Here is a 69349-nt window from a genome sequence, read left to right as displayed (position 1 = left end):
CATATTACAGATTTCCCACAACAAACATGTACTATTTTAATCATGGGGGTTGGGGGGGCATTGTTAGTTTAAACAAAATAATGAAGGATGTGGGGAGGTGGGTGTCTGGAGGACGGGGTGCATTTCAGAGGGATTGATGACACGATTGGTGAGTAAGTCCTGTATGGGGGAGGGTGGGAGGCCCATCGGTGGGGCTGGAACAAAGCAGCAAGGATGACTCACAAAAGACACAGCTGAAGCCAATGCACCAGGGCCCGTGGAGGTCAGGCTGGGGAGTCGGAGGTGATATGGGGAGTCGGAGGTGATATGAGAAGTCGCAGGGAGATGCTGTCAGACCAACTAGGCAGGGCCAGCATACACCTGAGCAGAGGAGAGGACAAGGAACCAGAGAGAAAAAGCCCCCATCAGCAGTCCCTGTAGGGCTGGTACAGGACCTTGGGAACCTGGTAAGGGCAGAGTCCTCCATGTTATTTTCCAGACACGAAGGGGTTAGATTATCCCGTGCTTTCTGCCCCCACAGCGGAAGTGGAAGCTGTGGTTTCCAAAGGCCCTTCCTGATCTGCAATCTCTGAGAAATCAACTAAAGAGATAAAGTCAAAGGTTGGTTGGTGGTGTGCAGTGGGAGTGGGGGTGGATCGCAGGCAGGAGTTGGAAAATTGAGGCCTGATGCAACCTCTAAAGCTCTAAGATCCGCCCCCACCCACTCCTGATCATGAGTGATAAGCACCCCACCACCCACTCTGCCATTTGGCAGATTTGGCCAGGATTTCCCCGGAGCCTGTGAAGTGTTCCCAGGGCTGGGATGTGACTTGGGGAGGAGGTGGTAATTGGCTCCCTTCTCCCCTCTGAGCTGGGCCTACAGGAACTGCCTCCACCACTTCCCCCTTCCCCTCCAGGGTTGTTACTCAGCACGGTTTGACTGCTCCACCTGAACCCTCCTTAGAATCACCCACTCACCTCACACTCCTGACCCAGGTGCCGCCTGCTCATAGCCAGGGCAGAGAGATGAGGAGCAGCTTCATCCTAGTCTTCTACCCAGCCCCAAAGCTGAATTCCACATTAGGACCCTGGTCCTGACGCTGCTCCCGTGAAGAGATGCAAAATCACACTAAATCTTCATACTGAATCATCGTGTATATCAAATGCAAACCAGTCAGTAAGCAGCCAAGGGCACGCTGTCCACAGCCCTACAGCTAGGCCTGTGCTGCTATGAGGGTGCAGAGGCAGGGGTCCTGAAGAAACAGACCCAGCCCCTAGGAATGTTATTTGCTGTTGGAGACAACAAGTTCTTAATAAAAGCCACATCAACCCAGAAGACCTGAGTCATCTGAGAGAGACTGTTTGCACCTCTAAGCCTCAGTTTCTTCAATTGTGAAATGGTAATGACAGCTAATTTAGAATCAAATGATGCAGAGTATGTGAAAATAGATGAGAGACTTAGAAGGATCCCGTCCTTCCACAAATACTTATTCCTGGGCTTAGGGTATAAAGATAAAGTAAACAAACGTAACAGGCCTGATCCCTGCCCTCAGGAAGTTCCTCAAGTTGCTGTTATTGTTGACCCAATGACAGTTGAATAAATGAAGGCCACTCATAAAAAGCAAATGGAGGCTCCGATAGAGTGTGACCGTTGGTATTTTCCAAAGTTGGGTGCCCCTTTCCACTTGCTCTCCTTGTCCCGTGACTGACACTCCAGGTAGGGGCCATATTTCCTCTCTTTGAATCGGAGCGGGGCTGTGACTACTCTGACCAATAGGGTATGAGGGAAGTGATGCAGATCAAAAAATGATGAGCTTATAAAAAGAATGCAGCTGGGCACAGTGGTTCACACCTGAAATCCCAACACTTTAGGAGGCTGAGATGGACAGATTGTTTGAGCCCAGGAGTTGGAGACCAGCCTGGGCAACATAGTGAGACCCTGTCTCTACAAAATAATACTAATAATAACAAAATCAGTCAAGCATGTTGGCAGTAGTCCCAGCTACCAGGGAGACTGAGGCAGGAGGATCACTTAAGCCTGGGCAGTCAAGGCTGCAGTGAGCCATGATTGCACCACTGTACACCAGCACAGGCAACAGAGTGAAACCCTGTCTCAAAAAAAAAAAAAAAAGCCAGGCATAGTGGCTCACACCTGTAATCCCAGCACTTTGGGAGGCTGAGGAGGAGTTTGAGACCAGCCTGACCAACATGGAGAAACCCCGTCTCTACTAAAAATACAAAATTAGCCAGGTGTGGTGGCGTACACCTGTAATCCCAGCTACTCGGGAGGCTGAGGCAGGAGAATCACTTGAACCTGGGAGGCGGAGGTTGTGGTGAGCCAAGATCGTGCTGCTGCACTCCAGCCCAGGCAACAAGAGCAAAACTCCTTCTCAAAAAAAAAAAAAAAAGCCGATCATGCCTGGTTCCCTCACAGCAACCCAGCCACCAAGCAAGAGAAACTCTAACTAGACCACAGATAGAAAACCTGAGGTCCCTGAGCCAACCGCCAGCAGCCACTGCCAGATATGTGAGACATACAAAGTGTCTGCAGATGACTTCAGTCTCACAGCTTTCGAGTCTTCCAGCTGCAGCCCGAGATACCATGGAGCAGAGACAAGCCGTCCCCACAGCAGTGCATCCAAACTCCCGACCCACGGAATCCGTGAACATAACAAACGGTTGTGTCATGCCATAAAATTTTGAGGCAATTTGTTGGACAGCAAAAAATAACCAGAACACAGAGGACAAGCCAGAATAAGCAGCACATAAGTCGAAGCATAAGGTACCCTAGAGGTGTTAAGAGTTAGTCAGTACGGAGGACATTAATTGTGGAAAGCATTGCTAGACCTCACCTCACCATATGGTTTTACACTCTGTCCTGCTGTGAAAGTCTTCCTTCAAAGGCCACCAGCACCCCAGAGTGACAAATATACAAATTCCCTCTTGTTTAAACTATCATCTAGGCCTGTGCCATGGCTTACACCTGTAATTCCAAAACTGTGGGAGGCTGAGGCAGCAGGATTGTTTGAGCCCAGGAATTTGAGACCAGCCTGGGCAACATAGTGAGACACCCCATCTCTACAAAAATTGTTTTAAAAATTAGCTGGGAGTGGTGACATACACCTGTAGTATCAGCTGCTCAGGAAGCTGAGGTGAGAGGATCTCTTGAGCCTGGGAGGTCAAGGCTGCAGAGAGCTATGATCGTGCCACTACACTCCAGCTGGAGTTACAGAGCAAGACCCTCTCTCCAAACAAACAAACAAACAAAAAACCCTCACAAACAAACAAAAAACCCTATCACCTGTGCGCCAAAGTCCCCCATTCCAATAGCTACATACCTAGTCCTATCATTTCGCCTGAACTGCTGTCTTGTAGCTCTAATTTCCCGCAGTCACATGCAAGTTCCTTATTTCTTTGCCACCTCAAATCCAACACAACCAAAATGGATTCACTGTCATGGGTGCTGTTTGGGCTCAGGTCCTTTTCACCAGTGGGTCCACTCACCTTCCAGCTTTTGGGAATATCAGCTGATAACCACACACAATTGTCCCCTTTTCTGGAGAACTGCCGTGGGCCAAACAGGAGCCAAGCCCTCCCTTGCACACACTCTGGACAGACCTCCCAGTGGCTGCCTGACCTTGAAGCAGATGTACAAAACACCAGCCCCCATGCCTCCAAGTGCAATTGACTGGTGCAATTTGCTGCCCTGAGCTTCCCCATGAGCTCAGGTTGAAGCTCACATCCTTGCTTAGCCTCTTTCCCTTCCCTATCCTGTTTTCTTCCGTCTTTCTCCTGAGAGCCTCCCCCAATGCATCTCTTGAACAAAAGTCCCCACCCTAGGTTCTGCTTCAAGGTAGCCCAATCTACACCAGCTGCCAAGTACACTGGCTCACACCTGCAATCCCAGCACTTTGGGAGGCCAAGGTGGGCAGATTGCTTTGAGCTCATGAGTTCAAAACCAGCCTGGAGACAGGCTGGACACAGCAAAACCTTGCCTCTTCAAAAAATACAAAAAAAAAAAAAAAAAAATTAGCCTAGCTTGGTGACATGCGCCTGTAGTCCCAGCCACTTGGGAGGCTGAGATGGGAGGATCTATCGCTTGAGCCCAGGAGGCAGAGGTTATAGGAAGCCAAGACTGCACCACTGCACTTCAGCCTGAGTGACAGAGCAAGACCCTGTCTCAAAATAAAATAACAATAGGCCGGGCGCCGTGGCTCATGCCTGCAATCCCAGCACTTTGGGAGGCCAAGGCGGGTGGATCACTTGAGGTCAGGAGTTCGAGACCAGCCTGGCCAACATGGTGAAACCCTGTCTCTCTTAAAAATAAATAAATTAGCTGGCTGTCGTGGTGCACGCCTGTAATCCCAGCTACTCAGGAGGCTGAGGCAAGAGAATCACTTGAATCTGGGAGGCAGAGGTTGCAGTGAGCCGAGATCGCACCACTGCACTCCAGCCTGGGCAACAAGAGCGAAACTCCGTCTCAAAAAATAATAATAATAATAAATAAAACACCAACCAAGCCAAGTTTACTTTGTTTACCCTGTTGCTATGAGTCCTGTCTCTCATCACCCCAGCCCAAAATTCCCTTTCAGACCAGCCATCAGTTTGAATACATTTTCTAGCAAATGCCTCTCATTCTTCCTCTTCATTCCCATTGCCCCCATGTAATCACCTCACACCTGGCTTATGAAATCAGTCTCCTTTCCAACCTCCCTGCTGCTTCCTGTTTTTCCTCCTGCCTCCAATATGTCTAGCCCTTAAGTGTGAGATTAAAATTTCTGAAATGCCTCTGATCATGTAGCTCCCCTACTGGAAAGTTCAGTGCCTCCGGTGTCTAGTGGCAGGAGATAAAGATTCTTTTGTCTGCTTTCCTGGTCCCTCACTGAGCTCTGGCTTCTACCTTGTTTATTTAACCTCATTTGTCAGTATTTTTAATTTTCTATTCCAGTCAGCTCCTACAGAGTTCCACAAACTGTGCTCATTCCCATCACACCAACACCAGTTCTTCCTCTCCTCTACATGTTCTCGAATCCCACCCAGCTTCTCAGCTGTGCCCCAACCCCTGCCCTCCCCTTCTCAGCCCCCAGCAGGGCACATGGCTGCCTGCAGGAAGTTACAGGGCTCTAAGCCTCTCCTGCAGTCAGATGTGACAGAGAAACTTCCTTCCAACCTATTTGAAATGAGCAGAAATATTACAGGTTACTTCTGTCTGTGGACTTACTAGGATGGGGTGTGTATTTCTTTGTCCTTCTCTTTCCCCTTGGCCTGAACATGGAGCCTGAGCAATCATCCTAAATCACGAAGAGCCATGCATCAAAGACAGTGAGGCAACGAGGCAGAACTGTCCCAGCCCCGAGCTGCCTGCCTGGCTCTGGACTTTGTTTCTGTCAGAGAGAAATGGACTTCCATCTAGGAAGTCATTGTTCTATTTGGTTTTGTCACTCACAGGTCAACCTAATCCTAACTTGGTTCTCCTCACATCTTGTGAAGGAAAGAAAGGAGCAGATGCGGCAGTGGCCTGTAAATGTTTAACTCTCGGAGGCCAGCACAACAGTGGGTGAATGGGAAGGGGTGAAATAGGACTGACATTTAATGAACCTTGCTACATGCCAGGTAAGGTAATAGGCGTTTTGCATATATTTTCTTTAATCCTTATATTTAACACTGAGGGGTAAGTAGGGCCAAACTTTCCCAACCATTAATCCTTTCTGGGAAAAATTCCAGTACAGGTAGATTTATTTTTCTATATCTTTTTCACAACCTTGGAAGATACGTTAGTCACCCCTGTTGTGGATAATCAGAAAAAGTAGAAAATGGAGGTAAGAGAAAATGCGAATGTGGTGGATATTTTCTGAGGTTTGACCATCCTGCGTACATTCTCTTCTCCTCTGAGAACAGTCATTGGATTCCTTGGAGAATTCCCTGTGTACATTCCTAATGAGCTATGGTTAAGGTGTGCTTTTTCCCCTAGCCCTCACCTAGACTAGGCTGATCAGATTCTCTCTGCTAGGGCTTTGAATGATGAACAAAAATGGAAAGGATGGAAAAAACGCTTTGTCACTTATTCATTTCAGCAGGTAGCCAGGACAACACCGTCAATTCCTACTACCTCATCTGCTGGAGCTACCCTGGTTCTGTTTCCCGAGTCTGGTTCTCTGGCCTTCCTTTGATTTTGTGAGCTATTTAATATCCTCCCAAGACTCAACTATTCTGTTCGAGTTAAGGACAATCAATTTTGTGGCTTGAAGCCAAAGAAATGCAAATGCCAAGGAAGAAAAGTAGAAGCTCTTTAGAAAAGTTAAAGGAAGCCGGCCAGGCGCAGTGGCTCACGGCTATAATCCCAGCACTTCGGGAGGCCAAGGCGAGCAGATCACCTGAGGCCAGGAGTTCGAGACCAGCCTAATCAACATGGAGAAACCCCGTCTCTAATAAAAATACAAAATTAGCTGGGCATGGTAGCACTGAGGTCGGGAGTTCGAGACCAGCCTAATCAACATGGAGAAATCCCGTCTCTAATAAAAAATACAAAATTAGCCAGGCATGGTGGCACACGCTGTAATCCCAGCTACTTGGGAGGCTGAGGCAGGAGAATCTCTTGAACCTGGGAGGCGGAGGTTGTGGTGAGCCGAAATTGAGCCATTGCACTCCAGCAGGGGCAACAAGAGCGAAACTCCCTCTCAAAAAAAAAAAAAGAAAAGAAAAGAAAAGTTAAAGGAAGCCAAGGCAAAGTGCACAGGGCTTTAGAAGAACATTTTAAAATTGCTCCTGGCAGGGAAGTGGTTATGATCATGTAAGGACAACCTAGGCAAGACTGGTCAGACTGCAGGGTTGGATTTTTATGTGTTCTACATGGCAGGAATTTGGGGCAGAGCTGATGTTATATAAGCCTGAGTTGTAAGTTATGTGATGTATGTCATTGTATGCTCATCACAGGATTATTAAATAAAGGTAACTCAAACCATTTTGTATTTAGAGTATCCAAATTATTCTATATTTCTAGATTCACTATAAAATATGTGGGAGTTTGTTTTTTTAAAATGTGTTGATTATTTTGGTGGAGGACTGGAGAGAAAACATAGATCACTAAGAACTCTTCATCAACATTTTATCTTTTAGAAAGTAAAATGAATTTACAATTACCCAATTAAAAAAACTACAAGCAGTAGGTCCAGCACAGTGGCTCCCGCCTGTAATCCCAGCACTTCGGGAGGCCGAGGAGGATTACTTGAGCCTAGAAGTTTGAGATCGGCCTGAACAACATAGTGAGGCCCTGTGTCTATAAATAGTCAAAAAATTAGCCGGACATGACGGCACGCACCCATGGTCCCAACGAATCAGGAGGCTGAAGAGGGAGAACTGCTTGACCCCTGGCAGTTGAGGCTGCACTGAGCCATGATTGCACCACTACACTGAGCCATGATCACACCACTGCACTGAACCATGATTGTACCACTGCACTGAGCCACGATCACACCGCTGCACTGCACTCCAGCCTGGGCCACAGAGTGAGACCACATCTTTAAAAAAAAAAAAAAAAAAAAGCAAACAAAAACTACAAGAAATGGAGAGCCTGGGAAGTGTCTAGTAGGGAAACTAGGAGTTGTATCCATGTTTGTGTGACTACCCCACATTCCTGCTGGTTCTGCCTCAACAAAAGCTTTCCCCCATCACTCCATCCTACAGTGATCTCACCCCGCTGCGAATGCCTAGAATGCTTGCTCTCTGCACCAACATTCCATTTGTTTGACATTCATCATGGGGATCTGCTGAGTCTTCATATGAGGAAAAGTACTTGTTAAGCTCTAACATATCAAATAAATGTTAATTAATTATGTTATTAGATAAGTAGGTAGATGGATAATAAATAGATGCACACACATATATAGCTACAGATACAGTTACAGTTTTATATACTTATATTTATGTGCTGATCTCTTAATTTCCCTTAACTTGGTTATAAACTTCTTAAGGCCCATATTTTATACATCTTTCTGCCTTCCACTGCTCTTAGTTGGAACACATCTGACAATTTACTGATGTTTTGAGTGTAGGAATTAGCCTTCGCCAGTTGAAAAATCTGTGAACTATGGCCACTTATTTTCACCACTCTCCTGTGCCCTGGGAGGACTAGATGAGCTCATGGGTACAAAGCGCCATGGATCAGTTAGTTTCCTGTGGCCGAAGACAGAATAACTCAGCAGTCTTAGTTCCCCCTTCAACTTCATGCCTTCCTTTCTGAAGAAGTATGGGTCATGTAAGTGATCAGAAATGGGCTTTCATTTCTCAATACAAGATTTCTGAAGAAGTGGTTTCTGGACCTCTGATTGGGCAGTGTGCGATACAATCTAATGAGAGACAACTGATCTTGACTCTTTTAAAAGTGTCAAAAGCAGATTAAAGCCATCAGCCTATACCAAGCGTTTTCCCAATGTCGCATTTTCTCTTCCCCCACCCTATCTGTCATCTAGCCTAGTGCTGTCCAACAGATCTTTCTGTAATGATGGCAATGTTCCAATATGGTAATCACTGACCATATGGGATTATTGTGCTCTTGAAATGTGGCTAATGAAACTGAGAAACTGAATTTTAAATTTTGACTAATTAGAATTTACATTCAAATAGCCACATGCAGCCGGGCGCAGTGGCTCACGCCTGTAATCCTAGCACTTTGGGAGGCCAAGATGGGCAGATGACCTGATGTCGGGAGTTCGAGACCAGCCCAGCCAACATGGTGAAACCCCATCTCTATTAAAAATACAAAAATTAGCCGAGCGTAGTGACACGAGCCTGTAATCCCAGCAACCTGGGAGGCTGAGGCAGGAGAACCGCTTGAGCCCAAGAGGCAGAGGTTGCAGTGAAATGAGATCGTGCCACTGCATTCCAGCCTGGGCGACAGAGTGAGACTCCATCTCAAATAAAATAAAATAAAATAAAATAAGTAGCCACATGCTACTGTATTAGACAGCACAGACCTAAATTAAGAGAATCTGGGTTTCTTTATTCATTCATTTATTTATTCATCATTCAACCAAAACCCTTGAGTATCTAGTATATATCAATCAGGCACACTGCTGAATACTGACAGTGGGGTCAGTGATTAGTCTCTCACTTGAAAAAGCCCAAAATCTGTTTGAGGAAACAAATGATCTTTGGGGATGGCCTCAAGACCTTAAAGTGCATTCTGGTTACACCACCTCCTCTTAAGAAAAGTAGCTGGGAGCAAGTCCTTGGGCATGGGTCACCCTGGAGATAATCTTCCGGCCCTGACCTCGTCTGCTAAATTAGGATCCTTGCTTGAGCTAGGGGCAGTTCTCAAGGGCTGGCAAGAGGCCAGTGATACAGCCAGAGGTGAGAATACCCAAAAAGGTTACTGTATCCTGGGGAGTGTGTACACAACCCATTCAGAGTCTCAATGTAAGACATAAGCAAGGACATGAACGTCAGAGCAGTGTAAAACCCCAAAGACAAAAAGAACTAGGTCAGTGGGTTGAATAATAACATTAATAATGAGGATTGTTGAGAGGCAGGAAAATGTGGAGGTCAATAGCTTTGTCTCTGGAGACAAACTTCCTGGATGCCAAACCCAACTCTGTCATTCCCCTGCTTCACAGAGTTCTGTGCTGTCACTGCACCTATATAATGGGTGTTGCCATGCCCTTCTCTCAGAGGTGTACCATGAAAATTAAGTGAATCAAAACATACAGTTATCCGGGCATGATGTTTCACACCTGTAATCCCACCATTTTGGGAGCCTGAGGCAGGAAGATCATTTGAAGCCAAGAGTTTGAGACCAGCCTGGGCAACAAAGTGAGACCCTATCTCTACAAAAAAAAAAAAAAAAAAAAAAAAAAAAAAATTTAATTAGCTGGGCATAGTGGCACATACCTGTAGTCCTAGAAACCCAGGAGGCTGAAGTGGCAGGCTTGCTTGAGCCCAGGAATTTGGGGCTATAGTGAGCTATAATGGCACTCCAGCCTGGGCGACAGTGGGAGATCTTGACTCTAAAAACAAACGAACAAGCCAGGCATGGTGGCTCATGCCTGTAATCCCAGCACTTTGGGAGGCCCAGGCAGGCAGATCACAAGGTCAGGAGTTAAAGACCAACCTGGCCAACATAGTGAAACCCCATCTCTACTAAAAATACAAAAATTAGCCAGGTATGGTGGCACATGCCTGTAATCCCAGCTAATTGGGAGGCTGAGGCAGGAGAATTGTTTGAACCTGGGAGGCAGAGGTTGCAGTGAGCCAAGAGCATGCCATTGCACTCCAGCCTGGGCAACACAGTGAGACTCCATCTCAAAAACAAAAACAAGAAACAAACAAACAAACATGGAGTTGAACCCAGGTAGACGGGCTCTAGCATATATGCTCTGACAAATAGGTATGCCGCTGGGCTTTGGAATGAGATAGACCTGGGTTCACATCTAACTCCCATTACTTCTTGGTTACACAATCTTAAGAAAGTGAATTGCTTCATTGAACCTCATTTTTCTCATCTGTAAAATGGGTGTATAGATAAAATAACAGTTGGGGTTATGAAGGCTTAATGAATTGATTTGAGTATAGCTCTTAACACAGTGCCTATGCCAGGCACAGTGGCTCACGCCTGTAATCCCAGCACTTTGGGAGGCCAAGGCAGGTGGATCATGAGGTCAGGAGATCGAGACCATCCTGGCTAACAAGGTAAAACCCTGTCTCTACTAAAAATACAAAAAAATTAGCCAGGTGTGGTGGTGGGTACCCGTAGTCCCAGCTACCCAGCTACTCAGGAGGCTGAGGTAGGAGAATGGCGTGAACCTGGGAGGCGGAGCTTGCAGTGAGCCCAGATCGTGCCACTGCACTCCAGCCTGGCTGACAGAGTGAGACTCCATTTCAAAAAAAAAAAAAACAGTGCCTATGAGGCATCATACATGCTCAGGTGTGTGGGCTAGTGTCACTTCACCTACACCACAAGACCTGGGCAGAGCCAGTCACTACAGACAGAGATGCTGAGCCACAAGGGGTCTGGGCTACCACTGGGCACTGGAAGCCACTGTGGCTTCCAGAAGACCTGCTGGTTCTTCAGGGGGCAGGTTACTGGCCACTGAGATGGCTGCATTCCAACTCATCTCTGTCCCTTGAGGTAATCTGAGTGAACCTGTTCTCTAACGAACATAACACTTAGTTTTGGCATATTTGAAGCAAGAAGTTACAAAACGAACATTTTGATGCAGCTTCCTTAAAACAGTTCTGTCAGTATGAAATGGTAAACCACTTTGGAAAAACAGCATAGCAACTTCTTTTCTTTTCTTTGTTTTTTTTTTTTTTTTTTTTTTTTTTTTTTTTTTGAGACAGAGTCTTGCTAAGCTGTAGTGCAGTGGTGCAATCTCGGCTCACTGTGCAACCTCCAACTCCCTGGTTCAAGCAATTCTCCTGCCTCAGCCTCCTGAGTAGCTGGGATTACAGGCACGCACCACCACGCTCAGCTAATTTTTGTATTTTTAGTAGAAACGGGGTTTTACCATGTTAGCCAGGCTGGTCTCCATCTTATGACCTCATGATCTGCCCACCTCGGCCTCCCAAAGTGCTGGGATTACAGGCATGAGCCACCGAGCCCAGTCCTTAATTTTTCTTTTTTTTAGAATGGGGTCTCGCTCTGTCTCCCAGGCTGGAGTGCAGTGGTGTGAACGTGACTCACCACAGCCTCGACCCCTGGGTTCAAGTGATCCTTCCACCTGAGCCTCCCAGAGTAGCTGGGACCACAGGCGCGCTCCACCATGCCTGGCTAATTTTTTAATTTTGTAGAGACCAGGTTTCTCCATTCTCGGGAGAACCTGCTCCTGATGTTTAACATGGGTTCTTTTCTATTTCCCAAGTGTCTCAGCTGGGTTGAGAAATAAAGGGAAAGAGTACAAGAAAGAGAAATTTAAAGCTGGGTGTCCGGGGGAGACATCACATGTCGGCAGGATCCATGATGTTCCCTGAGCTGTAAAACCAGCAAGTTTTTATTAGCGATTTTCAAAAGGGGCGGGAGTGCACGAATAGGTTGTGGGTCACAGAGATCGCATACTTCACAAGGTAATAAAATATCACAAAGCAAATGGAGGCAGGACGAGATCACAGGACTACCAGGTGAGAAATTAAAATTGCTAATAAAGTTTCGGGGCACGCATTGTCATTCATAACATCTTATCAGGAAACAGGGTTTGAGAGCAGGTAACCTGCCTGACCACAATTTATTAGGTGGGAATTTTCCCATCCTAATAAGCCTGGGAGAACTATAAGAGACCGGGGCTTATTTCATCCCTTCGGCTTCGACCGTAAAAGACGGGACACCTTAAAAACAGGCCGTCTATAGACCTACCTTCAGGGCGCATTCTCTTTCTCAGGGATGCTCCTTGCTGAGAAAAAGAATTCAGCGATATTTCTCCCATTTGCTTATGAAAGAGGAGAAATATAGCTCTGTTCCCTCCGGCTCACCGGAGGCCAGTTCGAAGTTACCTCTCTTGTTCCCTGAACATCTCTGTTATCCTGTTCTTTTTTAAAAATGCCCAGATTTCATATTCAAACACACATGCTCTACAAACAATTTGTGCAGTTGACACAATCACAGGGTCCTGAGGTGACATTCATCCTCCTCAGTTTACAAAGAAGATGACGGGATTAAGAGATTAAAGTAAAATCAGGCATAGGAAATCACAAGGATATTCATTGGGGAAGTGATAAGTGTCCCTGAAATATTCACAATTTATGTTCAGAGATTACAGTAAAGACAGGTGTAAGAAGTTATAAAAACATTAATTTGGGGAACTAATAAATGTCCATGAAATCTTCACAATTTATGTTCTTCTGTCACGGCTTCAGCCGGTCCCTGAATTCGGGGTCCCTGACTTCCCGCAACACTGCATGCTGCCCAGGCTGATCTCAAACTCCCAGACTCAAGAAATCCTTCTGCCTTTAGGCTGGGCATGGTGGCACACGCCTGTAATCCCAGCACTTTAGGAGACCAAGGCAGGCTGATCACTTGAGGTCAGAAGTTCCAGACCAGCCTGATCAACATGGTGAAACCCGTCTCTACTAAAAACACAAAATTAGCTGGGCGTGGTGGTACATGCCTGTAATCCTAGCTACTAGGGAGGCTGAGACAGGAGAATCGCTGGAACTCAGGAAGTGCCACTGCACTCCAGCCTGGGTGACAGAGGGAGACTCCATCTCCCCCTCCCCCCCCACACACAAAATCCTCCCGCCTTTCCCTCCCAAAGTGCTGGGATCACAGGTGTGAGCCACTGGGCCCAGCAGCGATTTCTTACTAAGCTAAATATGCACCTAGTTATACTACTCCTAGATACATGTCTTCAAAAAGAGTTGTCTATGAATGTTCATAGTAGCTTTATTCATCATTTCCAAAAATAAGAAAAAACCACAATGTCCATCAATGGTGAATTAATAAGCCAACTGTCATATATTTATACAATGGAATGCTATCCAGAAGTCAAAAGGAAAGAACTACTGAATCATGCCATGACATGGATGAATCACAAAAATGTTACACTGAGCAAAAGAATCTGGACACAAAAGAGTGTCTACTGTAGTTACTTACTTTCTTTCTTTCTTTCTTTCTTTCTTTCTTTCTTTCTTTCTTTCTTTCTTTCCTTTCTTTCTTTTTTTTCTGAGACAGAGTTTTGCTCTTGTTGCCCAGGCTTAAGTGCAATGGCGTGATCTCAGCTCACTGCAACCTCTGCCTCCTGGAGTCAAGTGATTTTCCTGCCTCAGCCTCCCAAGTAGCTGGGATACAGGCACCTGCCACCACACCTCGCTAATTTTTAGTAGAGATGGGGTTTCACCATGTTGGTCAGGCTGGTCTTGAACCCCCAGACTCAGATGATCCTCCCGCCTTGGCCTCCCAAAGTGCTGGGATTACAGGCATGAGCCACCGTGCCCTGCCTGTAGTTTCATCTGTATGACATTCTAGAACAGGCAAAACTGTAAGCTTAGGAGTCTGATCAGTGGTTGCTATAGGGGATAGGGACAGAACTGACTACAAAGGGATGTGGGGAACTTTTGGGGTGATGGAAAACAATATCATGATGGTAGAGGCCTTTACACAAACTATATGCATTTATCAAAACTCATCAAAAACTACTCCTAAGAAGGATGAATTTTACTGTATTTAAATTATACTTCAATCTACCTGACTTTTTAAAACAAAATGCAGTATCACCAAATACTACCAAACTTTATGTGAAAGGCTCAGGGTCAGAGACAGGATGAGTTCAACCCACAGGGATAAGTTGAGAATATCTGGTTTATACATTTCTTACTGATTTTTTTTTTGAGAAGTCTTGTCTTCTCCCCCAGGCTGGAGTGCGATGGCGCGATCTCGGCTCACTGCAACCTCAACCTCCCACATTCAAGCGATTCTCCTGCCTTAGCCTCCCAAGTAGCCGGGATTACAGGTGCCTACCACCACACCCGGCTAATTTTTGTATTTTGAGTAGAGATGGGGTTTCACCATGTTGGCCAGGCTGGTCTCAAACTCCTGACCTCAGGTGATTTGCCTGCCTCGGCCTCCCAAAGTGCTGGGATTACAGGAATGAGACACCATGCCTGGCCACTGATTTTTTTTAATGATGACAATTTGATAATAATTTTAGGCCTTGTCGAGAGGTTACCAGTGTTAAGATGACTGCATCTCAATGGCACATGCCTCTCCTGGCAATCAGAAAGATAAATAGACAAATGACTATAATATCGTGTGCGTGATGCTTTGAGAGATTTGTATACAATGTAGATAAACTAATTCTGGATGGCAGAGTCGGGGCGGTTTTTTCCCAGGAGAATAGGGAGGAAAAAGGAAAAGAAATAGAATGGTTATAGGGTCCAACGGGTAAGAGTTTGGCATGTGTGAGAAAAAGGACAAAATTAGAGACGCGCAACATCAAGAAGCAATGGGGGTGTTGAAAGAGAAAGCCTGCAAGGTGCTTGGATTTGGGTTGGGAGCTCAGAGAGTTTGGAGCCACTGAAGTTACTAAAGCAGGCATGGACATGGTCAAGGCTGTCTTTGAACGAGAAAGCCCTAGGGGGTATAGAAGGTGAACTGGAGGCACAATAGTTAGGAAGGTACTTTGTGGCCCATGATTGTCCCATTTTCACTAAAACAAAATGTGCCTTTTTGGTAGTGAACTGTTCTGAATGCCAAAAGTACCAGGTCAGTTGGTTCCAACTGGAATATTGCAGCCCTGAGGGTGGCTCGGCTGCCCAGTCATTTGGTGCCCCCTTTTTCTTTCCTGAACCAGGGAATCTCAGCTCTCAAGAAATCTATTAATTCAGGCTTCCAGGGCCAGCAACACTTGGTCTGTGTCAGAGACACAGCAGTCACACGCGCAAACCCACACGGTCATGGCTGACCGTGGAGGCCTCAGCAGGGCAGAGGAACACAGCGCCATTTGCAACCTCCCCTTGTGTGCAATTCCCCTACTGTGGTGGGTGGGATTCCCAACCTGGGGAAAGAAATGACCAAGTGTCTGGGAAGGGAAAGTGTCATAAAAGAGCCAGGGCCCTGGGAGCTAGGATGACGGTGGCCTGAGGCCCAGACACTCTAGGGAATCCATGAGGCATGGAGAGAAAACAGAGAGAAAGCAGAGCTACTGTCTGCCCGGCCCAGCTTCCTCTTTTATGAGCTCATGGTCAAAGCCAGACCAGGCAGAGGGTGCTGGCGATTGAGTGAGCTTGTTTTTTCCCTAACTTGGTTCTGAGTCACACATGGCATCTATCCTTCCCAGAAAACCGCCTCAGGGCTCACCCCTTGGCAGCCCACCAAGCCCCAGTACTGACACGCGATCCCCACTGGGTAGGGCCAGGGAGCTGCAGACGGGCCAGCCCCAGCACCTGCCTCCGCCCCTGGAGAGGCCTCTTGGGGAATGAACTGTCCCTCCCAACCTTGGAAGAAAAGAGCCTATGGCAGCTGCTTTGGAGGGTAGGCCGGAGGCACGTCCAACTTCTGAGCACACATGGGAGACGCTGCTGAATCATGGGGTTTCAGAGGAGGAAAAACATTAGAGAGCCTTTAATTTATGCCTTTCACTTTGTAGATCGACTCATCCAGTAAATACAGGGTGTCTGAAAAGGCCGGACAAAAGGGGAAATACTTTATTTGTTGTGCAGTTTTCCCCTATGATTATGTTTTGACTTAAATCTCAAATTCGCCAATGGCTGACATTGGAGCTGTCTACAGAGAGATGCAGGCTGCTTCCCACGAGAACAACACCGTAACAGTAATAACATCAACGATCCTGTATTTCTAGCCTTTTCAGCAGCCTGTATTGATTGACAGGCACAGTTCTGGGCACTGAAAATCGAGCAGTACACAAGATAGATAAAGTTCTACTCTGATGGAGTTATAATCTGGTGGGAAAGAAACCAAGACCAAAGGAGGAGCCACAACACTGGGGTCCTAGGAAGCCAGCTTTGGCAGGAGGACAGGAATACTGGGCCCTTTTCCAGCTCCCGGCTCAGCTCGTAGCAGCCTCCGGGGTAGCTGGGTTGAGTTGGGCTGGGTCAGGCTGAGCTGCATCCCAGGGTAGGGTCACTGTGCCACTTTTGTGACCTTGCCTTGGTGCTCCCGGAACTCTTGCCATGGTTTTGCGTCAGGGGAACTGCCAGGGCCTGATGTGGGGCCTCCTAGAGCTTAGATGAACATCTTTAGGGGTCATTTATTAACTTGCTGCCTAGAACTCACCACCCCACTCTACACCCATGCCTCTAAAGAATTGTTCCAGCTAAAATGTAGGTGGGAGGGGGTGTTTAAAATCACCCGTTCCTTGTCAGTATAGTGGTGAGTAAAAACAAAGTTTTTTTTTGGCTGGGTGTGGTGGCTCACGCCCGTAATCCCAGAACTTTGGGAGGCCGAGGGGGGTGGATCACCTGAGGTCAGGAGTTTTCAAGACCAGCCTGGCCAACATGGTGAAACCCCATCTCTACCAAAAATACAAAAATTAGCCAGGCGTGGTGGTGTGCACCTGTAATCCCAGCTACTCGGGAGGCTGAAGCAGGAGAATTGCCTGAATCAGCGCGTAGTTTACGTGCCCAGCTAAACTACATTTTTTAAATAAAGAAAGGCCAGACTCTGTGGCTCATGCCTGTAATCCCATCACTTTGGGAGGTTGAGGTGGGAGGATCACTCGAGCCCAGGATTTTGAGACCTGCCTGGGCAACATGGCAAGTCCCTGTCTCTACCAAAATAAATAAAAATTAGCTGGGCATAGTGGCACGTGCCTGGAGTCCCAGCTACTCAAGAGGCTGAGGTGGGAGGATCACTTGAGCCCAGGAGGTTGAGGTTGCAGTGAGCCATGTTCATGCCACTGCACTCCAGCCTGGGTAAGAGAGTGAGACCTTGTCTCAAAAATTAAATAAAGACATACATAAAAAATAAAATCACTCGCATTAGTTGAACAGGAACTAGAAATGCAGAAGTCTTTGCTTCTCTGGGGAAAATAAAGAGCCACAAAATCTGCCTGATATGGAGAGGGAGGGAGGGCGGAATAAAAAGAGAAAGAGAACTTGTGTCTCCTGGTGATGTTAGCAGCTGGAGGTTATTTTCTCATTCCAGTCCCCTACTCCTGGGTTGGCTCACTGCTGGCCATCCCTGTTCCAAAGCAGTCCCTCTTCTCATAATTATAATAATGCCCCTGCTCCATGCAAGAAGCACCTACTATGTGCCCAGAAGGAGTACGTTTATATTCTTAATCTTTGCAGTTACCTAGAGGTCAATTTGCCCATTTATCAATTGAGGAAACAGATTTTCAGCAACATTAAGTAACTAGCCCAATATTGCCTAGTTAATAAGTAGCAGAGCTGGCACTTAAACCCAATTTCCTCTAACACCACTAGGTTACAATATGTTCTTTCTGCTATTCCATGTTTTCTTTCTATCTCAAACCCATCTCAAGACAACAAGTAGTTATTGAGGATCTACTGAATACCAGGTGCAGCTAAAAGCTTTCACTTGTCATTCCCTGACCCCAGGACCCTGGCACAGTCCCTTCACCCTGCTTTCCTTTCTCAGATGCTCCCATTTCCAAATCTCTGCCTCCCTTTCCCCTGCCCATTCTGCCTCCGCCAGTGCCCATTCCTGCCGTCCCCCATTCTGGGCCTGTGGTCAGCAGTGCAGCAGTACCCAGGTGGGGCAGCAGGCCTGACTCACTCCTGTGTCAGGGACTGTAAAGGGCGCGGGCCAAGGCTTTGCTGTCGCTGTCGTCACTGCACGATTGTTCCTGATTCAGCGGCAGATCACCTGAGCCACACCTGAGTACCACCAACCTCCTCTTTGAAGAGCAAACATGGGGGCCTCTAAAGGAACATGGCTAGATAAACAGACCTCTCTGGAGATGAGGTTTAGCTCCTCAGAGGAGATAGATTTAAGAATATTTATTAAGCTCCTACTAGGTGACAGCCAAGTACTGGAGACACTACAGAGATCTAATGAGAAAAAGGTCAGATGTGGCACTGTACACTCGTGGAGATTATATTCCAGTAGGTGGGACAAACGACAGCAAAAAGTAAATACATAAAATGATTCCCCAACGTGATATGTGTCACGAAGAAAAACAAGGGGCTGAGAAGGAGGTTAGCAGTGGTGATGGATCAAGGTAAAGGTCAAACGAGGGAAATGAAGGAACATGGTGATCTAGGGGAAGATGGGAAGGAAATGAGGAGGAGAGCTGGAAATGGAAGAGGCTAAGGGCCTGCTTCTCCAGGATCAGGGCAGTGGGAGCCAGTTCAGTTTGCTCGTCTCAGCCCCCGGCACTTTCTGTCCTTAACTCATTCCCCAGCCTGCACTCCCCCACCCCCTTATTGGCTTAATGATTCACCCCCAACCTTTCCCTAGCTTCCTGTGTGGCAGGAAGGGGCAGGAGCAGAGCCCTGGGGCTCTGAGGGTAGCAGGAATGGGAATGGGATTGGTTGGGAATGGTGAGCAGTCCGAGTTCTCAGGTCTTCTCTTTGTCCCGTTCTGGTGTTGCCGCAAAGAAAGGTCTCTCTGTGCCAGGAGGACAGTGAGGATAACTAGACCAACTGCAGGCCCAGATTCCAGATGTGGGAGGTAGTGGCAAAACAAGATCCTGGCATCCCCTTCATTTCCCCTCCTCTGCCTAATGCCCTAGAGAAATTTTCCATCATAAACAAGTAATGCATTCGTAAACTTTGGTGCTGTGTTCTCTCTCCCACCCACTCGTTTTCTTCCATCATCACTAGCTCTCCCTACTCCCAATTTATGTCTGCGTGAGTGTGAGGGTCTGTACACATGTGTAAGTAGTCATGGGTTTATGTTGGTCATTGTGTAGCGTGCGAGTTCCGAGTTGCCTTGGAATAAGGATGTTGGGGGTGGGGGTGGGCTCCCTGTGCTTGGGTGTAAATGTAAGAATGATGGCAGGTGTGAAGGCAGGCATGGGAAAGCAATGCGCCTTTGTTTACAGAGGAGGTGTGTTTTATGCAGGCCAGGAAGAAGTGTGTAATGTGGAAGGGATCTTGTGTATTTAGATAAGAGTAGCGAGTATAAAATAAAGTGACTTGTAGGCCCAGGAATTGTACACACAGCAGTAGTGTATCTATTTCTAGCCGGTTGTGGCCTGTCCTCTTATTTGTGTTCCTACATGTTCTTGATTGAAAAATCCGTGTAAGTGTTTCCTAAATGGGAAAAGTGTTTGCTGTTTGGTGTCTGTGTAAGAATTGTCCCAGCTTTTCTAAAGACGTTGTACATTTGTATGAGTGGTTTGGAGGAGTGTAACCACATCTCAGAAGCTTGGTGTGACCCAGCCAAGGTGGGGATACTATATGCACACCTACAGTTGTACATTTCACCTGGTGTTTAACAAGATTATTGAGCAACTGCTGCCTACAAGATACCATGCTGGGTTCTCTGGAGGACACAAAGACGTGTATGACACAGCCTCCAATGGAAGACATCATATGTGTATTCACTTTGTGCACCAGGCTTAAAATGATGGTGGAAAGATCTGAGCCAGATGTATTTCAAATCTCTGGAGTAATCTCAGATCTTTTCATCCTCTTGCTGTCGGCAACCCTCCCTCCCCCATGCTCCCTTCCCCTAATGATATCCACCTCATTGCCCAATTCTGATTATCTTATGCTAGGAACGTCTCTTAGAGCCACCTTCTCAGGCTCTTGTTACCATCTACCTGAGCCCCTCCAATAGCCTCCTGTCTCCTGCCTTAGTCTCTCCCCATCCAGAGCATCACTCCTCATCCCAATCAGTTACCTGCTTGAATTTTCTTCCCTTTATCTCATCCAGCAACCCACAAGCTCTACAGTCTAGAGTGAAACCCAGGCTCCAGACCTAGCAGCTCTGCTCTCCCCACTCTGCCCAATTCCACTCCTTTCCAGCCATTATTACATCCCACTACTCCCTTACAGGAAACTTACTCTGAGATTGTTTTTCTTGTGATTCCCCAAACACATCCTGTACTTTTCCAGCTCAAAGTCTTTGCTAATTCCATTCTTACAGTCATCCTCCACATCTGAATTTGTCATATCTCACCCACTGTTCAAGATCACCACCAGTGCCACTCTTCCATGAAGCCTTCCCTGATTGATTGGACAGATGTGAACACTAGCTCTTTTGGGTCCCCCTTAACACTTAGTCTTCAGTTTTCTTAGTTTTTGTTTGTTTGTTTGTTTGTTGTTTTTTGAGACAGGGTCTCACCCTGTCATCCAGGCTGGAGTGCAGTGGCACGATCTCAGCTCACTGCATCCTCTGCCTCCTGAGTTCAAGCGATTCTCCTGCCTCAGCCTCCGAGTAGCTGGGATTACATACATGCGCCACCACCATGCTTGGCTAATTTTTGTATTCTTAGTAGAGACAGGGTTTCACTATGTTGACCGGGCTGGTCTCGAACTCCTGACTTCAAATGATCCACTCGCCTTGGCCTCCCAAAGTGTTGGGATTACAGGTGTGAGCCACCACGCCCGGCCTTTCTTAGGATCTTCAAAAAAGCTTGCCTTTCCTTCAGGCAGAAACTCAATGTAACAAAAAAAAAAGAGAGAGAGAGAGAGACCAACAGAGAGACAGAGAGATAGAGAGCTCTCCTGGCCATGTTTCCCTCTTCATGCTGGAGGGTAAGGCCCTCACAGCTGGAGTATCAGTTTTATCTGGCTTTCCTCGGGGAGCTGCATGACACAGCACTTATACTGAAACTAGCCTCAGGATTCTCAACAGCAGTACCCTCAACAGAGGGCACCTGAAATAGGTGAATGCTCAAAAGATGTTAAATTCTGCGCGGTGGCTCCCAGCACTTTGGGAGGCCGAGGCAGGCAGATTGGTTGAGCTCAGGAGTTCAAGACCAGCCTGGGCAACATGGCAAAACCCTGGCTCTACAAAAAATTATATATATATATAATCAGGAGGCTGAGGTAGGAGGATAGCTTGAGCCCGAGAGGCAGAGGTTTCAGTCAGCCGAGATCATGCCACTGCACTCTAACCTGGGCAACAAAGCCAAACCCTATCTCAAAAATAAATAAATAAATAAAAAGTTAAATTCTGTGTCCATGAGCAGCTGTCTGTAAGGAAGTTATGGAAATGTGAATCTACTTTAAGTTGAGTAATTACCATTACTGTAACATTTGTATGTCTCACGATTTAGAATGTTCTTCCCATAAATTTGGTTGTTTGACTCACAGCAAGGGGCAAATCTAGATGGCTACTAACCTATTGCCTTTGTATTTGTGGCCCTCTGCACTAGCCTTTATTTGAATATTTCTGCACACTCCTAAGAGAGTAGTTTTGCTAAACTGCCCCTATACAGTCTTTGCACCTTTGCTGTGTACGTGTGTTGGTATGTGCATGTGGTATGTGTTTTCCTTTTTTCCAGGATTTCATTCTTTTTTATGGCTGAATAATATTTAATTGTGTGTTGTTATTATTTTATAGTGACAAGGTCTCACTATGTTGCCGAGGCTCCTGAGCTCAAGTGATCCTCCCACCTCAGCCTCCCCAAATGCTAGGATTACAGGCGAGAGCCACCATGCCCCACCATTGTATATTACTTTTTTAATCTTTCTGTCCTTTTTTCTCCCCCAACTTTTATTTGAGATTTTGGGGTATATGTGCAGGTTTGTTACCTAAGTATACTGCATGATGCTGAGGTTTGGGGTACTGAGCATAGTACCCAATAATTTTTCAACTTTTGCCTTGCTCCCTCCGTCCTTCTTCTAGTAGTCTCAAGTTGCTATTGTTGCCATCTTTATGTCCATGAGTTCTCAATGTTTCCCACTTAAAGTGAGAATGTGTGGTATTTGATTTTCTGTTCCTGAGTTAATCCGCTTAGGATAATGGCCTCCAGCTGCATCCATGTTGCTGCAAAGCACATAATTTCATTCTTTTTTATGGGTATGCGGTGTGTGTCTTCATATGTGCTCAGGCAGGCAGGTTTGTGTCTGTGTGTGCTACTGTGTTCATTTCTCTCTTAATCTTGACTATTTCTGTAACGATTTCCTTCTTGGGGAGTGTATTTTCTAAGGATACCTACAAGTACATGAATGTGCACATGTAACTGGGTCAGTGTTGTAGCAGGACGGCCTGATCTCCAATAAAAAGCCCTATTGGCAGGGCGCGGCGGCTCACGACTGTAATCCCAGCACTTTGGGAGGCCAAGGCGGGCAAACCAAATACCACACATCCTCACTTATAAGTGGGAACCAAACATTGGGAACTCATGGACATAAAGATGGCAACAATAGCAACTTGAGACTACTAGAAGAAGGACGGAGGGAGCGAGGCAGATTACGAGGTCAGGAGATCCAGACCATCCGGGCCAACATGGTGAAACCCCGTCTCCACTAAAAATACAAAAATTAGCTGGGCATGGTGGTGCATGCCTGTATTCCCAGCTACTGGGGAGGCTGAGGCAGGAAAATCGCTTGAACCAGGGAGTCAGAGATTGCAGTGAGCCGAGATCGCGCCTCTGCATTCCAGCCTGGCGACAGAACGCGACCCCGTCTCCAAAAAAAAAAAAAAAAAAAAAAGCCCTCTTGGGTCCCTAGTGCTGGGGCCTGTGAGGGATCCTGTGGCTAAACCATCTCCTAGGCTGTCGCGAACCCCTCTCCAGATGCCACATGCCCCGACATGTGCCTACAGCCCGGGATCTCACCCACCCCCACTCGCGACTCACACACTCAACGTACAGTTGGGCGCCTAGGATTGCGCACGCCAAGTCTCCACCCACTCCCTTTGTTTAATCGTTGGAATTTCCAGACCGCTGCTGCCAACCGCTCCCCAGCTGCGGGAGGAGGAGTTAGAAGGACCCGCCCAATTTCCAGGAGCCCATAAATTAACTCTGCCTGCAGCCGGCCTGCACTTGGCCTTACACTCCGCTCAGGGCACCATGTGTCACTCTCGCAGCTGCCACCCGACCATGACCATCCTGCAGGCCCCGACCCCGGCCCCCTCCACCAACCCGGGACCCCGGCGGGGCTCCGGTCCTGAGATCTTCACCTTCGACCCTCTCCCGGAGCCCGCAGCGGTCCCCGCCGGGCGCCCCAGCACCTCTCGCGGGCACCGAAAGCGCAGCCGCAGGGTTCTCTACCCTCGAGTGGTGAGTATCGCCGAAGTGGGCATTCGCGGGGTGTGCTGCCCTGGAGTCACTGGGGAATGACTCGACTCCAGAGGCCTCGACATGACCTGTCTCCTTTTTTGTCACCCCTTAGGTCCGGCGCCAGCTGCCAGTCGAGGAACCGAACCCAGCCAAAAGGCTTCTCTTTCTGCTGCTCACCATCGTCTTCTGCCAGATCCTGATAGCTGAAGAGGGTGTGCCAGCGCCCCTGCCTCCGGAGGACGCCCCCAGCACCGCATCCCAGGCGCCCACCCCTGTGCCCCCGGTCCTCGAGCCCTTTAATCTGACTTCGGAGCCCTCGGACTACGCTTTGGACCTCAGCACTTTCCTCCAGCAACACCCAGCCGCCTTCTGACTTTGACTCCCCGCACTCCCCAAAAAGAATCCGAAAAACCACAAAGAAACACCAGGCGTACCTGGTGCGCGAGAGCGTATCCCAAACTGGGACTTCCGAGGCAACTTGAACTCAGAACACTACAGCGGAGACGACACCCAGTGCTTGAGGCGGGACTGAGGCGCACATAGACCGAGGCACAGCCAAGCTGGGGCTAAGCCCGGTGGGAATTAGAGCGTCGTTAATTTATTTCTTATTGCTCCTAATTAATATTTATATGTATTTATGTACGTCCTCCTAGGTGATGAAGGGGTGTACGTAATATTTATTTTAACTTATGCAAGGGTGTGAGATGTTCCCCCTGCTGTAAATGCAGGTCTCTTGGTATTTATTGAGCTTTGTGGGACTGGTGGAGGCAGGACACCTGGAACTGCGGCAGAGTAGGAGAAGAAGTGGGGAGGACTCGGGTGGGGGAGGACGTTCCGGCTGGGATGAAGCCTGGTGGTGGGTCGTAAGTTTAGGAGGTGACACTGCATCCTCCAGCATCTCAGCTCCGTCTGTCTACTGTGTGAGACTTCGGCGGACCATTGGGAATGAGATCCGTGAGATCCTTTGATCTTCTTGAAGTCGCCTTTAGGGAGAGGCTGCGGGGTAGAGGGTTGGGGGTTGGTGGGCTGTCACGGGGCGACTGTCGAGATTGCCCAGTATGTTCTGTGAACACAAATAAACTTGATTTACTGTCTGCAGTCTTGAGTGTATCTTTGCAAGCGCCGACTCCCCACTCCTCCCCGCCTTCAGATGGCAAGGAACGGCGGGAGGCGCCGTGGCCCAGTCCCCAGCCCGCGCACTTCCCTGGGCCCGGGAGCTCCTTTTCCTGAAGTCAACAGAACCCAGCATCCGGTTGCCCGATGCAGTCTTTCATTGCCCAGTCTGCGGTTTTCCCAGGTAGTTGCCCCGCGGCGAATCCGAGATGTGGCAATCACCCTTACGCCAGGGTGCCGGGCCGCGGAGGTCAAGTCCCGCGCCCGGGGGCGGAGCGTGGAGCTGTGTCGCCCGGCTCAAGAAGGGCGGTGATTGGGGCGGCAGGGATGTGGCCGCCCCTGGGCTAACCAGGCAGCCCGGCTGGGCCCGGGAGCCAACGGGTGGGCGGGCTGCGGACTCGAGCGGGGCCTGCCGGGAAAGGGGCGGGCCAAGCTCACAGGGCCGAGGCGGGGCGAGGTGGGGGTGCTTAGTTTGCTGCGGGGGGCGGGGTCGCGGCTGCAGCAGCAACAGGGTGCGGCCGGGTGGGTAACGCGGGAGCGGACCCAGGAAGGCTGGTCCGCTACCGGCCCCTGCTCGGCTTGCAGGTCCCTGCGCGCCCCCGCCCTTCCCTAGACCCCAGCCGGGCCGCCGCCGGTGTCCAGGAAGGTGAGTGGGGGAGGGGAGATGGAGCCTGGGGCTGCCGAGAAGCAGGGAGGGAGGGGAAAGATCTTCAGGCCTCTGGGCGCAGGGGACCTTTATCAAAGGGAGCGGCGAGGGGAAGGGAGGGACCGTACGCAGGCGGGGAAGAGGTCGCTGGGGATCTTCAGGATTTTGCAGGGAAAAGCTTTAGCGGACCCATGGGTGCGGAAGGGACAGGCTGTGGCGGATGCAGACTGAGAGGGCCTGACGGGAAAGGGAAAGGATGGGCCCCTGTGGACGCCACAGCGCCCCTTCCCCATCCGCAATGGCTTTCCCTCCCTCTCCTCCAGCTCCAGCCTGAACCATGTTTTTCACCTGTGGCCCAAATGAGGCCATGGTGGTCTCCGGTAAGTACTGTTGTACCCTTCCCAGCCAGTGACCCCAGAACCCCTGTGAGTCTGGCCTCTGCCCCTTCTCCCTCTCCCTACCAGCTTCCCAGCCGCAGACTTCTGCCCCTTGATGACCACGAACTGCCCAGTTTGATTCCCACCATTCCAAGGCCCAGATTGCTTCCCCTCCAGCTCCCAGATTCTCTCCTGTGGGTTGCTGTCCCCTAGCCCCCGCCAGTTCCTCAGTCTTCCACATTCAAGCTCTGCCACAGTTCCTCACTGCTCCTCACTTTGCAGGGTTCTGCCGAAGCCCCCCAGTCATGGTGGCTGGAGGACGAGTCTTTGTCCTGCCCTGCATCCAGCAGATCCAGAGGTAGGCAAGAAGGGAACCAGGGAAGGGGAACCTCCCATTTTCTCTTTTTCCTCCTTTTCTTACTGTCTGTCCCTTCTTTTTCCCCTAGGATCTCTCTCAACACACTGACCCTCAATGTCAAGAGTGAAAAGGTTTACACTCGCCATGGGGTCCCCATCTCAGTCACTGGCATTGCCCAGGTGAGGCTTTCAGAGCCTTTTCCCCAAAGTCTACTTCCCCATCACCCTCTCACCCGGACATTAAGACATCTTCTGGCCACAGCCTTCTCGATCCTTGCCTGCAGAGAAGTTCCTCTGCTAGTCTCATCTTTTCCAGGCACCCTCAAGGCACTTGCCGCCTCCTCCTTTCTTTCCCTGAAATGGAAGAAGCATTTCTTTGAGGGCTCTCCCTTCTCTCTGCTTCTTCTCTGACTTCATGAGGCCCCCACCACACCTTTCCTACCCCTACTCTGGCTACAGGTAAAAATCCAGGGGCAGAACAAGGAGATGCTGGCGGCCGCCTGTCAGATGTTCCTGGGGAAGACGGAGGCTGAGATTGCCCACATTGCCCTGGAGACGTTAGAGGGCCACCAGAGGGCCATAATGGCCCACATGACTGTGGAGGTTGGCCTGGGGGCAGGGAACCATCTGGAATGATGCCAAAATGAGGGGGACCCAAGGACCACACTAGTCTGTGAGAGACAGTGGATCTAAGAGCTTACATCCCGGCCGGGCAGGGTGCTTCATGCCTGTAATCCCAGCACTTTGGGACACCAAGGCGGGTGGATCACTTGAGGTCAGGAGTTCAAGACCAGCCTAGCCAACCTGGTGAAACCCCATCTCTACTAAAAATACAAAAATTAGCTGGGCATGGTGGTGGGTGCCTGTAATCCCAGCTACTTGGGAGGCTGAGGCAGGAGAATCGCTTGAACCCAGGAGGTAGAGGTTGCAGTGAGCCAAAAAAAAAAGAAATCTTACATCACGCGATGGAGGTTATAGAGGTTCGAGTATTATTATAGACGAACCGAGTATCCCCTCTCTCCCCACCATCCTGTTATCACAGGAGATCTATAAGGACAGGCAGAAATTCTCAGAGCAGGTTTTCAAAGTGGCCTCCTCAGACCTGGTCAACATGGGCATCAGTGTGGTTAGCTACACTCTGAAGGACATTCACGATGACCAGGTAAAACTGGGCAATTGATCCTTCCCCACTTCCTTGCTCCCATCTCTTAAGCCGTCCAAGGGACTAATTTCTACATCTCTCCCACAGGACTATTTGCACTCTTTGGGAAAGGCTCGAACAGCTCAAGTCCAAAAAGATGCACGGATTGGAGAAGCAGAGGCCAAGAGAGATGCTGGGATCCGGGTGAGAGAGATGGGGGTTGCTTAGTGGGAAAGGGGATAGAAGTGGCACAACTGAGAAGAAGCAGGGGTGCTGGGTTAGCAGGGAAAATACTTGAGGCAGACAGAGAACCTTGGTGGGAAGCAGGCTCTCACTGTGGCCTTTCTCCCACTGCCCTGACATTTCCTACCTGATCTCTGCTTGGACAGGAAGCCAAAGCCAAGCAGGAAAAGGTGTCCGCTCAGTACCTGAGTGAGATCGAGATGGCCAAGGCACAGAGAGATTACGAGCTGAAGAAGGCCGCCTATGACATCGAGGTCAACACCCGCCGAGCACAGGCTGACCTGGCCTATCAGCTTCAGGTCAGAGCCACTGCACTGGGCAGATGGCCAGGCTGCTCTCTGCCCCTTCCCCATTCCTCTCAGGCTGTCCGTCTCAGGAACCACCACTTCTCATATTCTAACTCTGATCTTATTCTGGCTCTCCATCAGTGGACCAGCTCCCCTATATGAGGAGAGATTTAAAAGACTCAGATGTTACAGCTGAAAAGCTTTAAAGAAAAGGCCAGCTGGGTGTGGTGACTCGTGCCTGTAATCCCAGCACTTTGGGAGGCCAAGGCAGGCTGATTGCTTGACCTCAGGAGTTCAAGGCCAGCCTAGGCAACATGGTGAAACCCTGTCTCTACAAAAAATACAAACATCAGTCAGGCATGGCGGCTCGGGCCTGTAGTCACAGCTACTTGGGGGATGAGGCAGGAGGATTGCTTGAGGCAGGAGGATCGCTTGAGCCAGGATGTGCAGGTTGCAGTGAGTCGAGATCACACCACTGCACTCCAGCCTGGGTGACAGCGAGATCCTGTCTCAAAAAAAAAAAAAAAAAAAAAAAAAGAGAGAAAAGAAAAAAAAGACCAGGAGCGGTGGCTCATGCCTGTAATCCCAGCACTTTGGGAGGCCAAGGAAGGTGGATCACAAGGTCAAGAGTTCGACACCAACCTGGCCAACATAGTGAAACCCCGTTTCTACTAAAAATACAAAAATTAGCCAGGTGTGGTGGCACGTACCTGTAGTCCCAGCTGCTTGGGAGGCTGAGGCCGGAGAATTGCTTGAACCCAGGAGACGGAGGTTGCAGTGAGCTAAGACCATGCCATTGCACTCCAGCCTGGTGACAGAGTGAGACTCCATCTCAAAAAAAAAAAAAAAAAAAAATTCAAGAAGGGATATGATCAATAAAGCTGGTCATATGTTTGGAGCAGACTGTGTCTGTGCAAGGGTATCTGACTGAGAAAATGGATCCGAGCTCAGATCCGGCCCATGCCCCTCTAATCAAGCAGTGCTGACATGGGTCTGCATCTACACAGAGGAATTTCTAATTTGCACAGAGGCATGCTGTGGGCTAACAGCAGCCCTGGTTAATCAAAAAAGGGTATGAAGAAGGAAAACATGGACTTGGACATTGAATCCTGCAAAGTGAGATATGGGCAGCCCTTGATATTGCCAGGAGATATAGTTGATCTTCATTCTTCATTATTTGTATCTGAGAATTTGCCTATTCACTAAAATGTGTTGGTAACCTCAAAAGGTTACCAGTAAAGTCGCTGCACTTTCAGAATCATTTGCAGACACGCACAGAGTGGTGAGATAGCTGAGCCACCTGATGTGCAGTGCCCAGGTGAGGTTCAGCAAGGAGATGCTCTGCCGCCTTGTTTCAGCTCTCATATCATAAGCCATGTTATTTTCGCAGTATATTTACTGCCATGTTTTTTGCGTTTTTGTGCTTTTTCTTGGTGATTTCGCTCTTTAAAATGGCCCCCAAGCATCAGTACTGGAGTGCTGTCTGGTGTCCTTTAGTGCAAGCAGGCTATGATGTGCCTTATGGAAGAAATACATGTGTTAGGTAAGCTTCGTTCATGCAGGAGTTGTAGTGCTGTTAGCTGTGAGTTCAGTGTTAATGAATCAATAATATAGTTTACATAAGGTGTCTTTAAACAGAAACACATATAAAGCAAGGCTTTATATTGATCAGTTGATGAAAATGTTGTGACCAGAGGCTCACAGAAACCTAGCCCTGTATTTCTTCTAGGAACAAATTAGGTACTAACTAATTCAGCATTCATGACTACTTCATAGAACAGAACTACCAAGAATAATGAAAGTCAACTGTACTTTGAGACCTTTACCCAAAGGATAGCAATGTTATGCATTTTGTTTTTGCCAAGAGTTGGTACAGGCTGAAAGCATTATGAAGGTACAAAACATCTTTTGTTATTATGTTAAATTCCTGGGTGACTTGACAGGTTGAGCATGACATAGAGCTTGGCAACTCAAACTGTGTTCTACCTAGCAGCAGCTACAGCATCATTGCGAAGCTTGTTAGAAATACAAAATTGCAGGCCCTGGCCCTCATCAACTGAATCAGAACCTGCATTTTAACAAAATCTTGAGGGGAATTCCTAGGTGATTTGTATGCACATTGGAGTTTGAGTTTGAAAAGGATTACCATAATGGAAACTGCTAGCTTGCAGTAAAGCTATGGATAAGGTTCTTAACCTTCTAAACATGACCTTACTTGTCTGCAGATTAAGGGATTGGGCTGGTTGGGCTCTTTTCAACTTTTATCAGTTTCTTCTTATGCACCAGGCACTGTGCTAGGTGTTCAGGAAAGGATTTATTCAACAAATATCTGTTAAGTGCCTCCTGTGTGCCAGACATCATTTTGGAGGTGAGGCTGTAAATATGAATGAGACAGAAAAGATTCCTGCCCTTATGCAGCTTACATTATGACACAGGAAACAGCTAGTAAGCAAGTAAATGACCTTCCCAGGCTATAATTCTTGTTTACGTGCTGTGAAGGAAATAAACAGGGTGATGTGAAAAACTGTGGGAGGGGAGTTATTAGGTTAGCGGGTGGTCAGAGAAAGTTTCTAAAGGCCAGGCGCGGTGGCTCAAGCCTGTAATCCCGGCACTTTGGGAGGCCGAGACGGGCGGATCACGAGGTCAGGAGATCAAGACCATCCTGGCTAACACGGTGAAACCCCGTCTCTACTAAAAAATACAAAAAAACTAGCCAGGCAAGATGGCGGGCGCCTATAGTCCCAGCTACTCGGGAGGCTGAGGCAGGAGAATGCCGTAAACCCGGGAGGCGGAGCTTGCAGTGAGCTGAGATCCGACCACTGCACTCCAGCCTGGGCTACAGAGCGAGACTCCGTCTCAAAAAAAAAAAGAAAAAAAAAGAAAGTTTCTATGAGGAAGTGGTGTTTGAGATCAGACCTGTAGATAAGAAGGAACAGAGTTCTGGGCCAAGAACATTCTAGCCTGTACTTTTTAAGTAGTCATATGTGGCTGGGCGCGGTGGTTCATGCCTGTAATCCCAATACTTGGAGAGGCCGACACAGGAAGATCACTTGAGGCCAGGAGTTTGAGACCAGCCTGGCCAACATGGTAAAACCCTATCTCTACCAAAAATACAAAAAATAGTAGCCGGGTGTGGTGGTGTGAGCTTGTAATTCCAGACACTCGGGAGGCTGAGGCATGAGAATCACTTGAACCCAGAAGGTGGGAGTGAGATCGCGCCACTGCACTCCAGCCTGGGTGACAAGCGAGACTCCTTCTAAGATAGATAGATAAATCGATCGAGACTCTGTCTAAGGTAGATAGATAGATAGGGCTAGTGGCTAGGCAGGAGGACCAGTAAGTGCAAAGGCCATGAGGTGGAGACAGAAAGGAGGTTTCTGATCTGAGGAGGCTGGTGTGCTGTGAATGAGGAGGAAAGGCTGACGGCCAGATCACAAAGGGTTTGTGTGGTCATGATGGAGACATAGAAGAGAATTGAAAGCACAGTGGAAAGCTATTGGAGAACCTCAATCAGAAAGGTGCCATGGTCTTATTTATATTTGTATAGGGATCAGTCTGGTTGCCTTGTGGAGAATGGACTGTATGAAGAGAGGAAGCAAGGCCAGGCGCGATGGCTCACGCCTGTAATCCCAACACTTTGGGAGGCCGAGGCGGGCAGATCACGAGGTCAGGAGATCGAGACCATCCTGGCTAACACGGTGAAACCCCATCTCTACTAAAAATACAAAAAATTAGCCAGGTGTGGTGGCGGGCGCCTGTAGTCCCAGCTACTCGGGAGGCTGAGGCAAGAGAATGGCATAAATCCGGGAGACGGAGCTTGCAGTGAGCCGAGATAACACCACTGCACTCCAGCCTGGGTGACAGAGCAAGACTCTGTCTCAAAAAAAAAAAAAAAAAAAGGAAGTAAGAGATGAGTTGGGCTCTTTTTCAGAGATGATGGATTAAACGAATGTAGCTAATTTTACTCTCTCCTAAAACCTCACTAAAGCCAAAATGATTTTTTTTAAGATAAAGACAGAGGCTGGTCCAAAGGTAGTGAGTTATCTCAATTGATTGTTCAGTCAGTTACAGATTGAACTCCTTGTTCTGCTCTTTACCTACTTCTCACTACTGCACTTGACTAGTCTTTCTTCCTCTCTTTCCTTCTCTTCTCTCTTCTCTCCTCTCCTCCTCTTTGAGACTGAGTCTTACTCTGTCCACCAGGCTAGATAGAGCGCAGCGGTACAATCTCAGCTCACTATAGCTTCAACTACGAGGCTCAAGCGATACTCCCACCTCAGCTTCCCGAGTAGCTGGGTCTACAAGCATATGCCACCACACCTGGCTAATTTTTGTATGTTTTGTAGAGATGGAATTTCACCATGTTGCCTAGGCTGTTCTCAAATTCCTGGGCTCAAAGGATCCTTCCCACCTCAGCCTCCCAAAATCCCAGCATTTTGAGAAACTGAGGTGGATGGATCACTTGAGATCAGGAGTTCAAGATCAGCCTAGCCAACATGGTGAAACCCTGCCTCTACTAAAAAAAAATACAAAAATTAGCCAGACGTGGTAGCATATGCCTGTAGTCCCAGCTGCTTGGGAGGCTGAGGCAAAAGAATAGCTTGAACCTGGGAGGTGGAGGTTGCACTGAGCCAAGATCACGCCGCTGCACTCCAGCCTGGGCAATAGAGCGAAACTCTACCTAAAAGAAAAAAAAAAAAGAAAAGAAATAAATCTGCTTAAATAAGAGGAATTCTATGAATACACACATTCTTGTAGATGTTCAGAGTATCCCTGGAAGGATACACAAGAAGCTGGTCTGGGTGGCTACTTCTGGGAAAGGGACCCACGTGGTTTGGAGAATGTAGGAAGAAGCTTTCTCGTGGTTTACTTTTTTTTTCTGTTAAATCTGCACCATATGCAAAAGACAAAAAAGATCACGTGTCCCCACCCCCACAAAAAATAAGTCAGCTATTGCAGTAGCCTAGGCTAGCACTAAGGTTATTCTAGCAACAGTGGGGGGATTTGAGCAAGACTGGAGATAACAGAAGGCCACCATGTGCTCAGTGCCCTCCAGGTATTTATACTCTAGAAGGGGGCACAGGTGGGAAAAATAGATTAAACAGGAGCTCATCAGAGGAACACTGGACTCCACTGGGCTGGCCAAGCAGGAGGGGACCCACCTTCATGTACCTGCTCCTATTTTTTTTTTTTTTTGGGAGATGGAGTCTTTTTTTATTTATTTATTTATTTTGAGTCTAGTTCTGCCGCCCAGGCTGGAGTGCAGTGGCGCGATCTCGGCTCACTGCAAGCTCCACCTCCCGAGTTCACGCCATTCTCCTGGCTCAGCCTCCCGAGTAGCTGGGACTACAGGCGCCCACCACCGCGCCCGGCTATTTTTTGTATTTTTAGTAGAGACGGGGTTTCACTGTGATCTCGATCTCCTGACCTCGTGATCTGCCCGCCTCGGCCTCCCAAAGTGCTGGGATTACAGGCGTGAGCCACCGCGCCGGGCTGGAGATGGAGTCTTACTCTGTTGCCCGGGGTGAAGTGCAGTGGCGTAATCCCGGCTCACTGCAACCTTCACCTCCTAGGTTCAAGCAACTCTCCTGCCTCAGCCTCCCAGGTAGCTGGGACTACAGGTGTGTGCCACCACACCTGGCTAATTTTTTGTATTTTAGTAGAGACAGGGTTTCACCATGTTGACCAGGCTGGTCTTGAGCTCCTGAACTCAGGCAATCCACCCTCCTTGGCCTCCCAAAGTGTTAGGATTACAGGCGTGAGCCACCGCGCCCGGCCACCAGCTCCTATTTTTATATCCCACTCTGGAGCTCTGGTTCCGGGGCACTTCCTCTTCACTTCTGACTCAGAGCGCCCCTCCTACCCAGGTGGCCAAGACTAAGCAGCAGATTGAGGAGCAGCGGGTGCAGGTGCAGGTGGTGGAGCGGGCCCAGCAGGTGGCAGTGCAGGAGCAGGAGATCGCCCGGCGGGAGAAAGAGCTGGAGGCCCGTGTGCGGAAGCCAGCAGAAGCTGAGCGCTACAAGCTGGAGCGCCTAGCCGAGGCAGAGAAGTAAATGTCCCCTTCCTGACCCTTCCTAGCCCACTTGCCACCTAGGCACCCCAAGATGGAGGGCTGAAGCCTTCACCACCTGGACTGCTATGGATTTTAGGTTTCAGGAACCTCTGCCTTTGCAACACTGAGTCCCTGGGCTGCACCCTCCACTTTCCTTCTGTCCACAGGTCCCAACTAATTATGCAGGCGGAGGCAGAAGCTGAGTCGGTGCGGGTGAGTTAAGATGCAGCTCCTGCTGGCTTGTGGAGAGGGTGGGGGTTGCTGCTTGAGCTGGGATTTCTTGTTCTTAATGATTTCCGTCAATCTCACAAGCATCCTTAACCCTCAGATGCGTGGGGAAGCTGAGGCCTTTGCCATAGGGGCCCGAGCCAGAGCCGAGGCTGAGCAGATGGCCAAGAAGGCAGAAGCCTTCCAGCTGTACCAAGAGGCTGCTCAGCTGGACATGCTGCTAGAGAAGCTGCCCCAGGTCTGGAGGTTGTGTGGGCACCAAGAAAAGAGGAAATAGAACCAGGGACTAAGGGGTGGGGTGAAATGAGGGGCTTAGGGAGAACCAGGCTAGGGGGACCCTAAATTAGGGGTGGGAATTATTAGTGGCCAAAGTAAGGAAGGATGACCAATGGAACGAGGACCTTAAAACCCAGGGTAAGTTGTTTTATGAGGAGTGTGGTCAGATCATGGGCACTGAGTGGGCATCTCTCTCCTGCCAGGTGGCAGAGGAGATCAGTGGTCCCTTGACTTCGGCCAATAAGATCACACTGGTGTCCAGCGGCAGTGGGACCATGGGGGCAGCCAAAGTGACTGGGGAAGTACTGGACATTCTAACCCGCCTGCCAGAGAGTGTGGAAAGACTCACAGGCGTCAGCATCTCCCAGGTGAGGTCTCAGGTTGGAGCTGAGGAGCAGAATTGCTAGGTTCCTGTGTTGTATAACGCAGCAGGCGTAGCATTTCGCCAGCATCCAGGCCTGGGAGTCACTGATGTTTATTAATCACTTTCTGTGTGCCAGACACGGTGCTAAGCTTCTACATAAATGAGTTGTTTTATATACCCTTAGGGTATATAGGGTTTTACAAAGTCAAGAAACTGAACTTCCAGCATGTTCCTACTCATTCTGCTGGTGCAGCTGGAGTGAAATCTAGGTCAACTGTCTCTGCAACCTGTGCTTGTGGTCACCCCACTAGTATAGGGAACTAGTTGCAGCCTATTGACAGTTAATTAATTCCAGGGCATATCACTGCTTTTCTTGGTTCCCCAGTTAATTCACCTGTAGATCATGGTCGAGGTCAGCAAACAGGCTCTGGAACCACTGTTTTGTTAATCCTAGCTACAATGCCTGCTAGCTGTGATCTTGGACAAGTAATCAACCTCTCTATACCTGTTTCCTCACCTTAAAATTGGGTTAATAATTAGAAACTACCCTGTTGAATTGTTGAGGGGCTCGAGCAAATATTTGCAGTGTTTAGAATAGTGCCTGGTGTATAGTAAGCATTATGTGTATGGTAAAGAAATGGTGCCGGGTGCAGTGGCTCATGCCTGTAATCCCAGCACTTTGGGAGGCCGAGGTAGGCAGATCACCTGAGGTCAGGAGTTCGAGACCAGCCTGGCCAACATGGCGAATGAAACCCCATCTTTACGAAAAATGCAAAAAAAAAAATTTGCCAGGCTTGGTGGTGTCTGCCTGTAATCCCAGCTACTCGGGAGGCTGAGGCAGGAGAATTGCTGGAACCCAGGAGGCGGAGGTTGCAGTGAGCTGAGATTGCACCACTGAACTCCAGCCTGGGTGACAGAGCAAGACTCTATCTCAAAAAAGAAAAAAAGAAGCCAGGCACGGTGGCTCACGCCTGTAATCCCAGCACTTTGGGAGGCTGAGGCAGGCGGATCATGAGGTCAGGAGATGGAGACCATCCTGGCTAACATGGTGAAACCCTGTCTGTACTAAAAATACAAAACAGCCAGGCATGGCGTTGTGCGCCTATAGTCCCAGCCGCTGGGGAGGCTGAGGCAGGAGAATGGTGAGAACCTGGGAGGCAGAGCTTGCAGTGAGCCAAGATTGCGCCACTGCACTCCAGCCTGGGTGACAGAGCGAGACTCCATCTCAAAAAAAAAAAGAGAGAGAGAAAGAAATGCATATTTGGACTGGGCGCTGTGGCTCATGCTTATAATCCCATAACCTTGGGAGGCCAAGGTGGATGGATCAGCTGAGGTCAGAAGTTTGAGATCAGCCTGGCCAACATGGTGAAACCCCATCTCTATCAAAAATACAAAAATTAGCCGGGTATGGTGGCGCATACCTGTAATCCCAGCTACTCGGGAGGCTGAGGAAAGAGAATCACTTGAACTCAGGAGGCGGAGGTTGCAGTAAGCCAAGATTGCACCACTGCACTCCAGCCTGGGTAACAGACTGAGATTCCATCTCAAAAAAAAAAAAAAAAAAAAAAAAAAAAAAAAAGCATATGTAAATAAAAGCCCTGGATCATACCGATGACCTTCAAACTGGGTTCCTTGGAGCCTCCTGGAGGCCTGCAGTGGAATATTCATAGCTAAGGAGAGTGCAAACAAGGCTCTGCCCCTTCTCTTCTCTTGAGTGATTTATTGTATGTGGATCCTGATGTCTTTGTTTAGGGAAACAGGATGAGGTAAGGCACCAGAAAGAAGACTCCTGGCCGTGTGTGTTCTCCCTATAGCCCATTCATCTAAATGGGGGCCCAGGAGAGCAGGGGCCTCAACCTCCCAAATGTTCCCAAGTGTCACCTGCTGTTGTCTTTTTGCCAGGTGAATCACAAGCCTTTGCGAACAGCTTGAGCCTTCAGCCCTCACAGATGCCCAGCCTCATAGCTGAAGTTGCCTGAATGATCCTCCTGTTGCATGTAATCCACTGGCCTCCCTGAGCATGTCCATTGACAGTGAGGTCCCACCCCTCATCTCTCCTTGCCAAATAGTTTGTGCCTTGTCTTGAAGGGGGTTGCTCCCCTTGCCAACCTCACACTGCTATGATTGCCAACTCCAGTGGTCCCATGTCAGCCTTCTGATGATCCCACTCCACCCCATCTCAACTTATTTAATTCCTAATTAAATCAGACTGTTGGAGCCTGTTGTCTAGAATACTTTCCTGACCAAGACTGAAGGATGTGCTGGAGGTTTTCAACTTTGCTACCCAAATAAATTGCTATAAGTAAGTACTGATACTTATCAACAATTAATAAAACAGAAGCAACTGGAAATGAATGCTTGGCCCGGCATGGTGGCTCACATCTGTAATCCCAGGACTTTGGGAGCCCAAGGCAGACAGATCATCTGAGGTCAGGAGTTTGAGACCAGCCTGGCCAACATGGCGAAACCTTGTCTCTACCAAAAATACAAAAATTAGCCAGGTAGGGTGGCACGTGCCTGTAGTCCCAGCTACTTGGGAGACTGAGACAGGAGAACCACTTGAACCTGGGAAGTGGAGGTTGCAGTGAACCAAGATCACACCACTGCACTCTAACCTAAGCAACAGAGTGAGACTGTTTGAAAAAAAAAAAAATGAATGCTAGAGTCAGGTGTGGTGACTCTTGCCTGTAGTCCTAGCTACTTGGGAGGCTGAGGTGGGAGGATCACTTGAGCTCAGGAGTCTGAGGCTGTAGTGAGCCGTGATCGTACCACTGCACTCCAGCCTGGGTGACAAAGCAAGATCCTGGCTCTATTAGAAAGAAAATGAACGCTAGAATGTAGCTTCCTCCTTTGCATAAAATAGGCTTTCTAGAATGGGAGAAAAGCAAGTTACTTATATACTGTCAAGAGTTTTAGAGTTAATTTTTCCCAACAGTGTATTATAGTCAGAAAAGCATGCTAAAATAGAAGGACTGTTGAGAATAGTATTAGTTCCCAGAATTCCTGAAAATATGGCAAAAGGAATTATTGTTTTCAGGGTAGCTTTGAGACTTGCATTGAGAACTTAAAAGTATGAGGTATGAGGTAGCAGATGGTACAGATTGTTTTAGAATGGGACTGTAAGGTAGCATTCCCGACTGTCTTTTTTTTTTTAAACACAGGTCTTGGGCCGGGCGTGGTGGCTCATGCTTGTAATCCGAGCACTTTGGGCCTGGCACAGTGGCTCATGCTTGTAATCCCAGCACTTTAGGAGGCTGAGACGGGTGGATCACTTGAAGTCAGGAGTTTGACCAGCCCTGGCCAACGTGGTGAAACCCCATCTCTACTAAAAATACAAAAATTAGCCTGGCGTGATGGCGGGCGCCTGTAATCCCAGCTACTTGGGAAGCTGAGGCAGGAGAATTCCTGGAACCCCGGAGGCAGAAGTTTAGTGAGCCAAGATCGCGCCAATGCGCTCCCCCCGGGCAACAAGGCAAGACTCCATCTCAAAAAAAAAAAAGACAAGGTCTTGCTGTCACCCAGGCTGGGGTGCAGGGGTACGGTCAGGGCTCATTGCAGCCTCGCCCTCCCACCCAACCCCCACCCTGGCCAACAACCACCACCCCCTACCCCGGTAGCTGGGACTACACGCATGCGCCACCATGCCCAGCTTTTTTTTTTTTTTTTTTTTTTTTTTTGGTTAGATGGTTCACTGTTGCCCAGGCTGGTGCGGAACTCCTGGGCTCAAGCCATTCTCCTGCCTCGGCCCCCCAGTGCTGGGATTACAGGTGGGAGCCACCATACCAGGGCTTCACTAGTTATCTTGGTGTCACAGGTTGACTAAGCCTATAGGATCACAAGAAACGGCCGTGGGTACACATAACCCAAAGGAATCCTGGGCTGAGTGGCCAAGGCCAGTTCAACCATTTCTGGTTCAGTACATCTGGGTGGGACAAAAAACTTCCATTTATTTCTGCAAGTTTCCAGAGGATGTGGATGCTGGTCTGGAAACCAGTTATGCATGACTTGTCATTCTTCTCAGCTTCCATTTTCCAGCCCTGGATCCTGTATCTAAGCCTATGCCTTCCCCAGTTAAGACTCATTGGTGGACGTGGTGCATTGGCTCACCTGGCTCATACCTACAGTCCCGCTGCTTGGGAGAATGAGGATTGCCCGAGCCCAGGACATCAAGGCTGCAGTGAGCTGTCAGACTCCATTAAAAAGACTGACTGGTGCTGAGAACAGTTTGGGTACCAGAGATAATGATGTGAGGGTCTATTCAGTAGTGTCCTTACCAGTACCTCCCTGAAATATCAAATCGGCAGACGCCCAAGTCCCTCATATAAAATGTAGTATTTGCATATAACCTGTGTACTTTAAATCATCTCTACATTACTTGTAATACCTAATCTAATGCAAATATTATGTAAATAGTTTACACTATTATTGTTTAGGGAATAATGAGAAGTCTATATATGTCCAGTACAACTATTTTCCCAATATCCAGTTGGTTGAATCCATGGATGCAGAACCCATAGATGGGACAGGAACTTAATATTGTGAAGTGTCAATTTAAGGAGAGCAGTGCACCTGAACTCAGGCCCCAGGCCTCCATCAGCAGTGTTTCCCTAAATAAGCACACATCTCGTAGCTTTTTTCAATTCCCATTTATTTTTGGCTCTTGGGGCGATGTCATCTTTTCAATATGAAAAAAAGCAGCAAGTTCAACACAAAATAGAAATCTCAAATGTAGGAAAGAACAAAACTAAGTGTGTGTGGGGGGAAGCAACAGCAAAATGAAGAAATGAGATGTTGCAAAAAAAGATGGAGGGTTCCCCTCTCCTCTGGGGATTGACTCAAACACTGATGTGGCAGTATACACCATTCCAGTCAGGGATGCTTGTTCTTTTTGGGGGATAAGAAAAGATGGGGATTCAGAGGACGTTTCTGGAGGCTTAGGGACCAAGGCTGGTCTCTTTCCCCCCGGCCCTGCCCCCGCCCCCGCCCCCTTGATGCCTTTCTCTGATCAGGGGAAAGGAGTTCGAATGAGGGAGGTAGAGTTGGAAAGGGAAGGATTCCACTTGACAGAGTGGGTCAGACCCCTCCAAAGAGTAGAGCTTGGAGGGAGATTGAAAGTGGAGATAATACTGCTGACACCTCCCTTGAAGCTGAGATGGTAAATGGACATACTTGGAAATTAGTGACTTTAATAGCCTGGATTTCCCTCTCCAAAACTTAGAATGGAAAATCCCATCCCCTCCCTTATATAGTGACTTCTACCCACTACCTTCTACCACTTTCTACTTTGGGCTTAGGATGGTGGCCATTATCTACATGGGTTTTCAGCACCTGGTTGGTTCTAAATGGGATCTGGATGAGACCCAGCGTCTTGGAGATTTTTAAGAGGGAAATATTAACTGGACAGATGGAAGGAATGGGCACCAGAAGGAAATACAGGGTCACCAGAATGGCAGAAACCTAGGTTTCCCAGAGTGGAAAGAGAGAGGAGACATTCAACAAACAAGTATTTATTGAGTGCCTACTATGTGCTAGGCACTGTTCTAGACCCCCCCCCAGAAGAAAAAACAAAAAACAAGATAGAGGCAGCAAACACAAATTCTGAGGGAGAGGAAAGGGGCAGTTGAGTAAGACGGCTAAGGGAACTGAGAAGCCTGAGGTGATGGGGGCTCTGCCTTAGGCCTCCTCTTCGGCCTCCTCACCGAAATCCTCCTCCTCTTCTGCGGTGGCATCCTGGTACTGCTGATACTCAGAGACGAGGTCGTTCATGTTGCTCTCAGCCTCAGTGAACTCCATCTCGTCCATGCCCTCGCCTGTGTACCAGTGGAGGAAGGCCTTCCGGCGGAACATGGCAGTGAACTGCTCCGAGATGCGCTTGAAGAGCTCCTGGATGGCCGTGCTGTTGCCGATGAAGGTGACTGCCATCTTGAGGCCACGAGGTGGGATGTCACAGACAGCTGTCTTGACGTTGTTGGGGATCCATTCCACAAAGTAGCTGCTGTTTTTGTTCTGCACGTTAAGCATCTGCTCATCGACCTCCTTCATGGACATCCGACCACGGAAGACAGCAGCCACGGTGAGGTATCGGCCGTGGCGGGGGTCACAGGCAGCCATCATGTTCTTGGCATCGAAGACCTGCTGGGTGAGTTCTGGCACTGTAAGAGCTCGATATTGCTGGCTTCCACGGCTGGTGAGAGGGGCAAAGCCAGGCATAAAGAAATGGAGGCGTGGGAAGGGGACCATGTTGACTGCCAATTTGCGGAGGTCAGCATTGAGCTGGCCAGGGAAGCGGAGGCAGGTGGTGACACCGCTCATGGTGGCTGAGACGAGGTGGTTCAGATCCCCGTAGGTTGGTGTGGTCAGCTTCAGAGTACGGAAGCAGATATCATAGAGGGCCTCGTTGTCAATGCAATAGGTCTCATCAGTGTTCTCTACCAACTGATGGACGGAGAGGGTGGCATTGTAGGGCTCGACCACGGTGTCAGATACTTTGGGTGAAGGAACCACACTGAAGGTGTTCATGATGCGATCAGGGTACTCTTCTCGGATCTTGCTGATAAGGAGAGTGCCCATTCCAGAGCCTGTGCCTCCACCCAGTGAGTGGGTCAGCTGGAAGCCCTGCAGGCAGTCACAGCTCTCTGCCTCCTTCCGTACCACATCCAGGACAGAATCAACCAGCTCGGCCCCCTCTGTGTAGTGGCCTTTGGCCCAGTTGTTACCTGCCCCAGACTGACCTGGAATGCAGTCAGGAGAAAAGCTCAATTAACAGGGTATGGAAGATACATGATGTTTCCATCTTTCAACTTTAGAAATAATTCCCTTGGATGTATCTTCTTTCTCCTTCACTGTGATGTATTCTCCCCCCACTGCCCCATAATGTACCAGCAACAGCAGGCACTACCTCTACCCTACCTCTACCCTCCATTAGATTTCAGAATACAGTTCTTAGCACTCCAGTACAACAATCATCTCCTAACTTTTGCTGTGTCCTTGCACCCAAATAAGTTGAACACGATAGTATATCATCTGCTAATATCATCTGTATAACTTACCAAATACAAAGTTGTCTGGTCTAAAGATCTGGCCAAAAGGACCTGAGCGAACAGAGTCCATGGTCCCAGGTTCTAGATCCACCAGGATGGCACGAGGAACATATTTGCCACCTACAAAGAATAAAGTTAAGAGCTGTGAGATCTGGCAGAGGGAAAGGTTTATAGATACACTGGGAATGGAAGACAGCAGGGACCCAAGACTTGTTCCAGGTCCTGCCACCAGGTGGCAGCAGACGTCTTTGGCCCCGACGGTGGTTCACAAAAGGGAGAAAATGATAGATTCACCGAAAGGGGATAAGGCGTGCCAGGAATGGAAAGAGACCCCAGAGAAGTGGGAGACAGGGAAGGGGAACCTGAGCTGCCCGGGCTCTTGCCCTTACCTGTGGCTTCATTGTAGTACACGGAGATGCGGTCCAGCTGCAGGTCGCTGTCCCCGTGGTAGGTGCCGGTGGGGTCGATGCCATGTTCATCACTGATCACCTCCCAGAACTGCCGGGCAGGAGCAACGAGACCACAAGTCAAGTCCCAGTCAACTACGTCCCCAACTACCATTTTATTTCATCTTTTTCTTAACTTTTTTCTTTTTTTTTTTTGAGACGGAGTCTCGCTCTGTCGCCAGGCTGGAGTGCAATGGCGCTATCTCGGCTCACTGCAACCTCTGCTTCCCGGGTTCAAGCGATTCTCCTGCCTCAGCCTCCGGAGTAGCTGGGACTACAGGCGCGCGCCACCACGCCCAGCTAATTTTTTGTATTTTTAGTAGAGACGGGTTTCACCATGTTGACCAGGATGGTCTAGATCTCTTGATCCGCCCACCTCGGCCTCCTAAAGTGCTGGGATTACAGGCGTGAGCCACCGCGCCCAGCTTCTTTTAATTTTTAAGACAGGGTCTTCCTCTGTTGCCCAGCCTGCAGTGCAGTGGTGCAATCACGGATCACTACAGCCTGAAACTCCCAGGCTCAACCGATCCTCCCATCTCAGCCTCTCGAATAGCTGGGACCACAGACGCGCGCCACCACACCCAGTTAATTTTTTTTTTTTTTTTTTTGAAGAGATGTGGCCGGGGGGAGGGGTCTCGCTTTGTTGCCCAGGATGGTCTCAAACCCCTGAGCGGGAGCGATCCCAATTAGCCCGCCTCAGCCCCACATCTCCCATTTTAATCCCACACGCGCTCAGGCCGTTGTTCTAGGGCCTGGCATCCCGTGTGCCTGCCACACCCTTCCCCTAGACACTCGCTCCCCCGGGAAAGCCACAGCTTTCCCGGCTCGGGATTATGTGCAGCGGGTCCCAAGTGCTCGGTGGGCGGATGGAGGTCGACCATACTTGGATAAGCGCCGCTGTTCTTCCCCCGAGCTGGGCACCGCCCCACCGCGCGGCGCACAAAAGGCTCGGGGCACTAGAAGAGCTGCTGCCGCAGTCGACCACCCCCCACCCTCCACGTGACTGCGGCGCACGCGCAGGTCGAGCCGCCGACAAAAGACTTCGCACGTGGGCGGGGCCAGGGGCAAGAATTCCGCGCGAGGGGCGGGGCCCAGGGTAGCGCGCCCCTCCCGGCGGGCAACGCCGCATTGTCCCCGCGCGCCAGCGGCGCCCTGGCCCCGCCCCGCAGGGCCCCGCCCTTCTGCTACAACGTAGCACCCGCACTTCCTCCCGCCCCTCCCCCGCTACACTGTAACCGCGCGCAAAAAAAAAAAAAAAAAAACCCTTGGCCTCGGAATTTTATTCCTTTGCTAGATTTCTCCCCCTTGATTTAAAGCATTCTTTCTCTCCCATTAAGTCCTGAAGGACTCGTTAAAGAAAACCACACACCCCCATTTTCTCGACATATCAGTTCACGCCCTAAAGAGGTCTCGCTTAGGTGCCATGAAAGCAAGAAAAATTAATCCCGTTCTTATTCTCCTTCCACCCCGGAACAACTACAGGACCGGCCCTCCGGGGTCGCGGGCGCGCTGGGGTCCCTGATCTTTTGTGAATGGTAGCGCCCAGCGCAGCCCACCCTGGCGCATCGCCCCCCGACCTTTGCACTGGAGCTCTCTGCAGCCGCCCGACAGCCTCACCCCTTCCCGCTCCCGTTTGGCCCTAAGAACCCCGCAGGGGGGGCTGGGCGGGATGCACATGGGCAAAACCTCGCCCCGCTTTGTCTCCGACTGTTTCCGCATCTCTCTCCCTGCCCGGTTCTTGGACCGTTAGAAGCCCTTTTAAGTAACATATGTCCTTGGTCTTCCCGCCCCCGAAACCCGAAGAGCCCTTTTACTAGTTTCTCCAAAATGTGCCTGCCAAGAAAAATGATTCCCAGTTTTCCAAAAGCAAATGCTAGTTATTATATATATAAATGTAACAAACTTGGGAGGGGCAAAGCTTGATTAAGAATGGAGAGTGCAAATGCCCCACAACCATTTTTTCATAACTTACCTGGATTTTTCCTTCTAAAAAGAAATAAAAGAGGTGTAAAATTCTTACCTTGGCACCGATCTGGTTGCCACACTGACCGGCCTGGATGTGCACGATTTCCCTCATGGTTAAAATTAATTTTTTTTGCTCGCCTCAAGGTATGTATGGGGCAAGAAAATAAGTAATTTTTTTTCTCTGCAGGTCGCAGGCTGGAAGGTTGGAACGCGCCCCAGACGCTGGAGCAGCGAGGTGCGAACGCGGCGGCAGGAAGGTTCTGAGAGGGAGAAAGGAGAGGGGAGGGCGCGGAGGGAAGGCAGGCTGGGCGGGGCGCGCGTGCGCCGGGGCTGGGAGGCGGGAGAATCGGCCCCGCGCGCGGTCGGGAGACAAAGCCTCATCGAGCCTGGCCCTGATTAGTCGATGCCGGTCATGTACCAGGCGTCCATTGGCCTCTGAGCCAGTGGACGAGCGCAGTCCTCTTTGGGAGTTGTAGTCCCCTATTGTTGTTCACGGTGCAAAATGAAGTGACGAATGGGTGGGTACCGGTTTGGTTTTTGTTGGGTTTTTGTTTTGTAAATGAAAAACGACCTTGCGCAAGATTCCTTTCCTCTGTGCCTGAGGTTTTTGTACAAAAAGTGAGCAGTTCTCGGGGATGCAGGGATTGAGAAGTCTGGGGTTCCAGAAGTTGGGTGGTGAGGTACGCCCTAAAAGCTCCCAGCTGCAGTACCTCTAGGGAAGACAGAATTGCTTAGCTCAGCGAAAAATGGGGAGGAGTGTGGCACCGTGCTCTGCTACCTCTGGCCTTTGGTGACCCAAGTCATGAACTTAAGTAAGCTTCTGCTCTCTCAAATACTTCAAGAAGGGAATCGCCCTCTTGCTATTTCCTTGGAAATTTTCGAGTCATTGTTTTGAAAGAGAAACAAAATTGCAGCAAGGGCTTTTCAGGATAGAGATGTTGTCTGGAGAGTATGATCAAAGAATAAAATAGTTTAGAGAAACCGACATCGGGGATTTGTGAAACTAGAAGTCTCCATCCACGTAGGAGATCTGGGCCTTAGGGCAGACTTTGAAGACACCTTGATCTTCTTGTCAAACAGGGAACTATGGAATGAGATGCCTGATAGATTTTCAGTTTTTTCAGCCTACCTTTTTAGACATGTTAATGAAGTCAGTGGTTTTTCAATTCGCTTATTTCACTGACCAGGTGGCCGCCATTGCAACTCTGCAAGATACCCAGTATTGAAAAAGGAGAGAGGGGAAATTGATGGGGGAAAATTGGATGGGCTCAAGACAGAGTCCACCAGCTTCTTCCCAGAGATTTATTCACTTATTTGATAGTTACTATGTATCCACCAAATTAGGAACTATGGTTACAAAATGATTAATAATTAGTTCCCTGTCCTCCAGGATGTTGCAGTCTGGCCACTCAGAAATGTAGTATCAAGTCAACATCATTGTTCATTCACATTCGATTACACACAGATATATATATTGTATTTTTGGTACAGACAGGGTTTCGCCATGTTAGCCAGGATGGCCTCAATCCCCTGACCTCGTGATTCGCCCCTCTTAGCCTCCCAAAGAGCTGGAATTACAGGCGTGAGCCACCGCGGCGGGCAGATCAATGTATTTCTAAGTTGCCTTCTAAATAAGGGAACATCAACTTGTGTAAGCCCTCTCTTCCCACTTAAAATATAATGCTCTATGTTTTAGGGAAATGAAAACAGTCATTTTGTGGGAGTGGAAATAACTCAAAATACACAATCAGATAACTTGTTTCAATTTGTTTCTATATTAGCTGTAGGATCCTAGGAAAATCCTTTTACTTTGCAGGGCTTCAACTCCTTGTTTGTAAAATCTGCTTATTTGACTGTTGTGGACAGAATTGAGATAACCAACAGAAAGGACTTTATGAATTATGCAAGTGTTATAGTTACCATTTTCTTCATGTCTTATTGTGAGATAATAAAATGGGCCGGGTGCGGTGGCTCACGCCTGTAATCCCAGCACATTGGGAAGCCCAGGTGGGAGGATCACCTGAGGTTGGGAGTTCTAGACCAGCCTGACCAACATGGAGAAACCCCGACTCTACTAAAAATACAAAATTAGCCGGTCGTGGTAGCGCATGCCTGTAATATCAGCTACTAGGGAGGCTGAGACAGGAGAATTCCTTGAACCCAGAAGGTGGAGATTGCGGTGAGCTGAGATCGCGCCATTGCACTCCAACCTGGACAACAAGAGCGAGACTCCGTCTCAAAAAAGAACAAATAAATGGCCGATCGCGGTGGCTTTCGCCTGTAATCCCACCACTTTGAGAGGCCCAGGCGGGCGGATCACCTGAGGTCAGGAGTTCGAGACCAGCCTGACCAAATGGAGAAACCCGGTCTCTACTAAAAATACAAATTAGCTGGGTGTGGTGGCGCATGCCTGTAACCCCAGTTACTTGGGAGGCTGAGGCAGGGAGAATCGCTTGAACCCGGGAGGCGGCGGTTGCTGTGAGTCGAGATCGCGGCACTGCACTCCAGCCTAGGCAACAAGAGCTAAACTCCATCTCAAAATAAATAAATTAATTAATTAAAAAATAAAAATAAATGATTTTATCATCCTTCCCTCGCCCCTCGAAAGGTGGGGACAGCCTTTAAGACAGAGTGCAAGCCAGTTTTCTCTGTTCGACTACAGATCTTTAGGATCTTGGATTTATGAAAATGACCTCAAAATGTCCGTCAGAGATGTATTCCCGGGAAGAAATAATATGACTTCTACTACAAACCAAATCAAAAGGAAATGAAATTCCACTGCAACAAGGAGTGAAATGCCACGCCTACGGGCTGACTCCAAACTGCAGCCCCCAGCCACGACTGCAACCCACTTTCATTTCTCGTGAGTCAGCGGACACCATGTCTGGGAGGACCGAGGAAAGGCGCTCTGGCCGTACCGGACACGTCGGACGTCTATGGCAGAGCCCCTCTATCCATCGCCGGCGCTGGCGCAGACTCTCTGGTCGCGGTTTGGAAATCTGCGCGGGAAGTGGGTGGTGGGCGGGCAAGCGGTAGTGGGTTGTCCCTTGGAGCTGCCCAATCGACGTGCATTATTCTGTTGGCACACCGCGGCCTTCAATTACCGTCTTATTAACTGATCTCAGCAGCCTGGTAGACACCTCCCATTTGAGCTGTAAGGGGGCGGGGAGGAGGGGGTGGGGATTTGGGTGTGCCTCTGCTCGACTGGCTGCAGCTGTGAAAGACAGCGGCAGCAGCCAATCAGCAAATCGGCTCTTTTCGGCACACGCACTCGCTCCACCCGGGTCGCGACCGTTACTGGTGGCGCGCGCGGGGACTCAAAGTAGGTGAGTTCTAGGGGCCTCGCCCACGGCTCCCCGGGAGCCATCTTGGTTCCCCCAGAAGGTGGGAGGGGCATGTCTTGGGTGCGACTGGGCGAAGGTGACTTGGAAGTTCGCTTCTCGGACCATAATACTCATCTTTACCTGGCGCCCCGCTCCGAGTTTAGGTATGAAGACACGGAGACGTTGGGCCACAAGGCAACCCACTGAGGTGGGGACCAAAGATGGTGGCTCTTTGAATTGGAGCCAAGCGTGGTGGGCACCCGCTGAGTTGGCCTGTCATAAAGACAGAGTTGACTCTTTGTCCATGGGGCATCCTACTTTCCCTACCTGTCAACAGTTTCCCTTTAGAGTGGCATATTTTCAGGTGAATTCCATTTATGCTATTTTCTTTTCATCTCATTTGTTCCTTCATCAGTAGGCTCGGTGATGAGCCTTCCCGAGGGCAGGGTTGATTTCCTGTTTGGTTCACAGATGTATGCCGAATACTTCAAACAGCTCTAGGTATACCATAACCATTGAATGAATATGATGGACCCCAGGGGAAAGACACAGTTCCCCTAATCCAGTCCTGGAGGTAGGTGTGAAGGCAGAAATGGAAAGTAATGGTTACAGTGTAGCCAGAGATCTTAGGGTAAGCACAAGTCCATTGACCACTGTGGAACAGGCAGGATACACCAGGAACACCAGAAAGCAGGGAAGACACCAGGAAAAGGTTTGCTGAGAAAGTGACATTTGAGGCCGGGCGCGGTGGATCACGCCTGTAATCCCAACACTTTGGGAGGCTAAAGTGGGCGGATCACCTGAGGTCAGAGCTCGAGACCATGGTGAAACCCCGTCTCTACTAAAAATACAAAAATTAGCCAGGCGTGGTGGTGGGCGCCTGTAATCCCAGCTGCTCCGGAGGCTGAGGCAGGAGAATCGCTTGAACCCGGGAGGCAGAGGTTACAGTGAGCTAAGATAGCACCACTGTACTCCAGCCTGGATGACAAAGCGAGATTCTGTCTCAAAAAAAAAAAAAAGTGACATTTGAACTGAATGTTAAAGAATAGGTAGAAGTTGGACCAGAAAACTAGGTGGGAAAAAGCCAAGGAATTGGTCTAAGGCATGAAGATTTGAGGGGACAAGAACAGTGTGTTCGAAGACTGGGGAAAAAGTCTGGCTGAACCATAGGCTTTTGCAGGTGAGGGGCAGGCATTACAAGATGTGAATTTCAGATCATGGAGAGTCTTGTTAAGGAGTTTAGATTTTATTCTGTGTGCATGAAAAACCATCAGAAGATTTTAGAGGAGAGACATTACCTGGGTGATCTGGGGCATATCTTAACGTTATATACGCTTATATATGTTTCAAGGAGATCTGAAAATCTTAACCCAGCTATGTTGCAGTTTCTTTATCTGAAGAAATGGAAGATAATAATACCTACTTTACAAGGTTCTTGTGAAGATTAAATGAGTCAGAGTCAATATAAAGTAATTAGAACAGTGCTTGACACATAGGAAGCCTCTATATATGTCATCTTTTGTTATCATTTTTTGCAGTTGCATCTGATCATACTGAGGTGGTCTGGTAAAGTATAAAAAGCATGGGCTAAAAAAGAAAGAAAAACAACCGGGAACAGTGGCTCACGCTTGTAATCCCAGCACTTTGGGAGGGCAAGGTGGGCAGATCACCTGAGGTCAAGAGTTCGAGTCCACCCTGGCCAATATGGCAAAACCCCGTCTCTTCTAAAAATATAAAAATTAGCTGTGCGTGGCAGCTCGTGCCTGTAGTCCCAGCTACTTGGGAGGCTGAGGCAGGAGAATGGCTTGAACCCAAGAGACAGAGGTTGCAGAGAGCCAAGATTGTGCCACTGCACTTCAGCCTGGGCGACAGAGAGCAAGACTCCGTCTCAAAAAAAAAAAAAAAGGAGAAAGACAAAAAGAAGCATGGGTTTTGCAGCCAGAAGCACATTTATTCTTGTTCACTTAACCTGCTGGGATATCCTGAGCAAACTATTGAATATATGTTTAGTATTAGTTTCCTAAATGCCTGCCTCATGTCTACTATGCCTGACCATAAGACAATGCCCAACACATGCTTGGCATGTGTTAGCAAAATAGCATTTTTCAAATTGTGGGTTGCAATCCAGTAGTGGATAGTGAAATCAATTTAGTAGGTTACAAATCAGCATTTAAAATATGTAGAACAGAAAAAAATAGAATGAAATATATCAGTATATTGTACATAGTAAGGATAAACATTGTCTCTTTCTCCAAACTTGTTTCTATAAACAAGCACATGTTTTTACCTATTTGTGTACTTGGGACATTACAATATTACTTTTTTTTTTTTTTTTTTGAGATGGAGTTTCACTCTTGTTGCCCAGGCTGGAGTGCAATGGCATGATCTCAGCTCACCGCAACCTCCACGTCCTGGGTTCAAGCGATTCTTCTGCCTCAGCCTCCCAACTAACTGGGATTACAGGCATAAGCCACCATGCCCAGCTAATTTTTGTATTTTTAGTAGAGACAGAGTTTCTCCATGTTGGTCATGCTGGTCTCGAACTCCTGACCTCAAGTGATATGCCTTTCTCAGCCTAGCAAAGTGTTGGGATTACAGGCGTGAGCCACCACACCTGGCCTACAATATTTCTTGTTCTGCATCATGGTCAAACTGTTTTAAGGGCCGGACCCAGTGGCTCACACCTGTAATCCCATCACTTTGGTGGACCAAGGCAGGCGAATCACTTGTGGTCAGGAGTTCAAGATGAAACCTAGCCAACATGGTGAAACTCCATCTCTACTAAAAATACAAAAATTAGCCAGGCGTGGTGGCAGGTGCCTGTAATCCCAGCTATTCAGGAGGCTGAGGTGAGAGAATTGCTTGAACCCGGGAGGCAGAGGTTGCAGTGGGCCCAAGATCTTACCACTGCACTCCAGCCTGGGGAACAGAACAAGACTCTCTCAAAAAAAAAAAAAAATGTTTTAAGTGCTTCAGAAGGTTAACAACAGAAAGATTGGTGGAAAGAGAAGCATCAACATTCATAATGATCCAGTTTACCCCCCAGTTTTCAGTCTGATAACTCTGATGTTGTTTGTGTGAACCAATAATGAGGATAATTGATAATGTGTATCCTTCCCAGATCATGGAGGACACCCAGGCTATTGACTGGGATGTTGAAGAAGAGGAGGAGACAGAGCAATCCAGTGAATCCTTGAGGTGTAATGTGGAGCCAGTAGGGCGGCTACATATCTTTAGTGGTGCCCATGGACCAGAAAAAGGTCAGAGGGTATTGGATGCTCAAGTATAGATATAGGTCTTTTATTTTTGTGGGAAGGTATTTGGAGGGTTGCAAGAAGCTTATGTATGTTTCAATGAGATATGAATTTTTCTTTTTGTATGAATGGAGGAGATGGGGCCGATTGAGTTGATTGTTGTAGGCTACTGCCCTGGACTCACTAGAAGTGATTTTACTTTGATAAGAGAAGATTAAGAGATTGAAATGAAGTTTGGTGCAGTGACTCACACCTGTATTTCCAGGGCTTTGAGAGTCCAAGGCGGAATGATCACTTGAGACTAGGAGTTAGAGACCAGCCTGGGTAGCATGGCAAGACCCTGTCTCTACAAAAAAATTTTAAAATTAGCCAGGTGTGGTGGTTCATTGCACATCTGTAGTCCCACCTACTTGGGAGGCTGAGCCAGGATGATCGCTTGAACCCAGGAGTTCAAGATTGCACTGATCTATGATCATGCCACTGTATTCCAGCCTGGGTGACAGAATGAGACCCTGTCTCAAAAAAAATAATAAATAAAATCCAATTGTGTGCTCTGGAGATGGATGGTAGTGATGATTGCACAACAATGTGAATGCACTTAATGCCACTGAACTGTACACTTAAAATTATTAAGATGATACATTTTGTGTTATGTATATTTTATAACAGTAAAAAAAAAATCCATTGTGGATGGATGGGGTATCACATACACTTTTTCAGTGCCTGGATGTCCTAGGGCCTTCTATTTTTCTAATGCATACGGAGGCCTTGAGTGAGTAGTAGAGTACCTAATAGGCACTTTTTCCTAATGACAGGCCAGGACTCTGACCCTGGAACTCACCTGCCTCTCTAATTCTTAGATTTCCCATTACACCTCGGGAAGAATGTGGTAGGCCGAATGCCTGACTGCTCTGTGGCCCTGCCCTTTCCATCTATCTCCAAACAACATGCAGAGATTGAAATCTTAGCCTGGGACAAGGCACCTATCCTCCGAGACTGTGGGAGCCTTAATGGTACTCAAATCCTGAGACCTCCTAAGGTTTTGAGCCCTGGGGTGAGTCACCGTCTGAGGGACCAGGAATTGATTCTCTTTGCTGACTTGCTCTGCCAGTACCATCGCCTGGATGTCTCTCTGCCCTTTGTCTCCCGGGGCCCTCTGACTGTAGAAGAGACACCCAGGGTACAGGGAGGAACTCAACCCCAGAGGCTTCTGTTAGCTGAGGACTCAGAGGAGGAAGTAGGTAAGTTTGTATATTGGCAGGGTGAACGAGGAGACAGGAATAATGAGTGTACAATTGTCAACTTACTCTTTTCTGTTCTTGACAGATTTTCTTTCTGAAAGGCATGTGGTAAAAAAATCAAGGACCACATCTTCCCCCGTGGCAATGATAGTTCCAGAGAGGTGAGTGCCAAAGAGTCAGACACCTGAGTCTTCAAAATGAGGAAGAACCAGGGGCTAGAGGATCAATCTCTAAAAGAGATGATTATCATGAGAGTTGGGGCTGGGGAACCATACATATTCATTCACTCAGCTGAATGTTCATGGAGCACCTCTGATGTGCCAAGTGGAAAACAAATTGGAAACAGAAGAAGAAATACTACCTTGTGTCTCCCCTCAAGGAGCTCACAGTTGAGTTGAGGTATCCCTTCCAGGGAAGTAAATTCTATCGACTCTCTTTTCTTCCCTTCACAGTGATGAAGAGGGGCATTCCCCTGTCCTAGGTGGCCCTGGGCCGCCTTTTGCCTTCAATTTGAACAGTGACACAGATGCGGAAGAAGGTCAGCAATCAGCCACAGAGGAGGCCTCCTCAGCTGCCAGAAGAGGTGCTACTATAGAGGCAGAGCAGTCTGAAGCTGAAGTTGTAACTGAAATCCAGCTTGAAAAGGATCAGCCTTCAGTGAAGGAGAGGGACAATGACACAAAAGTCAAGAGGGGTGCAGGGAATGGGGTGGTTCCAGCTGGGATGATTCTGGAGAGGAGCCAACCTCCTGGAGAGGACAGTGACACAGATGTGGATGATGACAGCAGGCCTCCTGGAAGGCCAGCTGAGGTCCATTTGGAAAGGGCTCAGCCTTTTGGCTTCATCGACAGCGACACCGATGCGGAAGAAGAGGGGATTCCAGCAACCCCAGTTGTCGTTCCTATGAAGAAGAGGAAGATCTTTCATGGAGTTGGTACAAGGGGTCCTGGAGCACCAGGCCTGTCCCATCTGCAGGAGAGCCAGGCTGGTAGTGATACAGATGTGGAGGAAGGCAAGGCCCCACAGGCTGTCCCTCTGGAGAAAAGCCAAGCTTCCATGGTTATCAACAGTGATACAGATGATGAGGAAGAAGTCTCAGCAGCGCTGACTTTGGCACGTCTGAAAGAGAGCCAGCCTGCTGTATGGAACAGAGATGCAGAAGAGGACATGGCCCACCATGCGGTCCTTCTCCAGCGAAGCCAAACCACCACTGGGAGAGACAGTGACACAGATGTGGAGGAGGAAGAGCTCCCAGTGGAAAATAAACAAACTGTCCCCAAGGCTCACACAAAGATTAGAGCCCTTGTTAGAGCACATTCAGAAAAGGACCAACCTCCTTTTGGGGACAGTGATGACAGTGTGGAAGCAGATAAAAGCTCACCTGGGATCCACCTGGAAAGAAGCCAAGCCTCCATCACAGTGGACATCAACACACAAGTGGAGGAGGAAGTCCCGCCAGGGTCAGCCATTGTACATATGAAGAAGCATCAGGTGTCTATGGAGGGGACACATCAAACAGATGTGAAAGCAGACGGGGGACCAGCAAAGCTGCTTGTGGTATCTCTAGAGGAAGCCTCGCCTCCACATGGGGACTGTGAAATAGATGCAGAGGAGGGCACCTCCTTAGCAGCCTCAGCAGTTGCAGATGTAAGAAAGAGCCAGCTTCCAGCAGAAGGGGATGCTGGGGCAGAGTGGACTGCAGCTTGTCTTAAGCAGGAGAGAGCTTATGAGGTGGGGGCCCAGGGTGGGTCACCTGTGGCACAAGTGGAGCAGGACCTCCCTACCTCAAGAGAGAACCTCACAGATCTGGTGGTGGACACAGACACTCCAGGGGAATCCACCCAGCCACAGAGAGAGGGAGCCCAGGTCCCCACAGGAAGGGAGAGAGAACAACATGTGGGTAGGACCAAGGACTCTGAAGACAACTGTGATGGTAAGTGCTGGCCTGCCTTCCTTGACCTCTGAAATAAACCAGGGTTCTAACAGTTGGGGTTGGGGAGAGAAAGGTAGAGATTATTTAAGGAGTTTAGTGTCAGGTATGATTTTTTTTTTTTTTAATTATCTAATATTCCTCCCCTACCAGATTCTGAAGATCCGGACCTACAAGCTACCCAATGCTTTCTGGAAAATCAGGGCCTGGAAGGTGAGGACTTCTGTGTTATTTGAATCCTGTACCAGTGGGAGCTGGGAGATTAGACTGGTGGTCCTTGAAGGGTAAAGGCTAGTGTGGGTAGGGTAGGAGACCAGGAATCAGACCCTGCAGTAGTGTGGAGGAGATGTACTTAGGTCATCTTTTCCTATACAGCAGTCCAGAGCATGGAGGATGAACCTACCCAGGCCTTCATGTTGACTCCACCCCAAGAACTTGGCCCTTCCCATTGCAGCTTCCAGACAACAGGTACAAGAAACTCTTACCTCCTCTGTGCCCCCAATTTTGCATTCTCTTTTTTTTTTTTCCTTTGTCACTCAGGCTGGAGTGCAGTGGCGCCGTCTCAGCTCACTGTAACCTCCACCTCCCAGGCGGTATCTCTTCCTTCAGCTTCCCAAGTAGCTGGGAATACAGCCGCCTGTCACCATGCTTGGCTAATTTTTTTGTATTTTTAGTAGAGACAGGGTTTCACCATGTTGGCCAGGCTGGTCTCAAACCCTTGACCTCAAGTGATCCGTCTGCCTCAGCCTCCCAAAATGCTAGGATTGCAGGCGTGAGCCACTGCGCCCGGCCTGCATTCTTTCTTGATTTGCCTTCCTACATGTTTCTTTCATACTCTGATGACAATCAACCCTCTGTATATGCGAGTTTGCATCCGTGAATTCAACCAGCTACAGACTGAAAATATTTAGGGACTGGCCTGGACAACAGAGAGAGACCTGGTCTCCACAAAAATGAAAAAATTAGCCCAGCATAGTAGTGAGCACCTGTAGTCCCAGCTACATGGGAGGCCAGGATGGGAGGTTCACTTGAGCCCAGCCTGGGCAATAGCCTTTCCCTCAACCCCCACCCCCAATGTCTCTTAAAAAAAACCACATTATTACATCACTATTCACAGTAGGCAAGATATGCAACCAAACTAAATGTCCATCAACAGATGAATGTATAAAGAAAATGTAGGCCGGGGTCGGGCACAGTGGCTCATGCCTCTAATCCCAGCACTTTGGGAGGACAAGGTAGGCAGATCACCCGAGGTCAAGAGTTTGAGAACACCTTGACCAACATGCAGAAACCCCGTCTCTACTAAAAATACAAAATTAGCTGGGTGTGGTGGTGCATGCCCATAATCCCAGCTACTCAGGAGGCTGAGTCACGAGAATCCCTTGAACCTGGGAGGCGGAGGTTGTGGTGAGCTGAGATTGTGCCATCACACTCCAGCCTGGGCAACAAGAGTGAAACTCTGTCTCAAAAACAACAGAAAGAAAAGAAAACGTAGGCGGGGCACAGTGCCTAATGCCTGTGATCTCAGCACTTTGGGAGGCCGAAGTGGGCGGATCACATGAGGTCAGGAGTTTGAGACCAGCCTGGCCAACATGGTGAAACCGTGTCTCTACTAAAAATACAAAAATTAGCTGGGCATGGTGGCAGGTGCCTGTAGTCTCAGCTACTCAGGAGGCTGAAGCAGGAGACTCATTTGAACCCCAGAGGCAGAGGTTGCAGTGAGCCAAGATCACGCCACTGCACTCCAGTATGGGTGACAGAGTGAGACTTCCTCTCAAATAAAAAAAGAAAATGTGTATATAGACTGGGTGCGGTGGCTCAAAATACAAAAATTAGCTGGGCATGGTGGCATGCACTTGTAGTCTTAGCTACTCGGGAGGCTGAGATGGGAGGATTGCTGGAGCCTAAGACACAGAGATTGCAGTGAGCTGAGATCACGCCACTGCACTCCAAACTGGGCGACAGAGCAAGACTCAATCTAAAAAAGAAAATGTGTTTATATACACAATGGAACAGTATTCAGCCACAAAAGAGAATGAAATCCTGTCATCTACAGCAACATGGATGAACCCTGAGGACATTATGTTAAGTGAAATAAGTTGGCACAGAAAGACAAATATTGCACGCTCACTCATGTGGCAGCTAAAAACATGGATCTCATGGAAGTAGAGAGTAGAATGATGGTTACCAAAGGCTGGGAAGGGTAGAGGGACCGGATGCATAAAGAGGTTGGTTAATGGATAGAAAAATACAGTCAAGATTGAATGAATAAGTTCTAGTATTCAGTTCCACAGTAGGGTTACTATAGTTAATAATTTATTGTATATTTCAAAATAGCTAGAAGAGATTTGATATGTTTCCAATACAAAGAAATGGTAAATGTTTGAGATAGTGGATATCCCAATTATCTTGGTTTTATCATTGTACACTGTATGCATGAGTCAAAATAGCACAGGTACCCCATAAATATGTACCATTATTATGTGTCGATGAAAAAGAAAATGTGGTATATATACACAGTGGAATACTATTCAGCCTTTAAAAAGTAAGAAATTCCAGCCAAGCATGGTGGCTCACACCAGTAATCCCAGCACTTTGGGAGGCTAGGATGGGCGGATCACTTGAGTCCAAGAGTTCAAGACCAAGCCCCATATCTACAACAAATACAAAAAATTAGCCGGGCGCATTGGCACATGCTATAGTCCCAGCTACTCAGGAGGCTGAGGTGAGAGGATCTCCTGAGCCCAGCAGTTGGAAGTTGCAGTGAGCCAACATCATGCCACTGCACTCCAGCCTGGGTGACAGAGTGAGACTGTGTCTCAAAAAGAAAAAGAGACTATTCAGGGAACTCTCTTACTAGGCTATGATGTTTTTATTTTTTTATTTTTTTGAGACAGGGTCTCTGTCACTCAGGCTGGAGTGCAGTGGTATGATGAGAGACTATTCAGGGAACTCATATTAGGCTATGATGTTTTTCTTTTTGTTGTTGGGTTTTTTTTTTTTTTTTTTTTTTTTTTGAGACAGGGTCTCTGTCACTCAGGCTGAAGTGCAGTGGTATGATCGCAGCTCACTACAGTCTTGACTTCTGGGGTTCAAATAGTTCTTCTACCTCAACCTCCTGGGTAGCTGAGACTACAGGACTACAGGTCCCTGCCCCCACACCTGGCTAATTTTTTTGTATTTTTTGTAGAGATGGGGTTTTGCCATGTTGTTCAGGCTAGTCTCAAACTCCTGACCTCAAGCAATCCTCATGTCTTGGCCTCCCAAAGTGCTGGGATTACATGTCTGAGCCACCATGCCCGCCCAAGGCTATGACCTTTTTGAGACAAACGTTAAATGTTGTAACTACCACCCTTATTCCCAGCTTTCCTTTAATAACCTGTTCAGATTTATTATTTATGAGTTTATCTAAATCTTTTCTCATCATATTTATTATGTCAACCTGTACTTCCCTTTCCCTCCTCCTCTCCTTTTCTCTCTCTCTCTCCCTCTCTTTCTCTTCCTTCCTCCCTTCCAGGTACCCTAGATGAACCATGGGAGGTCCTGGCTACACAGCCATTCTGTCTGAGAGAGTCTGAGGACTCTGAGACCCAGCCTTTTGACACCCACCTTGAGGCCTATGGACCTTGCCTGTCTCCACCTAGGGCAATACCAGGAGACCAACATCCAGAGAGCCCAGTTCACACAGAGCCAATGGGGATTCAAGGCAGAGGGAGGCAGACTGTGGATAAAGGCATGGGTATACCAAAAGAAACAGCAGAGAGGGTGGGCCCTGAGAGAGGGCCACTGGAGAGAGAAACTGAGAAACTGCTACCGGAAAGACAGACAGATGTGACGGGAGAGGAAGAATTAACCAGGGGGATACAGGACAGAGAACAAAAACAGTTGTTAGCTAGAGACACCCAGAGACAAGAATCTGACAAAAATGGGGAAAGTGCAAGTCCTGAAAGAGATAGGGAGAGTTTGAAGGTAGAAATTGAGACATCCAAGGAAATACAAGAGAAACAAGTACAGAAGCAGACCCTTCCAAGCAAAGCATTTGAGAGAGAAGTAGAGAGACCAGTAGCAGACAGAGAGTGTGAGCCAGCTGAGTTAGAAGAGAAGGTGCCCAAAGTGATCCTGGAGAGAGACGCACAGAGAGGGGAGCCAAAGGGAGGGAGCCAGGACCAGAAAGGGCAGGCCTCCAGCCCAACATCAGAGCCTGGGGTGGGGGCGGGGGACCTTCCGGGACCTACCTCAGCCCCCGTACCTTCTGGGAGCCAGTCAGGTGGAAGGGGATCCCCAGTGAGCCCCAGGAGGCATCAGAAAGGTAAGTGAAGGCAGAGGGGAACTCAAGGTGATACACAGGCCTCATAATAATCAACCCCTGGGCAACCAGCTGCCTGCAACTCAGCCACCTTTGTGTTTATTTTCTGTCTAGGCCTCCTGAATTGCAAGATGCCACCCACTGAGAAGGCTTCCAGGATCGGAGCTGCTGAGAAGGCTTCCAGGGTGAGAGCTGCTTTTTCTACCTCCTACTCCACAAGTCATCTCTATATCCTCTCCAACGCTCCTTCACCTAGCCTCACTTTAATCTATTCCTTTCTCATTATTCAGTTTTCTTCCATTTTTATCACTCCTTGATTGGCTTCTATTCCTTTATCCTCGGCACCCATTGTTTTCCATATCTGTTTCCCAAGTTGTATCTCCTACCTGACTCCGAAGAAAGATCCTTCGTGTTTCTTCTTTCTTTGCCCCAGCCATCCTTTTCATTACCATCATCCATGTGTGGAGAACACTATAGTAGCATTATGGAGACAGGTCCATGGGGAAAAGTAGCTTCCCAGGTATATCCCAGTCTAATGGAGGAGAGATCATAGACAGAAAGGGAAATCCAGTGAGCATATTTTTTTTTTTTTTTTTGAGAAAGAGTTTCGCTCTTTTTACCCAGGCTGGAGTGCAGTGGCGCGATCTCGGCTCACCGCAACCTCCACCTCCCGGGTTCAAGCGATTCTCCTGCCTCAGCCTCCCGAGTAGCTGGGATTACAGGCATGCGCCACCACCCCTGCTAATTTTGTATTTTTAATAGAGACGGGGTTTCTCCATGTTGGTCAGGCTGGTCTTGAACTCCCGACCTCAGGTGATCCACCTGCCTCGGCTTCCCAAAGTGCTGGGATTACAAGCGTGAGCCACCGCGCCCAGCCCAGTGAGCATATTTTTTGTTTTGTTTTTGTTCTTTTTTGAGACAGAGTCTCTCTCTGTCACCCTGGCTGGAGTGTGCAGTGGCGTGATCTTGGCTCACTACAACCTCCAATTCCCGGGTTCAAGTGATTCTCCTGCTGCAGCCTCCCAAGTGGCTGGGACTACATGTGCGTGTCACCACGCCCAGCTAATTTTTATGTGTTTTTTTGAGACAGAGGCTCACTCTGTCACCGAGGCTGGAGTGCAGTGGCGCGATCTTGGCTCACTGCAACCTCTGCCTCCCAGGTTCAAGCGATTCTCCTGCCTCAGCCTCCCAAGTAGCTGGGACTACAGGCACCTGCCAACACACCCGGCTAATTTTTTTTGTATTTTTAGTAGAGACGGGGTTTCACTATGTTGGCCAGGCTGGTCTTGAACTCCTGACCTCGTGATCCACCCACCTTGGCCTCCCAAGGTGCTGGGATTATAGCCGTGAGCCACTACGCCTGGGCGAAATCCAGTAATCCTATCTAACCATAAACAAGTATCAAGAACAGTATCCAAGTTCTATCTCTTTTCTCCACCTCCTCCCCCTCACTTGCTTCTGTTTCTCCCTAGGGCGATCAGGAATCTCCAGATGCTTGTCTGCCTCCTACAGTGCCTGAAGCCTCAGCCCCACCCCAAAAGCCCCTTAACTCTCAGAGCCAGAAACATCTTGCACCTCAGCCCCTTCTTTCTCCCCTTTCACCTTCTATCGAGCCAACCATTCGTAAGACCGGGCAGGATAGGAGTCAGGAAGCTCCAGAGACTCCCTTGTCCTCAGAGCTGGAGCCTTTCCACCCAAAGCCTAAAATCATAACTCGGAAGTCCTCCAGGATGACACCCTTTCCAGCTACCTCTGCTGCCCCTGAGCCCCACCCTTCCACCTCCACAGCCCAGCCAGTCACCCCCAAGCCCACATCTCAGGCCACTAGGAGCAGGACAAATAGGTCCTCTGTCAAGACCCCTGAACCAGTTGTCCCCACAGTCCCTGAGCTCCAGCCTTCCACCTCCACAGACCAGCCTGTCACCTCTGAGCCCACATCTCAGGCTACTAGGGGAAGAAAAAATAGATCCTCTGTCAAGACCCCTGAAGCAGTTGTGCCCACAGCCCTTGAGCTCCACCCTTCCAACTCCACAGATCAACCTGTTACCCCCAAGCCCACATCTCAGGCCACTAGGAGCAGGACAAATAGGTCCTCTGTCAAGACCCCTGAAGCAGTTGTGCCCACAGCCCTTGAGCTCCACCCTTCCAACTCCACAGATCAACCTGTCACCCCCAAGCCCACATCTGAGGCCATTAGGAGCAGGACAAATAGGTCCTCTGTCAAGACCCCTGAACCAGTTGTCCCCACAGTCCCTGAGCTCCAGCCTTCCACCTCCACAGACCAGCCTGTCGCCTCTGAGCCCACATCTCAGGCTACTAGGGGAAGAAAAAATAGATCCTCTGTCAAGACCCCTGAAGCAGTTGTGCCCACAGCCCTTGAGCTCCACCCTTCCAACTCCACAGATCAACCTGTTCACCCCCAAGCCCACATCTCGGACCACTAGGAGCAGGACAAATATGTCCTCTGTCAAGACCCCTGAATCAACTGTCCCTATAGCCCCTGAGCTCCCACCTTCCACCTCCACAGAGCAGCCTGTCATCACTGAGCCCACATATCAGCCTACTAGGGGAAGAAAAAATAGGTCCTCTGTCAAGACCCCTGAAACAGTTGTGGCCACAGCCCCTAAGCTCCAGTCTTCCACCTCCACAGACCAGCCTATCACTCCTGAGCCCACATCTCAGGCCACCAGGGGTAGGACAAATAGGTCCTCTGTCAAGAGCCCTGAAACAGTTCTCCGCACAGCCCCTGAGCTCCAGCCTTCCACCTCCACACACCAGCCAGTCACTGCCAAGCACACATCTCAGGCCACCAGGGGCAGGACAAATAGGTCCTCCGTCAAGACCCCTGAACCAGTTGTCTCCACAGCCCCTGAGCTCCAGCCTTCCACCTCCACACACCAGCCTATTACCCCCGAGCCTACATCTCAGGCTACTAGGGGAAGAACAGATAGAACCTCTGTCAAGACTCCTAAAATAGTTGTGCCCACAGTCCCTGAGCTCCAGGCTTCCACCTCCACAGACCAGCCTGTCACCTCTGAGCCCACATCTCGGACCACTAGGGGAAGAAAAAATAGGTCTTCTGTCAAGACCCCTGAAACAGTTGTGCCCACAGCGCCTGAGCCCCGTCCTACCACCTCCACAGACCAGCCTGTCACCCCCAAGCCCACATCTCGGGCCACTAGGGGCAGGACAAATAGGTCATCTGTCAAGACCCCTGAATTAATTGTCCCTATAGCCCCTGAGTTTCACCCTTCCACCTCCAGAAGCCAGCTTGTCACCCCTGAGCCCACATCTCGGGCCACTAGGGGCAGGAAAAATAGGTCCTCTGTCAAGACCCCTGAACCAGCTGTCCCCACAGCCCCTGAGCTCCATCCTACCACCTCCACAGACCAGCCTGTCACCCCCAAGCCCACATCTAGGGCCACTAGGGGAAGGACAAATAGGTCCTCTGTCAAGACTCCTGAACCAGTTGAACCAGCAGCCTCTGATCTTGAGCCTTTTACCCCCACAGACCAGCCTGTCACCCCTGAGGCCATACCTCAGGGTAGTCAGAGCAAAACACTGAGGTCTTCCACAGTAAGTGCTATGCTAATTCCTACTACCCCTGAATTCCAATCTCCTGTCACCACAGACCAGCCCATTTCCCCTGAGCCTATTCCTCAAGCCAGTTGCATCAAGAGGCAGAGAGCCACTGGGAATCCTGGCTCCCTCACAGCTCCCATTGACCATAAGCCTTGCTCTGCACCCCTGGAACCTAAATCCCGGCCCTCAAGGAACCAAAGATGGGGAGCAGTGAGAGCAGATGAATCCCTTACAGCCATTCCTGAGCCTGCCTCTCCCCAGCTTCTTGATATACCAACTCATGCCTCCCAGATCCAAAAAGTGGAACCAGCAGGTAGATCTAGGTTCACCCCAGAGCTCCAGCCTAAGGCCTCTCAAAACCGCAAGAGGTCTTTAGCTATCATGGATTCACCACCACATCAAAAACAGCCCCAAAGAGGGGAAGTCTCCCAGAAGACAGTGATTATCAAGGAAGAGGAAGAAGATACTGCAGAGAAGCCAGGGAAGGAAGAGGTGAGGAGAGGGCTAGGACCACAAAGCTGGGAAAAATGGCTTTGGGGCTCTGAAACTCCCACCAAGATTTTTCTCAATCTCAGGATGTCATGACTCCAAAACCAGGCAAGAGAAAGAGAGACCAGGCAGAGGAGGAGCCCAACAGAATACCGAACCGCAGCCTCCGACGGACCAAACTTAACCAAGAGTCAACAGCCCCCAAAGTAAGAGACAAGGGCATGAGACTTTGTGGGAGACAGAGATGAGGGGAGGATGCAAGGAGACCTGGAGGATTGTAGAGATGGGTGCTGATGGTGTGGGTTGCTGTGACCACCTCAGGTCAACCCTTCCACAGGTGCTCTTCACAGGAGTGGTGGATGCTCAGGGAGAGCGGGCCGTGCTGGCACTGGGGGGAAGTCTGGCTGGTTCAGCGGCAGAGGCTTCCCACCTGGTCACTGATCGCATCCGCCGGACAGTCAAGTTCCTGTGTGCCCTGGGGCGGGGAATCCCCATTCTCTCCCTGGACTGGCTGCATCAGGTGAGAGGCCAAGGGATGATGACAGACCAATATAGTGGCAAGACTGCTCACGTAGTACCCTAGAAAGTTGTGGAAGGGAAGAGGCGTTACAGGAAGACAGGGGCATTAGTGAGCCAGAAGCCTGAATGATTTAAAAGACATTTTGTGAGCTCTCTCTAAATGCTAGGCAGCAGAGCTGGGTGAGGGGCTGGGCTGAGCTTTGATGCTGACTGCTGCTGTCCTTAGTCCCGCAAGGCCGGTTGCTTCTTACCCCCGGATGAATATGTGGTGACCGACCCTGAGCAAGAGAAGAACTTTGGCTTTAGCCTTCAAGACGCACTGAGTCGGGCTCGGGAGCGAAGGCTGCTGGAGGTGAGAGGCTATCTCTTGACCTGTGCTTCAGCCCTCCCTCCAGTGCTTCCCAACCTACAATACCGTCTCCACCATTTCTTTCTCTTAGGGCTATGAGATCTATGTGACCCCTGGAGTCCAGCCACCACCACCTCAGATGGGAGAGATCATTAGCTGCTGTGGAGGCACATACCTACCCAGCATGCCTCGGTCCTATAAGGTATGCTTAGGATGTTCTGGGTCTGGATGAGGTGGCAGTGGCAGTTAAAGAGGTGGCTGGAATGGCAAAGGTTGGAGGCGAAAAAAATGGAGGTACAGAAAAGAATATAGAGTAGTGAGAGGGTGGGGAAAGGCCTATGGTATAGAAAGGGATAGGAATGAGGGGACAGATCTGCTGATACACCCATATAACAATCACCGAGATTCAGCAGCTTAATTTAGATTATGCTACTTTTGGTCCATCTATCCCTTTTTTCCTTTGATTTTCTTTGCTGAAGTATTTTCTTTCTTTTTATTTTTCTTTATTCTTTCTTTTTTTCCTTTCTCTTTCTTTACTGAAGTATTTTAAAACAAACTGCCAATATTATATTATTTCTTCCTACATACTTAAATATACATCTCTAAGAAATATGTGCATTTTGTTTCATAATCACAATGCCATTATTGATCCTAAACAAAATTAACAGTAGTTTATTGGTCATTTGCTCCCACTCCATTAATAAAATTTCCCCCATTGACTGAAAAATCTCTCTATGCAGTTGTTCAAATCAGGATTCAAATAAAGTCTACATACTGCCACAACTATTATCCTCTTAATTCTCTTTACTCTACAGCATCCCTTAACCCACCCAGCTATTTTTATGCCATCAATTTCCTGCAGAAACTGGGTCACTTGTCCTTTAGAACGTTCCTCAGTGTGGAATTTTGGGTTTGCCTCCTTGTTGCATCATTTATCTTGTTCCTCTGTATTCCATATTTCCTGGAAACTGCAGATAATTGTAAAAGCTTGAATGAATTCAGGTTCATCTTTCTAGCAAGTGTGTTTTTTTTTTTTTTCCTTTTTTTTTTTTGAGACAGAGTCTTGCTCTGTCGCCAGGCTGGAGTACAGTGGAGTAATCTTGGCTTACTACAACCTCCGCCTCCTGGGTTCACACCATTCTCCTGCCTCAGCCTCCTGAATAGCTGGGACTACAGGCGCATGCCACCACACCCAGCTAATTTTTTTTTTTTTTTTTTTTTTTTTTTGAGATGGAGTCTTGCTCTGTCACCCAAGCTAGAGTGCAGTGGCGCAATCTCAGCTCACTGCAAGCTCCACCTCCCGGGTTTACACCATTCTCCTGCCCAGCCTCCCAAGTAACTGGGACTACAGGCGCCTGCCACCACGCCCGGCTAATTTTTTTGTGTTTTTAATAGAGACGGGGTTTCACCGTGTTAGCCAGGATGGTCTCGATCTCCTGACCTCGTGATCTGCCCGCCTCGGCCTCCCAAAGTGGTGGGATTACAGGAGTGAGCCACTGTGCCTGGCCTAGCAAGAGTATTTCATAGACAGTATGCGGTGTGCTTCACTTGGCTTCATATTAGGAGGCATTATTTTAGTGATGCTAAGACTGGTTAGTGGGTCCTGAACCCATTTCTAGGATTCTTTTTCACCCCTGATTTTGTCTTTGCTCTGTCTTCCCTAGCCTCAGAGAGTTGTGATCACATGCCCTCAGGATTTCCCTCGTTGCTCTGTTCCACTGCGTGTTGGGCTGCCCCTCCTCTCACCTGAGTTCCTGCTGACTGGAGTGCTGAAACAGGAAGCCAAGCCAGAGGCCTTTGTCCTTTCCCCTTTGGAGATGTCATCTACCTGAGAACTCCGCTACCCTTTTCCCTCCCAGACCACGAATTAGAAGATATTTGGAAGAAAGAACTCAGGGCGTTAGAAAGGATTGGGGTATATTGATACAACTTGTCCTGGAACATGTGTGGGACCAGAAATCTTTATGAATAAATGAAAAGATAAGGCGTTTGGAAGCCACAGGTGGTTGTTGTTTTTGTTTTGTTGTTTCTTTTTTTTTTTTTTTTTTTTTTTTTTTTGTTGAGACAGAGTCTCGCTTTGTCGCCCAGACTGGAGTGCAGTGGCCGGATCTCAGCTCACTGCAAGCTCCGCCTCCCGGGTTCACGCCATTCTGGGACTACAGACGCCCGCCACCTCGCCCGGCTAGGTTTTTGTATTTTTTAGTAGAGACGGGGTTTCACCGTGTTAGCCAGGATGGTCTCGATCTCCTGACCTTGTGATCCGCCCGTCTCGGCCTCCCAAAGTGCTGGGATTACAGGCTTGAGCCACCGCGCCCGGCCCTGTTGTTTCATTTTTATGGCCATTTTATTTGTAGTTTTTTATTTGTATAGATTTAGGGGATACAAGATTTCTTACATGTATATACTAAATGGCCATTTTAAAATTAGTTTCATGCTCAGATGTCATAAGTGGCAGGTATCTTTAGCTAGACTGTTGTAGTTATTGCTCAATGCCACTCATGGTGTCCTACCTCCTATTTGGAAACCATCTCTATTGTTTTCTTACTGAGATTCTTTGGAGTCAGGAACTTGAAGGGATGCTTGGAGTGAGTAGATTTGAGGGTCCAGTTATGGAGTGCTACTAAAACATTTTCTTCTCTCCTGGCCTCTGGAAGCATCTTTAGCTTTGACTTTGGGCAAGTCTCTGTACTTTTCTGGCCTGCTTTTCCAGGATTTATAAAATTAGAGCTTAGGCTTGACCTCTGTGATAAATAAATATTCACTCTGTGCCTTATGGTGTAGTGTAGTTTTTTAAAATGTCTAGGTCTCAAGACACAAACTTTAAAAAAAAAGTCACGGACTTATATTTAATTCATCATTATTTTCTATTTAGGGCAAATTATAACATTTCTTAAGTTTTTTTTTTTTTTTTTTTTCTTGAGACAGGGTTTCATCTCTGTCACCCAGGCTGGAGTGCAGTGGCACCATCTCAGCTCACTACAACCTCCACCTCCCAGTTCAAGCAGTACTCCCACCTCAGCCTCCTGAGTAGCTAGGACTGCAGGCACACACCACCATGCCTGGCTACTTTTTTTTTTTTTTTTTTTTTTTTTTTTTTTTTTATTGTTTAGTAGAGACGGGGCTCTGTTAAATTTTTGTATTTTTGGTAGAGACGAGGTTTTGTCATGTTGCCCAGGCTGGTCTCTAACTTCTAACCTCAAGTGACACAACCACCTCAGCCTCCTGAGTAGCTGGGATTGCAGGCACATGCCACCACGCCTAGCTAATTTTTGTATTTTTAGTAGAGATGGGGTTTCACCATGTTGGCCAGGCTGGTCTTGAACTCCTGACCTCAGGTGATCCACCTGTCTTGACTTCCCAAAGTGCTGGGATTACAGACATGAGCTACCATGACTGGCTTTTTATTTTTTTGAGACAAGGTCTCACTCTGTTGTCTAGGCTGAAGTCTAGTAGCTTGATGTCAGCTCACTGCAGCCTTGACCTCCTGGGCTCAAAACGATTTTCCTCTCAGCCTCCCAAGTAGCTGGGACCATAGGTGTGTGCCACCATGCCTGGTGAATTTTTGTATTTTTGGTAGAGACAAGGTTTTGTCATGTTGCCCAGGCTGGTCTCTAACTCCTGACCTCAGGTGATCCACTTCAGCCTCCAAAAGTGCTGGGATTACAGGCTTGAGTCACCGTGCCCAGCCAAATTTAAAATGTAAAAGTTGATTACAAGGATGTGGAGAAATTAGAATCCTTATACATTGCTGGTAGGAATATTAGATGGTTCAGCCTTTGTGGTAAGCAGTTTGATGGTTCCTCAAAAAGTTAAACATATGGATGGGCACAGTGGCTCACACATGTAATCCCAGCACTTTGGAGGCCAAGGCGGGCAGATCACTTGAGCTCAGGAGTTCACGACCAGCCTGGGCAACATGACAAAACCTTGTCTCTACCAAAAATACAAAAATTCACCGGGCATGGTGGCACACACCTATGGTCCCAGCTACTTGGGAGGCTGAGAGGAAAATTGAGCCCAGGAGGTCAAGGCTGCAGTGAGCCAACATCAAGCCACTGCACTTCAGCCTGGGCAACAGAGTGAGACCTTGTCTCAGAAAAATAAAAGGCCAGTCATGGTGGCTCATGTCTGTAATCCCAGCACTTTGGGAAGTCAAGACAGGTGGATCATCTGAGGTCAGGAGTTCGAGACCAGCCTGGCCAACATGGTGAAACCCCATCTCTACTAAAAATACAAAAATTAGCCGGTCATGGTGGCAGGCATCTGCAATCCCAGCTACTTGGGAGGCTGAGGCAGAAGAATTGCCAGAACCTGGGAAGTGGAGGTTGCAGTGAGTTGAGATTGTGCCACTGCACTCTGGCCTGGGTGATAGAGCAAGACTCCACCTAAAAAAAAAAAAAAAAAAAAAAAAAAAAAAAAGCCCGGGTGCAGTGGCTCATGCCTGTAATCCTAGCACTTTGGGAGGCTGAGGCGGGTGGATCATGAGGTCAGGAGATAGAGACCATCCTGGCTAACACGGAGAAACTCCAACTCTACTAAAAATATTAAAAATTAGCTAGGCGTGGTGGCGGGCGCCTGTAGTTCCAGCTACTCAGGAGGCTGAGGCAGGAGAATGGCATGAACCCGGGAGGCAGAGCTTGCAGTGAGCTGAGATCGCGCCACTGCACTCTAGCCTGGGCAACAGAGTGAGACTCTGTCTCAAAAAAAAAAAAAAAAAAAAAAGTAATTTTCTGGCTGGAACCGTGTAGGGTGTCGTAAAGAAAAAGGAGAGGGCCAGGGTGTGGTGGCTGACACCTATAATCCCAACATTTTGGGAGGCCGAGGTGGGCAAGTCACCTGAGGTCAGGAGTTCCAGACCAGCCTGACCAATATGACGAAACCTCGTCTCTACTAAAAATACAAAACAAATTAGCCGGGCGTGGTGGCAGGTGACTGTGATCCCAGCTACTCAGGAGGCTGAGGCAGGAGAATTGCTTGAACGCAGGAGGGGGAGGTTGCATTGAGACGAGATCGCGCCATTGCACTCCAGCATGGAAGACAGAGACCCCGTCTCAAAAAAGAAAAAAAAAAGGAAAAAAAGAATGAGGTTCCTGCTATGCCAGAAACCCTTAAAAAGCGAAGGAATTTCCCAGAGTTGAAGATCAAAGGCCTGAGAAAGAAGTTTGCCCAAAAGATGCTTCAAAAGGCAAGGAGGAAACTTATCTATGAAAAAGTGAAACACTATCACAAGAAATATAGGCAGGTATACAGAACTGAAATTCAAACGGCTAGGACGGCCAGAAAAGCTGGCAACTTCTATGTACCTGCAAAACCCAAACTGACATTTGTCATCGGGATCAGTATCAGTGGTGTGAGCCCAAAGGTCCAAAAGGTGTTGAAGCTTCTTCGCCTTTGTCAAATCTTCAATGGAACCTTTGTGAAGCTCAACAAGGCTTCAGTGAACATGCTGAGGATTGTAGAACCATATATGGCATGGGGGTACCCAAATCTGAAGTCAGTAAATGAACTAATCTATCAGCGTGGTTATGGCAAAATCAGTAAGAACCGTATTACTTTGACAGATGATACTGTGATTGCTTGATCTCTGGGTAAATATGGCATCACCTGTATGGAGGATCTGATTCTTGAGATCTATACTGTTGGAAAATGCTTCAAAGAAGCAAATAACTTCCTGTGGCCCTTGAAATTATCCTCTCCACAAGGTGGAATGAAGAAAAAGACCATCCATTTTGTAGAAAGTGGACATGCTGGCAACAGGGAGGACCAGATCAACAGATTTCTTAGAAGAATGAACTAAGGTGTCTACCGTGATTGTTTTTCTAATCTAAGCACTTAAACAGTACCTGCTCTCAAATTGGAGGGAAAAAAAGAAAGTTAAACATGGAATTACCAAATGATCCAGCAATTCTGCTCCTAGGGATACACCCAAAAGAATTTAAATCAGGTGTCCAGGCTGGGTGGGGTGGCTCATGCCTGTAATCCCAGCATTTTGGGAGGCCGAGGCGGGAGGATTGCATGAACCCAGGAGTTCATGGGCAACCAGTCTGGGCAACATGGTAAAACCCTGTGACTACAAAAAATACAAAATGGGCTAGGTGTGGTGGCTCATGCCTGTAATCCTAGCACTTTGGGAGGCGAGGCGGGTAGATCACCTGAGGTCAGGAGTTCAAGACCAACCTGGCCAACAAGGTGAAACCCCATCTCTACTAAAAACTACAAAACTTAGCTGGGTGTGGTGGCTCATGCCTATAATCCCA

General features: G+C 48.6%; 4 protein-coding genes and 1 pseudogene across 7 annotated transcripts; 4 read left to right on the top strand and 1 right to left on the bottom strand.

Annotated features, from left to right (window-relative positions):
• Positions 1-23195: 23195 nt before the first annotated feature.
• On the top strand, positions 23196-24662 carry IER3 (immediate early response 3). Its single transcript, XM_050788541.1, has 2 exons — positions 23196-23564; positions 23677-24662. Exons 1-2 carry the CDS (start codon positions 23355-23357, stop codon positions 23935-23937), a joined length of 471 nt encoding a protein of 156 aa, XP_050644498.1. The 5' UTR covers positions 23196-23354; the 3' UTR covers positions 23938-24662.
• A 484-nt stretch (positions 24663-25146) lies between these two features.
• FLOT1 (flotillin 1) lies at positions 25147-36862 on the top strand. 3 transcript variants are annotated; one of them, XM_050788431.1, is made up of 13 exons: positions 25147-25323; positions 25647-25703; positions 25983-26058; positions 26147-26237; positions 26517-26660; positions 27100-27219; positions 27307-27402; positions 27588-27740; positions 33596-33777; positions 33948-33993; positions 34109-34246; positions 34488-34652; positions 36551-36862. In XM_050788431.1, the coding sequence occupies exons 2-13, from the start codon at positions 25661-25663 to the stop codon at positions 36578-36580; spliced, it is 1284 nt and encodes a 427-aa protein (XP_050644388.1). In that variant the 5' UTR covers positions 25147-25323; positions 25647-25660; the 3' UTR covers positions 36581-36862. The 3 variants fall into 3 exon arrangements, with proteins under 3 accessions (XP_050644388.1, XP_050644389.1, XP_050644391.1); XM_050788432.1 differs by lacking the exon at positions 26517-26660 and having other exon boundaries at positions 25157-25323; XM_050788434.1 differs by lacking the exons at positions 25147-25323; positions 26147-26237 and having other exon boundaries at positions 25645-25703.
• Positions 36863-40139: 3277 nt separating this feature from the next.
• On the bottom strand, positions 40140-44517 carry TUBB (tubulin beta class I). 2 transcript variants are annotated; one of them, XM_050788425.1, is made up of 4 exons: positions 44155-44517; positions 42078-42186; positions 41698-41808; positions 40140-41379 (listed from the first exon to the last, which is right to left on the bottom strand). In XM_050788425.1, exons 1-4 carry the CDS (start codon positions 44209-44211, stop codon positions 40322-40324), a joined length of 1335 nt encoding a protein of 444 aa, XP_050644382.1. In that variant the 5' UTR covers positions 44212-44517; the 3' UTR covers positions 40140-40321. The 2 variants fall into 2 exon arrangements, with proteins under 2 accessions (XP_050644382.1, XP_050644384.1); XM_050788427.1 differs by lacking the exon at positions 44155-44517 and adding an exon at positions 43018-43161.
• A 2777-nt stretch (positions 44518-47294) lies between these two features.
• MDC1 (mediator of DNA damage checkpoint 1) lies at positions 47295-65860 on the top strand. The gene is given in 16 exon segments (XM_050788321.1): positions 47295-47586; positions 50544-50682; positions 51537-51917; positions 52003-52078; positions 52370-53850; positions 54001-54060; positions 54223-54315; positions 57365-58156; positions 58268-58338; positions 59626-60567; positions 60569-62227; positions 62311-62430; positions 62562-62744; positions 62970-63095; positions 63184-63294; positions 64757-65860. Coding segments are annotated over 15 exon segments (6399 nt in total). The 5' UTR covers positions 47295-47586; positions 50544-50546; the 3' UTR covers positions 64925-65860.
• A 2303-nt stretch (positions 65861-68163) lies between these two features.
• Positions 68164-68889, top strand: LOC126953181 (60S ribosomal protein L7-like; annotated as a pseudogene).
• The last annotated feature ends 460 nt before the right edge of the window (positions 68890-69349 follow it).

The sequence above is a fragment of the Macaca thibetana genome, chromosome 4 (genome assembly GCF_024542745.1).
Source record: "Macaca thibetana thibetana isolate TM-01 chromosome 4, ASM2454274v1, whole genome shotgun sequence".
NCBI classification, from domain to species: domain Eukaryota; kingdom Metazoa; phylum Chordata; class Mammalia; order Primates; family Cercopithecidae; genus Macaca; species Macaca thibetana.
This window is presented reverse-complemented; position numbering and strand designations above follow the sequence as displayed.

Excerpts from the sequence above, each read along its gene's own strand:
- IER3 (XM_050788541.1), top strand. The coding sequence starts at position 23,355 with ATGTGTCACTCTCGCAGCTGCCACCCGACCATGACCATCCTGCAGGCC. Across the intron at positions 23,565-23,676 it reads GGGTTCTCTACCCTCGAGTG|GTCCGGCGCCAGCTGCCAGT; the intron begins GTGAGTATCGCC and ends GTCACCCCTTAG.
- FLOT1 (XM_050788431.1), top strand. The coding sequence starts at position 25,661 with ATGTTTTTCACCTGTGGCCCAAATGAGGCCATGGTGGTCTCCG. Across the intron at positions 25,704-25,982 it reads TGAGGCCATGGTGGTCTCCG|GGTTCTGCCGAAGCCCCCCA; the intron begins GTAAGTACTGTT and ends CTCACTTTGCAG. Across the intron at positions 26,238-26,516 it reads CAGTCACTGGCATTGCCCAG|GTAAAAATCCAGGGGCAGAA; the intron begins GTGAGGCTTTCA and ends CTCTGGCTACAG.
- TUBB (XM_050788425.1), bottom strand. The coding sequence starts at position 44,211 with ATGAGGGAAATCGTGCACATCCAGGCCGGTCAGTGTGGCAACCAGATC. Across the intron at positions 42,187-44,154 it reads GCAACCAGATCGGTGCCAAG|TTCTGGGAGGTGATCAGTGA; the intron begins GTAAGAATTTTA and ends CCTGCCCGGCAG. Across the intron at positions 41,809-42,077 it reads GTACTACAATGAAGCCACAG|GTGGCAAATATGTTCCTCGT; the intron begins GTAAGGGCAAGA and ends TATTCTTTGTAG.